This window comes from Spinacia oleracea, chromosome 3, assembly GCF_020520425.1.
Source record: "Spinacia oleracea cultivar Varoflay chromosome 3, BTI_SOV_V1, whole genome shotgun sequence".
NCBI classification, from domain to species: Eukaryota; Viridiplantae; Streptophyta; class Magnoliopsida; order Caryophyllales; family Amaranthaceae; genus Spinacia; species Spinacia oleracea.
Genome location: NC_079489.1, coordinates 145071868 through 145143956, shown reverse-complemented (window position 1 = coordinate 145143956; position 72089 = coordinate 145071868). Strand labels below are relative to the sequence as shown.

The 72089-nt window shown below is 36.3% G+C and overlaps 3 protein-coding genes, 1 long non-coding RNA gene and 1 pseudogene across 4 annotated transcripts; 2 read left to right on the top strand and 3 right to left on the bottom strand.

Annotated features, from left to right (window-relative positions):
- The first annotated feature begins 14676 nt into the window (after positions 1–14676).
- Positions 14677–15776, top strand: LOC110795535 (ethylene-responsive transcription factor ERF010-like). The gene has a single exon (XM_022000549.2). The coding sequence runs from the start codon at positions 14860–14862 to the stop codon at positions 15373–15375; it is 516 nt and encodes a 171-aa protein (XP_021856241.1). The 5' UTR covers positions 14677–14859; the 3' UTR covers positions 15376–15776.
- An 8515-nt stretch (positions 15777–24291) lies between these two features.
- Positions 24292–29665, top strand: LOC130470559 (mitochondrial outer membrane protein porin of 36 kDa-like; annotated as a pseudogene).
- A 21969-nt stretch (positions 29666–51634) lies between these two features.
- On the bottom strand, positions 51635–53416 carry LOC130469631 (uncharacterized). Its single transcript, XR_008930030.1, has 3 exons — positions 53281–53416; positions 52301–52359; positions 51635–52112 (listed from the first exon to the last, which is right to left on the bottom strand). It is a non-coding gene; the product is annotated as an uncharacterized lncRNA (long non-coding RNA).
- A 762-nt stretch (positions 53417–54178) lies between these two features.
- LOC110795521 (serine/threonine-protein phosphatase 7 long form homolog) lies at positions 54179–57852 on the bottom strand. Its single transcript, XM_022000532.2, has 5 exons — positions 57714–57852; positions 56688–57603; positions 56503–56590; positions 54943–55374; positions 54179–54851 (listed from the first exon to the last, which is right to left on the bottom strand). Exons 2-5 carry the CDS (start codon positions 57596–57598, stop codon positions 54312–54314), a joined length of 1971 nt encoding a protein of 656 aa, XP_021856224.2. The 5' UTR covers positions 57599–57603; positions 57714–57852; the 3' UTR covers positions 54179–54311.
- Positions 57710–60274, bottom strand: LOC130470147 (uncharacterized). Its single transcript, XM_056839759.1, has one exon. The coding sequence runs from the start codon at positions 60272–60274 to the stop codon at positions 57710–57712; it is 2565 nt and encodes an 854-aa protein (XP_056695737.1).
- Between the last annotated feature and the right edge of the window lie 11815 nt (positions 60275–72089).

The following is a 72089-nucleotide window of genomic DNA, read 5'->3' as shown; positions in this document are numbered from 1 at the left end:
GAGCTGCATGCCTAGCTAGATGCCGCTTCAGTTCAAGTGGAATTAATGATATTAATCCACAGCTTACTCTTGACTGAACCCGTAGGGTCACACAAATAGTACGTAAACGGATCAAGTATTTAATGGCATTAAATACTCCATCTATGGATATTCGGAATCGACGGATCTTGGTTTCAGTGGGAGCTAAGATCGTCAAAGGCAAGTAAATGAATACTCCGGAAACGATGATATTGCCGGAAACGGAAATATGGATCGTATCGGAAATATAAATATTATCCAAGTCGTAGATGTTGCCGGAAACAGAAACATGGTACGTATGGGAAAATATTATCGGAAATGGAAATATTGCCGGAATCGGAATATTGCCGGAAACGGAAATATTGTCAGAATCGGAAATATTATCGGAATCGGAAAATAATTCCGGAAACGGAAATATTAAATATTTGTTCGAAACGGAAATTAATTCCGGAATCGGAAATGATAAATATTGTTCGTATCGGAAATGAATTCCGGAATCGGAAATTTAATCGGAAGCGCATCGTACGAATTAGCATCGGACGAGACTTGCTAGACGAAGGCCCAGCACGAAACCGGGCCCGCGTCTAGCAAGCCAAGCGCCCAACACACACGCTGTCAAAGCCTCGCCAGGCCTAGCGCAAGACCAGGCCCAGCAAGGCATGGCGCGCGCGCTCGTGGGCTGCGAGCTACGCATGCTCGTGTGGGCCGCAAGGCCTGCGCGGGTCGTGCAGTAGGCTCGTGGTCGTACGACGTTTGTGTTCGATACGAATCCTAAAAATATTAGAATTCGTTCTATGATTAAATCCTAATCCTAATAGATAGAATTATTTTAAAGATTTTTAAGAAAGAATTCAGCCAAAACACTTGCCCTATTAGCCGAAAATAAGTAGTACCTTAAGGGCGATTCTAGTTGGTCAATCTTAAGGCGGATCCGGACGTGCTGTGGACTTTCTACGGAGGGACGACACTTGGAGTCCTAAAGACTTGTTCTTGTTCGGTTCGGGCGGAGCTAGGGAGGGCACGCTACAAAGTGTATGCATCCTAGACTAATTATATGATTATGTGCAATTAATATGATTCCTGGCATTAAGGTTTTTCCGCATGATTTATGTTGTTCATATGTATCATAACCTAACAGGTATTAGGACAACTCCGCCTCCCGAGCCGGTGACTGTTGAAGATCCGTTAGGGTAGACCTCCCAAGTTCTCTTGGTGTCATCTAATACCTCCTTATATGAGCATTTGGCCAAGAAATCAGCGAGTGCATTTGCCTTGGCTGATACTTGATGTCGTTCTCTGAAAGTTCGAAGGCCCAGGCAACCAATCTTCCCGACCTTTCGATTTTGTCCAGCACTTTTCTAATGGCTGATTGGTTAGCACCCCAACTTGATGAGAGTCAAAGTATGGTCTTGGATTTCTTGCAGCTATCACCACCTCATAAGCTACTTTCTCGATGAGGGGTACCGGGTCTCGGCACCTGTTAGAGTTTGGTTGGTGAAGTAGATTGGCTGTTGCTTTTTCTCTTCTTCCCGAAGGAGGAATGCACTCACATTCCCTAGACTGACTGCCATATATAAGTATAGGGTTTCCCCTTCCTTTGGTCTGGCCAGCGTCAGCAGTTGAGCTAGGTGGGTTTTGAGTTGTTGGAACGCTTCTTTCTGTTCCTGTTCCCATATTAGCTTGGGGTCCACCTTCCTTAAGACGCCTTTCTTCTTGATTGGTTTTGCTTCTCCTCCTGGGACGGTTTTTGGTTTGAGAGCTTTGAAAAAGGGTTCCCCTTTGTCTGAAGCTTTCGAGATGAATCTTGATTGTGCGGTCAACCTGCCGGTTAGCCTTTACACATCTCTTTTAGTCTTCGGTTTGGGGAGATCTAGTGATGCCTGGACTTTATCCGGGTTCGCATCTGTTCCTTTTTCGCTCACCATAAATCCGAGGAACTTTCCTGACTTCACCCCGTAGACACACTTCGTTGGGTTCCGTTTCATTTTGTACTTCCTTAGATTGCCGAAGGTTTCAGCCAGGTCTATGATGTGGTCCTCTTCCTTGACACTTTTCACCATAGAATCGTCTATATAAACCTCGACGTTCCTTCCTTTCTGATTAGCAAAGATATGATCAACTAGCCTCTAATAGGTTGCTCCGGCATTTTTCAATCCGAAGGGCAGCATTCTCTGGTTGAACACTCCTACACTCGTGATGAATGCGGTCTTTGCTCTTTCATCAGGGTGCATGAACACCTGATGGTATCCTGAAAAAGCGTCCATGAAGCTCAGTAGTGCGTGGCCACTCGTTGAGTCTACCAATTGATTTATCCTCGGGAGAGGATAGCAGTCTTTGGGACAGGCTCTATTCAGGTTTGTGAAGTCCACTCACATGCGCCATGAACCGTTTTCTTATTTGACTATCACCATATTGTCTAATCACTTAGGATACATGCACGGCACAATGAAGCCTACTTCTTGTAGTTTCTTCACCTCTTCGGCGATGGCCTTGTTCTTCTCCGAAGAGTAATTTATCTTCTTTTGCTTGATTGGTCGGGCTTCGACACTGACATCCATCTTGTGACATATCATCTTCGGATCTATTCCTGGCATATCAGGTGCCGACCATGCAAAGATGTCTTTGTGATCTCTCAACAGTTGTATAAGATCAATTCAGAGCCCCGAGCTTAGGCCTTTGCCTATTCGGACGCTCCTGTCTGAATCATCCTATAGGAAGATATCCTCCATTTCTTGATCTAGCTCGGGAGAAGGAGTTTCGGGCCAAGCATCAACATCTGTGGGTTTCATTAGCCTGCTAGATCCGGCCTTTCTCCTCTTAGCCTCTTGTTCCTCTCGCAAGGGCTCTTGTTTTTCTTCTTCATCATCTTCGGAATCGTCTCCCAGCATCGGCTTCCGGATGGCGGTATGGCAAGTTCTTCTTGAGACCTCCTGATCTCCTTTTACCCGCTCGGCGAAGCCTGCGTCCGAGACATACATCATCATCTGAGGGTATGTAGATGGGATTGCTTGCATTTTATGGATCATGGTTCGTCCCATGATGACATTGTACACTGAGTCGCAATCCATCACTAAGAATTCTTCTCGGACATTCCTTGCAGCTTGGCCTTTGCTGATTGTGACTGGTAGGGTGATTTTTCCACGGGGGAATTGTTGCGGATCCCTTGAATCCGATCAGTGGATAACTGACCTTCGTTATGGACTCCTCGGCTTCCTCAAGAATCAGATGTTCAAAGCAGTTTCTGAAAATGATGTTGATGGCGGTCCCTCCGTCGACAAGTACTCTATGAACATTGTCGTTGTTGAGGTCCATGGAGATTACCAATGGATCGTTGCCGGCCGCTATGGTTGATGGGAAGCAATTAAGCTTACGATAAGCTTTACAATCAAAGTAGTGGATTAATTATAGTATTACTACAAAGTGGATAATCCTGCTGTATGATTGTCAACCGTACCAGTTGCTTTCAAGATCCTATATTGCATCTAAACCTATATGTCACATGTCGGTTTTACATAACAAGTTTAGAATTCGATAGCCTGTGCCTTAATGACTTATTTATTTATTTATTTTGATAAATAATTACTTATTAATCTTCAACCTAAATTATATTTCAATCAACTTTAGAATTTAATTTTGTGCTAAATAGAGCTTACTATTCTTGAACTAAACTTAATTTTGTCCAACTATTTTACCTAAATTAGACTTATTAGTTACTTCACTCAATAATCTGAAATAGCCCTCAAGAAAAGATTGAAAATAAGGTGATCAAGTTAACCTTTAGTCTTGAAATGATTATTGTAAATTTTAGTTATACTTTCGAGTAAAATTATGAAGTGCACCATCATAGAGTATTTTCAAAATCAAGTGAAGAGAAAATTCGAGAGAATGCACTGTACACCCGGGTGCATCTTAAATTTGATGACTTCTAAGTTCTAACAGCCTTACCTAACCAACAACTTTTTCTTATTACACCCAAAAACAATTTTGTGTTCCTCTCGGCGTACATCATCGCGGCACAATCCGGGTTGACGCACTAGGCTCTATGCGATCAGTGAACACTTATAAAACCCAATGCTTATAATCTTATATTTACGATTTATAAATATAAAACAAACTTGTCAAAAAACTACCTTATAAAATAATATTTTAATTAACTAACTAATAAAAAATTTATGTTTCAATGTGAAGTAATTTTCTTTTCTTTTTGGTGCAAATGAGGGGAAATCCCCCGACAAAACAGTATGATATACTATCTTTGGTCGGATAATAACGTAAAATCAAAATCCCAAGCTTAACTTTATGATATGCATCTCACGTGCAATTGATTCGACGAGAATCATATGTCGTACCACCAGGCTACAACCGAGATTTGTTTTTTAAAAGAGATTGAAAATATTTCATGGTACAATTTCTTCTTTGGACGCCCTTGATTTCGTGATGGTGGTTTTTTCTGAATTGAAAGTATGAGAGTAAAAGTGTGGTAGAGTCGGTGGATGGAAAGAGAGAAAGGTGGTACGAGGCGTGATGGCGACAGAAGGAAATAAATGTGTTAGTGGTATTGACGTGGTGGTGGTGGTAGCGGTGGCGGCGACAACGTCATTAGTATAAAGTTCGGGAAAACAACGACATGGAAATAGTCAAAAGTTTATTTTACGGGGTAAATTGGTCATGGGCGAAAAAACGACAACCTCCTTAGGGGGCTAAAATAAATATTTTGACAACCTCCTTAGGGGGCTAAAATAAAATTGTAAGAAATTTGAATTAGTACATCTATCGAAATTAGAGCCGGGCCGGACCGGGCCGGGCTGAGCAGCTAGAATTATCTGCTAAAATTATACCCAAAATAGGTAGAATGATGAGAGAACCCAAAAAAAACTTTAAAAGCCAAAAAGGTGACCTACCAAGTGCTACAGAAATAGCGAAGCCTGAAAACGTTCAAAAACTAAGCCACATTATTTTTACTTTTTCGTATTCTGATTTTATGCAAATTAAAGCTATACTGTTGTTGCATCATCTTGCATGTTTGAAACACAAGGAACAAACTCCGTATTACATATGGCATTCCGCAATTCCCCGATGAAGCTGGTAACATACGGCCACCTCTATATTTGCAGTTTGCAGAGGCAAAACGGAATTCCCCTGTGTTTTACTTTCCCAATACTACCCTTAGAACTGTCCCATCAAAACAAACATTCCAATGGGTATAATCGTCCATTTCCCTGAAGTTGTTATTGCGGAGACGGAAACTAAAGTCATAACGGTATCTATCCATCTAGTATATCCACCGACCTCCAACCACCGACCTACCTCATATAGTACCATATTATTATATTATTATTATAAAATAATAAATTTAACCCAATCAAAAGAAGAAAAAAGCCGATAAAAACAAGAAACAAGAGAACGAAAAAAATCCTAATCATTCACCTTAATAGTATACTTTCAGTAGCGGATCTTGAACAAATTATAAAATGACCATAAGAACAATTAATTAAATTATACTCCCTCTGTATTTATTTAAGGCATACACTTGATCAGATACGGGTATTAAGAAAAAGAATTAAATGAAATAAAATAATAAAATAAGTGGTGCTGAGTAGATATTTTAATTAATAAGTAAACAAGTGGAGACCATGTAATTTTAGGGGTGGGAGGTAGGGTGGGTTTCTGAAATTATTTGTTTAATAGGATGGTCGTGGGTCATAGGGTAAATAGATGCATTATTTAATTAGATGGTGGAGTTGATAAGTTACTAAATATGGCAAGTGTATCTCTTAAATAAATACGGAGGGAGTATTCTAATTTGAACTAAAAATAAGCTACGGTAAATTTTGTCTGGGAGGTCGGCCCCACCCAGGGTCAATTGGAAGAACCGCCATTGAGTACTCCCTCCGGACCTTTTTTTTTTTTTTTTTACGCTTGATATCATACCACACAAATTTAAGCATAATACTAAATTATACTTCCTCCATTTTTTTATAGGAAAATTTGTAATTATTAATCCAACCTTTGCCCGGTTTTCTTTAATTAAGCCTACCTATGCGATATTTCTAATAATCCAACCTTTATGACCCAACTACTATTATTAAGCCTGGATGACCGGTTACCTGCTACAAGGTCAAGGAAAATTTTTAATTATTAATCCAACCTTTGCCCGATTTTCTTTAATTAAGCCTACCTATGCGATATTTCTAACTAATCCAACCTTCATGACTCAACTACTATTATTAAGCCTAGATGACCGGTTACCTGCTACAAAGTCAACGTTAAAAACGTTGACAACCTAAAGTTGGTTTCCCTCCTAAAATATCGGACATGTCATCATCACTTGCCACCTAAACAAGGATTTCATTTTTTTTTTCAAAAAACCCTTAACCTTTCTCTTCTCTGTACCGTGTTTCAATTCCTCTCTCCTCCATTACTGCTGCTTCAACCACAATTGTACTGGTTCATGACATCATCAGCGATTTTCTTGTGGAAATAGGTGACTTCATCCACGCGCATTCAAATTTCGTCTCCAAAATCGTACAATTGAAGGTGAACTTACGAATCTTAGCGTTTTTGTTCCTTTTTTGGTAAATTTTGAATTTTGGGCTTCCTTGATGGCCAGTTCGTAAAAACCAGAGATGTTGCAATAATATAATTTTTTTTTATGTTGTGGGATGTTGGTTATTGTGGTCTTGTTGAAAATTTAGAAAGAAAAAAAACCTTGAATTTGAAGAAGATCCAGATCCAACAGGCAATTACTTTACCCCAGCCATTGCAATTGCCGATTATTTTTGATGAACTTCGAATGGAGAGGTATGACCATATGAGGGATCGACAATGGTGGAGAAGAGGTAGAAGAGAAATAATGGAGAGGAGTGCAGAGATGAAGCAGAAAATCGCAGAGGAGAGAGGAACGAAAATTAAAATAGCAATTAAAGAAAATAAGGGGAAAAAAAATTAAAAAAAATTAAAATTGTTATATGCCACTTAAGGGTGAATACCGCCTATAGCAGGTTAGTAACTTGTTAGGCTTAATAATAGTAGTTGGGTCATAAATGTTGGATTATTTAGAAATATCGCATAGGTAGGCTTAATTAAAGAAAATCGGGCAAAGGTTGAAATAATAATTACAAATTTTCTTTTTTTTTATAGGATTTTTTGGTATTTACTACCTTAAAAATACACCACTTTTGTATTTAATACCTTATGAAATTTTTATTTTAAATTACTACCTTAAAGTTCCAATTTTTATGTATTTACTACCATTTTATAGTTTTCTAATTTTAAAATTGAGATATCTCTTTCGTTTCTTAGTCATTTTAAGTGATTCAAAACCCATTATTCTCATTTATGTGTAAGGATTCCATAGGTATCTTGCTTTTAACATTTTATAAAATGTAAAACTAATTAAATATTATTTGTAAAATATTAAAATATTTAATGAATTATCAAACGAATTGTTTTGAAATGTCGTTCACAATGAAATCCCTATAGAAAAAGGAAAATAATGAACTTTGAATCACTTTAAACGATTAAGAAACGGAAGAGATATCTTATTTTTAAAATGAAAAAACTGTAAATTGGTAGTAAATAAAAATAATTAGAAAGTTTAAGGTAGTAATTTAAAATAAAAATTTCATAAGGTAGTAAATACAAAAATGGTGTATCTTTAAGGTAGTAAATACCGAAATTTCCTTTTTTATATATATGCACTTTTCCAAAAATATTTTTTTTGTTCTATCTACTTCTACTTTATTTTATTATATTTGGCCACACTTTTTGTGAAATTGTAAAAAGAAATATTCCAAACGTAAAGAATAAAAAGAGATGTCCAATACAAAACACGTAAAGAGTAAAAATGAACAGAAGAAGTACAATAATTTCTTTCTTTTTTACTTAAATACTCCTACGAAGTAAGTGAAACATACAGCTATTATTAGTATATGTGGTCTATATATAGCAAGTTTTTTTTTTTGGTTGATAATTTTTTGTTTTGGAATAAAGTAGTTGGTTTCCCTAAACTACTAGTTATTTTTTAAACAATTTCTAACAACACAAAATTTAATTTATAATTCTCCCCAGCTATATGCCAACAAAATCGAAGCCTGGGGTATGATATTATTGCATCGCAATTATAAATACAGTAGTTAGAAAGATATAATATATATTGAGCTTAAAATTCTGTCCCCTCCCACGAACCATCAACTAAAGGTTTCTGAGGATCAATAATACTTTCACATTAAACAACGCATTAGAATGTACTACGTACAATGTAGTTTTCGTAAAATGCAATGTATTTTGTTAAGAGAACGAATTTAGTTTATTCTATGATTATTGTAGTACTTAGGAATTGTACTTAGACAGCTTTGAATTCATAATCAAAAGTTTTTTTTTCTAAATGTAATAGGTTTATGAAAAAGAGTTATCGTTTACATGTTGTGTTAAAGATCTAAATCAACTAGAATCACTACAAAAAATTGTACCATTAACGGGAAATTCCGTCGTTAAAGGCCATTAATCGTTGATTAATGACGAAATTTCCTGTCGCGAACCCGTCATAAAAGGGGCCGTCGTTAATGGAAAATCCCGTCGTTAACCCTTTAAAGACATTTGCGACGCTTGTTCCCGTCTTTGTTTAGTTGTTTGCCCCGTAGCAAAATGCTTTTGCGATGGGATTTTTGACCCGTCGTAATTAGGTTGTCGTTAAAGATACAAATTCTGGTGGTGAATTTTATAAGATCGTCTTACATTTAATTAATTGTTCGACCAAGTTCTGTTGAATTTGAGAGTTTAGGGGAAGGAGGAGAAGGAAGTAAAGAAGAAACCATGGAACACCATTGTTGTAGCTTTGGTAGCTCGTGAGCTTTTGAGAGAGAAAATAAAGACTACATTTTATTAACGGATTTTTCATGAAATACCCCCGAGTTTTGGCGAAATTCACCAAATGCCCCTCGACTTTCAGAAATTCATAAAATACCCCTATTTCAATACTTAATGTACCAAATACCCTTATTTCAAAACTTAATACAACAAATACCTTTAATGACGTCATCATACCTATAATCCACCAATTAACGCCTAATTAACTCAACTAATCCCTAATTAACACCCATAATCAACCCACCCATTAACAAACCTAATTAACCCACCCATTAACAAACCTAATTAACCCACCCATTAACCCACTAACCCACCCATTTTTCTTTTCTTTTCTCTCTCTCCTTCTTCCTTCCTCCTTCCTCCTTCCATCATCTCACCAGCAAATCATGACTACTTTTTTTTCATTGAACCCAAACCAAATTCCATCATATTTAATCACACAAAAAAGTCAAATCAATTGAATGAATTTAACAAATTTCATCAATTTAACAAAGCCCAGAGATTCGAAGATAAATTCGAAGATAAATTTGAAGAATTTTGAAGAAAATTCGAAGAATTGAAACAGAAATTTGAAGAGAAATTCGAAGAGATTCAGAGAAAATTGAAGAACGAAGAATATCAAACAGAACAAGGTTATTTCTCCCTTGAAATTCTCCCCCAAATTGAGCCTCTCTTGTATTGAAGAACGAAAATTGACAAGAAAATTGACAGGAAAATTGAAGAACAAAGAACATCAAACGAACAAGGTTGTTTGATCGATTTTTTTTTCCAGATTTACAAAATTTTGCTTTGATTTCCCTAACTGTATTTTGGTGTTTTGGTGTTTGTTGTTTTCCCGATCAAACGAACTTTGTTTTGGTGTTTGTTGTAGAATTTGAACCACTTACAATGTCGTGGCTTGTGCGGCAAGTAGTCAACAATGGCCGCCTTCAATCTTCTTCGGCAACTCCATCATTCTCTGTAACGAGATTTCACCATGGGGTTGATGGAGTTGGACTTGTCGCAACAGAAGGAGAGAAAATGAGTTGGTGGTGCAGCCGAATACCAAAGAAAATCAGTCGCCGGCCTGCTTCCACCGTCGCTACTGATGTTGTTATTGTTGCTTGGCGGCGATGGTGGCGGCTGGAAAGTCGACCATCCTGGTAGAGGTGGGAGATCCATGGAAGAAACAGGAAGAAAAGGTGGGGGAGAGAGAAAAGAAAAATATGGGTTAATTAGGAGTTTAGTTGATTAATTGGGAAAAAATGGGTTAATGGGTGAGTTAAATGGGTTAATTAGGATTGATGACGTCATAAGGGTACTTGGTGTATTATGTTTTGGAACAGGGGTATTTTATGAATTTCTGAAAGTCGAGGGGCATTTGGTGAATTTCGCCAAAATTCAGGGGTATTTCATGAAAAATCCGTTTTATTAATTGGGTGACTAATTGAGATAGTACAAATCTAGAGTACTTATACTAAGTACTAAACTAATTACAAGCTAATGTTCTATACTATGTTATATACTCCAATACCCCCCCTCCCCCCCCCCCCCCCCCCCCCCCCCCCTCAAACTGGAGATGGTGTAAACATCTTCAGTTTGAAAGCTTCAAAAACAGACTCTTTCATCAACTTTGCACCAAGAACTCCTCATGAACAAGCATAGATGTTGGTCACTGCTGTTGTTGTTATACCAACTGCTCATATCAAACTGCAACGTCCAATATTGCCTTGAAGAAAATGAGCCTCAATGGGTCTCATCAAAAGAATGATCACAATGGATCAATGAAAACTGACCTCTTTGGGTCACAAAACTGACCTCTTTGGGTCTCAAAACTGACCTCTTTGGGTCTCAAAATTGACCTCTTTGGGTCTCAAAGTTGACCTGATTTTACAGGTTCTGATTCTCCAGATCTGTTGTTGGGAAAAATGAACAAAATTGACCTGATTATACAGGTACTGAACTCCAGATTTGTTGCTGGAAAGAAATGTTGAATCGTGCCAACATTCAAAAGAAAAAGAAAACCCAAAAAATGGCAACAAAACATGCCAACAATCAACAACCAAGCCTCATTTTCTGCAATACTAGTGTTGAATTCCTATATTGCTCACACCATTCTCCAAGAGCAACTGTAAGCTTTTAAATCCTCAAAATCCACAACCCCAAAACTGAATCAAATCTGATATACCATTGGAGGAATGTTTACAGGAAGTCCTGACTTGTTAACAGACTTTGAGGTTGGGTTTTATGGTAAAGCAGCCCCAATATAGACTAAAGCTCAAATACTCCCCAAGACACTTCACTTGTTTCCCTGCAAGCACAGCTCTTGTTGTTGTGTGAAAGCTGTTAATCAACATAGCTGTGGCTGTCCCACTTGGGTATGTAAACTTATAATCCATCACCATGACCTTACGAAGTGGGACAAGACTAAAAAAGGTCCCCAAAAACTAACGACAAACAAGAAACCCATCATCCACCACAAACCAGGATTTATCACATCTTCTGCTCGATTACCCGGGTAGTCGGGGCCAATAAGGTTGTATGTTTTCTCATTCATAGCAATCAAATATGAACCAAAACCGCCACTAAAGGAAAGGCCATAACAAGCAACAACACAAGTCTGAATGACAGTGTTTTCCTGGCGAGTAAAAGGCTTAACAGAAAACCCAATTTGAGTGAGCAAACTTGTCCAAGATTTGACTAAGAAGAACCCACAAAAATTAAAGTGGGGAAGCTCTATTGAATCTAACAATTACCAAGAAACCAATTTGATTGATTGAATTAGGGCGAAGCAATACATCATCGACAGAGGAAGCCAAGAAATCACGGAAACGAACTCAAGAATCGCAATTCACCAACATTTATCAACCCATTAAGCAGACCCATAAATCGAAACTCATAACCAGAGAAAAGTTTGGGTAAACCAAACCTCGAAGTAGCAGAAGCAGACGTCCAAGAAGACGACGACGGAAGAGCACGGTCAGAAATCGCAACCAGATCAATCACAGATCAAACCTCCGATCAAAAAGTCCGGTCAATCCTTCGATTAAAAACACCGAAGAACGTAGAATCACAAATTGCTTCAAGAATCTACCAACAATACCAGATTCTTGCAAATATTTCAAAATATTTCAAGAACCCTAGAATTTGGGGGAAGACTCAAGAATTAAAATCGTTTGATTCAAGGTTGGAAATAAGATTTGTGAGCGGAATTAAGAGATATTAGGGCGAATTACATCCTAATTCGTCGAATTTTGACTCAATTCGACCCAAAAAATAAACTCGAAGCAGAAAAAAAAAATTGGGGAAAAATTGATGAGTTGAACCGAACGGGAATTTTATGCGGAATCGTAGAGCCGGGATCGTTCCCGCTCTGATACCATGTTGAATTTGAGAGTTTAGGGGAAGGAGGAGAAGGAAGTAAAGAAGAAACCATGGAACACAATTGTTGTAGCTTTGGTAGCTCGTGAGCTTTTGAGAGAGAAAGTAAAGACTACATTTTATTAATTGGGTGACTAATTGAGATAGTACAAATCTAGAGTACTTATACTAAGTACCAAACTAATTACAAGCTAATGTTCTATACTATGTTATATACTCCAATAAGTTCAGTAGTATATGTGAGTTGTCTAGGAGTTGAGGTGGATGACATATTATGTGGTATGACAATTTACTAACTATAGTCTTTTTTAAAATGTGTACTCGTAAAAATTAACATATGTCACTCAAATGTTTTATATCTAAAAGATACTCTATGACTTTTCATTCTTTGCCACCCTTTGCTAGCTAGAATCATAGACTCATGTATAACTAAACAAAAATGATTAGTAATCTCGATTCTTTATCCTCGCCCATTATTATTTTCGTTTATTCCCTCTTCCTATACTACGTACCATGATGTTAGATATGCAGGCATGCAGTACAGAGTAGTTAGTCAATTCAGCTACTCAGGTCTACATTTGATGTTATAAACTAATCTACCTCTAGGATTTCTTAATCATGAATTGAATACAGGAAACTCAATCATTTCCATAAACATGTCTTTTGGAAGAAAAATAAATACTTAATATTTTTAATTAATTAAAATATTAATAACCGCAAAAGATTAACGTTAGTAACATCCTTAAATAAACCGTGCGCGTGTCACGTGCCTAAGTGCTAGGTCTTGATTTATAATATTATAGCCTATTACCAACCCAATACTAACACACCAAGCCCAAAGCCCCACTTAGCCCAATAAATCAAGCCACCTCATATTCAATATATGAAGCACATGTACATATTTAAGGATATAATTCGTACAAAACAACATATTTCTTCCATGATATGCAAAGTGAATACTATTATCTAACACTTGAGTCATTCTTAAACATTTTCCAGCTGATTAGACTCGACTATGTAACTTACAAGTTAGAAGGTGGATTTCCACCAACTTATATTAATTCTATAGGTTGCCTATGCTATATATATATATACACCTGAATACACCATAAAAAACTCACCCTTCTTGGCCAAAACCCATCAGTGAAAGAAAAAGTTGCTAAACAATCGACATGACTTATAACCCAAAAAAAAAGGACTAATAATTGCAAAATTTCCCACCTTCTTTCACTATCTATTTTGCCCCACATAAGAAACCCACCACGCCAGTCATTGGCTTCATTGCCCACACACAGACACAGACATAGACATAAATCAGATATTTTTATTAATATTTTTCCTGTTTCGAAATCTAATCTAATCTCGTATATTTTTCCATCCAAGTAGCAAACAAAATAAGATACTCGTAATTTAGATAAGTTCAGGTACTCCATAAAACCAATTTTACGACCGAGACAAAGACCTCTGAATATTACTCTAAAATTTACTCCCTTCATTCCTTTTTATTTGTCCTATACTTTCTTTTGTGATATTTCTTTAAAATTGCTTCAAATCTTAAATGGTTAAAAAACATTTACTCGTCATCTCTGTCTCTTTTTATCGACTTACCTTATCAATTTATGTGGCAAATTTACACATATACGAAGTATATAGTTCCTAATAATATAAACTTTGACTATGAGATACTCACTCCCTCTCTAAAAAATTGCCCTAATTTAAATCCTTTTTGCTCTGTCTCTTTGAGTTTTGCCCATACTATTTGTAGTATATGATATTCTCGCATTCTATTATTTAAATTAACAAAATGACAAAACTATCTATTCGCTTACTTTTCTTTTGCCTACTTTCTTAATGAAGTGAAAAATATCGAGGGCAATCTTTTAAGGACGAAGAGAGTAAGACACTGTTCTATTACACTTATTTTGACTTAACTTATATCATCTAAACTTTTATATCATTTGAATTTTAGTAAACTTAACTTATTTGAACTTATTTCGTCTAAAATAAGTCCAAAAAAATCGAAAAAAAAATATAGCCTTAATAAAAAGGAACATTAATGATATCTTGCCTAATTGCTAAGACTGGAGACTTAGATATATTTCCTCCGTCCCAGATTAGTTGTTACACTTTTCTTTTTTATCCGTCCTAAATTAGTTGTTACATTTCTAAATTAGTTGACCCCATAATTATTATATTGTCTACTGATCGGGGACGGAGGGAGTAAATGGTCTAAAGTTCGAATTCTTAACCGAAAACGGAGAGAGTAATAATCTAGCTGTTCCTTTGTGTGGACATGCCGTCCATTAATCCCCCACAAATTATAACAAAAGCAACTCTTTAAAGGCCCCCCTCTCCTACATCCACCCATGTCGGTGATATCTTATTATTATTCTTCCTCCTTCCCTCACAAATTAAATTCAAAATTAATTAAATACACTCACCCCCGACTTTTTACATATAAATATAAATAACCCTATTTTTTATTTTCCCACTCACAATCCCAAAACCCCAAAATTCCTCTCATCACAACTTCCCTTCTCTTCTCTTCTCTCTCCTCAACAAAATAAAATAGTGGTAGTCGTAGTAGTAGAAGAACCGTTAACTTCCTCCACCATGGAAGCGGGGTCAACGAAGAAGAGAGAGAGAGCGGAGAAGCCGTACAAAGGGATAAGGATGAGGAAGTGGGGTAAGTGGGTTGCGGAGATTCGAGAACCGAATAAGCGTACAAGGATATGGTTAGGATCGTATTCGACACCGGTTGCGGCGGCGCGGGCGTACGATACGGCCGTCTATTACCTCCGTGGACCGTCTGCGCGGCTTAATTTTCCCGAGTTATTGATGGGGGAGTGTCGTTTAAGCGATTTATCAGCTGCTTCGATCCGAAAAAAGGCTATTGAAGTTGGTGCCAGAGTTGATGCTCTTGAGACTGCTTTTCAACGCTCTAATTCTAATCATAGCATCACTCATAATAACACCAACGCCAACAGTAACAGCAGTATTATTACTAGTGCTGCAGTTGAGGACAGAGAAAGGAGTCCTGGGTTTTCTGGGTGTGGGTGGGTTGTCGATGAAAAACCCGATTTGAATAAGGTACCCGAACCTGAAGATTCTGAAGAGTGGGATGATTGATTGATTGATAGATAAGAGGAGGGAGAAGAAGAAGAAGGAGATGGAAAAGAAGAGTTTTCTTTTCTCTTTCTTTTTTTTAATTTAATTTTTAAATAGTCGTCGATAGAGAGAGACAATCAAATAGCTGAGGGTTGCGGCTGAGGTGTGGATGTCGGTGGCTGCGACGGAGGAGAGAGAAACAGAAAAAAAAAACGTAATTGCTACTTAATCCCCTATAATTGCAAAATTTTATGTGGGGCCACGTTAAAATCCACTCGTTTTTCTCTCTTATCTTTTGTTTTTTTTTAAGATTTAAGTTAGTTTTTTCTTTTGGGAGAGGCATAATGGAAAATATTGTAAATACTTGGGGTATTTTTGTTAATTTTAATATAGTATTTAGAAATTAGAAATTGCCTTTTTAATCCATGTTTTTATTTATTTAATATTTTGAATCTATGTTTTCTTGGATTTCTCTTCATGTTAATGCTTTTGCAGGAATTGTGGACTCGTGCATGCTCGCATGGTGGTTTGTTGTTATCCTTTTTCTCGTTTCTCTGTTTATTTTAATTTAATTATGATTCTACTTTTTTTTTAATAATAATTTGGCAGATGATTGAATTCTAGTATTCAATCAATATTTCAATAGTAGGAACAATATATATGTAGTTTAGTCAAAATTCAAGAGGGTTGCGCCAAATACATCTGTATGTGCAAAATTAGTCAAGAGTCCTCTAGAATGATCTTAGGTTAAGTGCGTAGTATTTGTTTCTTGTTTTGGTTTATAACCGTTCTTTTTATTTTGGTGTTAGCGCCCAATTCATTTTTAAGGGTAATCCGGATTCGGGACGAGTTATGGGTGGATATATAGGTTTCAGTCCCCTTCTAATTGTTGTTGCGGGGATTGAACACAGATCTTTCCTACCAAGTTAAGCCCCAATCACCACTAAACCAACAAGCAATCGGTATAATCGTTCTTTTTATTGAGAAACATGTAACCACATAAGTGCAACTTAAGTTGGCTAATCCATCTATAGACTATAATAGCTTGAGATTTTGGATCAACTTTTCAAACTACACATTTTCTAGCTACTTGTTGCTCAAATGATTGACTACTTATCAATTACTACCTCTGTTTTATTAAGTTCTTTACGCTTTGAAAAATGTGTCTAAAAATCAAAATTATAACCCTAAATTTCCACTATTATATCTATAAAAAACTATTAAGAGATATCTTGTTAGATTCGTCTCGGAATGTATTTATAAATATCAACTTTTTATAATTTTTCGTCATACAAAATTGAATATATTAACGGTCAAGCATTACATCGGAGTCCGTGTAAATAGTAAGGGTAAAGATTTTTGTGACCCGAAGGTTGTACATATTATTATTTTTGACTTCTTTTTACGTTTTCTAGTGAAATTTCCGTGTGCCATTTCTGCCGAGCTAATTAGCTATATTTGTCAAATGAATCTAATTTAGAAATTACGCAATAATATTTAGCTACCACTACATAGCTTAATATTTTTAATATTTACAAACAAGGTCCTTCACTTAACCATTAGAGTTGCAGATATGTCGGTTGTACCAAAAACAAACAAATAAATGAAGGATAAAGAATTTGGCGTATGTGATTTGCCTCACCAAGAAGTTTATGTTAGGTAAGGGGTAAGTGGTAACTAATCACATTAAAAAGAAACTAATTCAAAGAGTAGGCTAATGGGTAAGTGGTACTATAGAGATACTCTATTTTGGTGAGTGCTAGTTTGGTCCCCTAGCAAAATATAATAACAGTAGAACAAGAGTAAGAAGTACTTAATTTTGATCTTGAGAAATTTTTTAATTTCAAATTTTAGTTTAATAATCGGTGCGAATGAAGTACAAGGATACAAATTAGAAATAGGGAAGGTGAAACCGGATCTGATAGTAGAGCTGGTTATTGGGCGAGTCGGGTCAAGGTCGGTGCGGGTTAAAAGCGGGTCGAGTAATGAAAGGGTCATTTTAGCAGGTCAAAAGCGGGTCGTTAGTGGGCGGGTCAATAAATGAGCAATGAAAAATGAAAAACAAAAGAGTTGTGTGTAAGTAAGAGTGAATACGAAGCTATACATATAATTTTTTGTATCATTACTATTTTAGTTTTCAAAATAATTGATGTATAAGCTTGACCATATAATGACCCTGTTCAATAAAGACTTTGTGCAATAAGAGTTATGCCCAATAAAAACCTTATTAACTCGACCCTAATTTTGTATTCATTGAATTATCCTATCCAATAATCAAATCTACCCGATACCTATCGTACATAGATTTTCTGTCTTAAGTTACCACCAGTATTAAAACCTCATTGGTAATTCCAAATTTTAGTTGATGTTAACGAAACACAAGTAAATGTGTAAAGTTAACACTGTTTGGTACAGTGTTAGCACCAAACAAACATAATCTTCATGCTACTTTTTTTTTTCTCTTTTTTGTTCCATTACTACTTTGCCCCCGCACCTTTTTTCCTCCAAGCCTCAAAAGTAGGGGTGTTCATAAAAAATCGTAACTGCAAACCGTACCGAAAATCGAAAAAACTGATCTAATTGGGCGGTAAACTGAATCGCAAAAATAATATAAACGGTTATGGTTACCGAACCAACAAAATTAACGGTTAAACGGGTCAGTTACAGTTACAATTTTTGACAAAGCGGTTAACCGAATAAACCGAATTTTTTTTTTCAAAAAAAAATATTCAATTTAATTTAGTTTTTCGTAAAAAAATCACAAAATTATAGGTAAAATATTTTAGTAAAAAATGTTTGTTTGTGCACAACTAGCCCAACTAGTGTACTTACGTCTTAGGCTCTTAGCCTTAGTCCTTTCTTGAAACAATTAGTACGTTACTTCGTAATTTTGTTTGAACTTGATGAACTTGTGTAATTTTAGACGTTTAGACTTATTTTTGTTTGACTTGATCTTCTATTTCAAATTGTTATTTTTTGTAAAAAAATAATACGATAAATGTGATCCATGCAAAATAAAAATAAAAAATTTAATAGCGGTTTATGGTTAACGGGTAATCGTACCGAAATCGCGGTTAACCGTTTAAACGGTACGGTTAACCGAATCAAGTTTCGGGACGGTTAACCACCCATTAAAGTACCCCTACTCAAAGGCCATCATCTTGATTCCTCTTATTTGAAAGATGTTCTAATTGTTAGGAATTAAACACAACTTAGTTAAGTCGACAAGAATACAAAACGGACTTGAAGTCAAATATAAATCTTGTTTGGTTTAATATCTTGTGTTAGGATATCAATATCTTGTTTCCTAATTTAATTAGAATTGTAATTAGGAAATTAGATATATTTTTTTATATGTAACAATATGTAGAATTATTTAGACTTGGGGAGCAAATATAATTCTAGTATAATTCTAGTAGACGTGGGTTTCTAGTTTAGCCTATAAAAGGAGTTTAGGCCTATCTAGAAAATAAGAGGGGAAAATAAATTCGTGAGAGGAATTATTAGTTGAGGGGTTATATTGTATTATTTTGCAGGAACTTAATAATACGGTAATATTTGAGGGGAGAAAATCTAAATTTCCTCACAAACACTTGTGTCTTTTATTATTATTTTTGTTATTTATTCTACATTTTATTTGCGTTTTGTTCCTAATTCGTTCGTGACACGTGTTTAGTTATAACACTAATATACACCCGTTATGAACTATGGCGAGGGATTTCCATTTTGCTTTTATACGGAGTACATACTATTTTAGTCCCGTCAATTTTGTCTCTCGTAAACTCCACCTAACCAAAATATTAAGAAAGCAACACATCTCCAAACGGACAATCATGGAGGGATTGAGGAACAGAGGGAGCATGAAAATAGTTAACAGGTCCATTATCATACTGTACTAATAACTGATTTCATAAGAAGTGATTTTAACATTATTTTACGAGTAATAATGCAACAATACAATAAACAATACCAAAAGGTCTTGCGCGCACAAGGTGTACAATAAATTTATTGTACACCAAGATAACTTTTACTCATTTTTCTATAACTTTAACCTAGTTTTGATTAACTTTTATACTAGTAAAAAGAAAGTCGATAGATAAACATTTTAAAGGGTTAAATGATTAATTTTATACATTATTAGTGATTTTGAAGAAATAAGTTTTATTAAAATTAAAAAAACAATCACTAAAAAATAGATAACTTTTACATATATAAGCTTAACTTTTAAGCATTTTGAGTTAACTTTTACTACGGTGTACAATATTTATTGTACAACCCTTGTAAATAAGAATTTGTGAAACAATACACCCATTTTACCTTAAAAAAAAAAAATTATACCACGAAGTTTAAATCCGAGTAATATTAGACAAAATTATTATATGGTCAAATGGGTGTATTGTTTATTGTATTGTTTAAATTTGCGGCTCTTGATATTATTGAATAATAATAATAATAATAATAATAATAATAATAAATTATTATTATTATTATTATTATTATTATTATTATTATTATTATGCTTTTGGCGAATTTGGTGTTTATTCCGCAGGTGATGTTCGTAACTATACTTTTCTTGCTTCTTGATTGCAGTCTTTTGGTTTGCAGACAAAGCTTCTACGACATGTTGATATTGTTGGTCATGGTCGAGCATTTGAGGATGCGTTGAGTCTATTTAGTAGAACGGTGGAGTATGACATTCTGAGTAACCCTAGTGAGGTCGCTGCCCCTAAACTTATGAAGAAATTGGCAGATATATATTTCACAAAGGTTACTGCATTTGCATAATCCACATTCTCTTTATCGTCTCGGCAGTCGACATTATGGAAATCACAGAAGGGAGATCACACCTCTGCTTGGCTTCGTGAGGTCCCCATATCAGGTTTGGGGCAGACGATGAATGCTAAGGCCTACCGATGTGTGTTGTGTTACCGGTTGGGGGTTCCCTTGTTCTCTGTTACGGTGTCGTGTTCTGCTTGCTCCAGGGTCTTTGCGGGAGACATCTTTGGTGATCATATTATGCCATGTGCTGGCATCGTGTGTATTAAACATCGTCATAATGTGGTTCGGGATACCCTTGTTGATGTTTGTTATCGGTCTGGGATTTCGGCGCGGAAAGAGGTTGATATTGGTCTATCTGGAGGGAACGATGGAGCTCTCCAACCAGCAGACGTGTTGCTCTACTCTTGGGATCGGGGCTGTGATGTGTGTGTTGACTTGACGGGATCTTCTCCATTGACACAGTCTGGGTTGTCTGGCTTTGCCCCGGGCCGGGTTGTGACTGATGCGACTATTCGGAAGCGGGACAAGTACGAAGCACGTTGCAGGGCCATTGGTTATGGCTTTCTTCCGTTCTCTTTCTCTTCTTTGGGGGAGCTGGATAAGGATGTTGTTGCGTTGCTGAAGCGGATTCAGAAGTTTTCTAGGACACAAGACATTGGGGCTCGTGCAGCTGCTCATATTTTCACCAGGATAGGCTTTGCTATAGTTAGAGGAGTGGGGACCAGATTGTATCTCGGCTTCCCACTAATTATTTGTAAAATGATTGACTTTGTTAGCATTTGATTTATAATAATAATAATAATAACAATAATAATAATAATAATAATAATAATAATAATTTGGAAGATTGGTGATGGCCATTACACTGCAGCAGTCCGTGTTCTTTCTTCTTCTGGCGTTACGCCTTTAATGAGGCCACTCTTGCGGATTTGCAGTCGAAACACCCTTCGTTTCCAGCTCCGTCCTTGCCTGATATTCATGTTGATGACCATCATCTCATGGCTACTTCAGCTGTTGTTTTGGACCGGATTAGGAGTTTTCCACGTGGCATATCTTGTGGGAGGGAGGGGTTACGAGCTCTGCACCTTATGGATTGCTTGAGTGGGGCTGATGTGGCTGTTTCTGATGAGTTAGTTGACTCAATTTCTGGGGTGGTTAATCTCTTTTTAGCTGGGAAATGCCCTATGGGTTTGGGTGAGTATGTTGCTAGTGCTCCCCTCACCCCTCTTGTCAAGCCCGATGGTGGTATTCGTCCCATTGCTGTTGGTACTGTTTGGCGACGTCTGGTTTCGAAGGTTGGTGTTGTTATGGTATGCCCGTCTTTGGGTGGTTATTTTGATGGCTTCAATTTGGTGTCGGGGTATCTGATGGTGGTGAGGGAATTCTTCATGTTGTGAACAAGTTGATGGAGGATCGGGGTTCTGATGTGGGTCTTTCTATGTTGTTGGTGGATTTTCAAAATGCCTTCAATTTAGTTGATCGAGCGGCCATGTTGCGTGAAGTTCGTCTTCGTTGTCCGGGCATTTCGCGGTGGGTTGAATTCTGCTACTCTACTCCAGCCAGATTGTATTATAGGGAACATACATTATGGTCGTCTCAGGGTGTGCAGCAGGGTGATCCCCTTGGTCCTCTGCTCTTTGCTTTGGTTTTACAACCCCTGGTTTGTAAAATCAGGGACGCGTTTGATGTATGTCTTCAGGCTTGGTATTTGGATGACGACACTATTATTGGTGATATATACCTTGGTGGTGGGGAAGGTTCTGCAGTTGATTATGGAGGACGGGCCTTGTCTCGGTGTAAATCTTAATGTGGAGAAGGCCGAGGTTTTCTGGCCTACTGAGGACCCTCGTAGCAGGCTTGTGGGAGTCTTTCCCCCTGATATTGCTCGTCCTTTGCATGGTGTTAAGTTGCTTGGAGGTCCCGCTAGTTCCAATCCTGCTTTTAGTGGTGGGCTTGTGATGCAGAGGCTAATCAAGACCATTGGGCTTATGGATAAGGATGCTTAGCTTGATGATCCTCAGTGTGAGTTGTTGTTGCTTAGGGCATGTACCGGAGTTTCTAAACTCTACTTTGCTTTGCGTACTTGTCCTCCTGGTATTTTTGAGGCTGCGCAGCGCACTTTCGATGAGGCTCTTCGATCTTCTTTGGAGCGTATTGTTACTGCTTCGGGGCCTAGCTTTGGCGATTGGCAGTGACGACTTGCCACCTTACCTTTTTCTTTTGGCGGACTTGGTGTTTATTCCGCGGATGATGTTCGGCATTATGCTTTTCTTGCCTCTCGGTTGCAGTCTTTTGGTTTGCAGACACAGCTTCTACGGCATGCTGATATTGTTGGTCCTGGTCAGGCATTTGAAGATGCGTTGAGTCTGTTTAGTGGAACGGTGGAGTATGACATTCTGAGTAACCCTAGTGAGGTCGCTGCCCCTAAACTTATGAAGAAATTGGCAGATATATATTTCACAAAGGTTACTGCAACTGCAGAATCCACCTTCTCTTTATTGTCTCGACAGTCGGCTGTGGAAATCGCAGCAGGGAGATCACACCTCTGCTTGGCTTCGTGCGGTCCCCATATCAGGTTTGGGACAGACGATTAATGCTAAGGCTTATCGATGTGTGTTGTGTTACCGGTTGGGGGTTCCTTTGTTCTCTGTTACGGTGCCATGTTCTGCTTGCTCCAGGGTCTTTGCAAGAGACATCTTTAGTGATCATGCGGTGTCATGTGCTGGCATTGTGGGTATTAAACATCGGCATAATGTGGTTCGGGATACCCTTGTTGATGTTTGTTACCGGACTGGGATCTCGGCGCGGAAAGAGGTTGATATTGGTCTATCTAGAGGGAACGATGGAGCTCTCCGACCAGCAGACGTGTTGCTCTACTCTTGGGATCGGGGTTGTGATGTTTGACTTGACGGGTTCTTCTCCTTTGACACCGTCTGGGGGTTGTCTGGCTTTGCCACAGGTCGGGTTGTGACTGATGCAGCTATTCGGAAACGGACCAAGTACGAAGCACGTTGCAGGGCCATGGGTTATGGCTTTCTTCCGTTCTCTTTCTCTTCTTTGGGTGAGTTGGATAAGGATGCTATTGCGTTGCTGAAGCGGATCCAGAAGTTTTCTAGGACACAAGACATTGGGGCTCGTGCTGCTGCTCATATTTTCACCAGGATAGGTTTTGCTATAGCTAGAGGAGTGGGGGCCCAGATTGTATCTCGGCTGCCCACTAATCATTTGTAAAATGTTTGACTGTGTTAGCATTTGATATAATAATAATAATAATAATAATAATAATAATAATAATAATAATAATAATAATAATATTTAATTTTTTGGAGCTCTCCGACCAGTAGACGTGTTGCTCTACTCTTGGGTTCGGGGCTGTGATGTGTGTGTTGACTTGACGGGATCTTCTCCTCTAACACAGTCTGGGTTGTCTGGCTTTGCCCCAGGCTGGGTTGTGACTGATGCGGCTATTCGGAAGCAGGCCAAGTACGAAGCACGTTGTAGGGCCATAGGTTATGACTTTCTTCCGTTCTCTTTCTCTTCTTTGGGCGAGCTGGATAAGGATGCTGTGGCGTTGCTGAAGCGAATTCAGAAGTTTTCTAGGACACAAGACATTGGGCTCGTGCTGCTACTCATATTTTCACTAGGATAGGTTTTGCTATAATTAGAGGAGTGGGGGCCCATATTGTATCTCGGTTGCCCACTAATCATTTGTAAAATGTTTGACTTTGTTAGCATTTGATTTATTGATAATAATAATAATAATAATAATAATAATAATAATAATAATAATAATAATAATAATAATAATAAATGACATGGTGTTAGATGGTGAAATCCACTTAGTTTCAAAAAAAAAATGGTGAAATTCACTTAGATGCAAAAGAACTTGGTGATACAATCAAGAAGTAAATAAATCAACAAGGAAAAGACTATGATATTTCTTTGTCATCACTTCCATTAACAGGGTTTTAAATTTCAGTATTTGGCCGTAAAAGATCCACAAGTCCTTTGGAGTAATATAAAAGAAAGGTATGACCACCAGAAAACTGTGATCGTTATGCACTAGTAGAAAAAACCCCTGTTGCAGCCCCCTTGTTGCAGCGTACATGTATAAATACGCTTCAACAACCAGTCGGTCAACGCGGGTCAAACCCTTTAAAGGGTTATCGCAGCGTACATTTTAGTTGTTCGCAGCAAATGTGTTTGTTGCAGCGTACAAAATAAAAGCCCGCAGCAACAACCCGACTTTATTGCAGCGTACATGTTATTGCCCGCTGCAACAAGTCCGCGTTTCAAAATTTTTTACTTTCCTAGGTTGCAACAAACCGCGCTCAAACGAGCGGGCTCAAACGTACGTTGTTCCTTCTCTTATAGCTCCAAGCTTTTTCCCTTAAACAAATATCCAAGAAGCCGTCGAACTCAGCCCTGCGTCGCCGTCGAACTCAGCCCTGCGTCGCCGTCGAACCCAAGCGTTGCTCAGCCCTGCGTCGCTGTCTTCGCCGGTGTGTGGTGTTCTCGCCTCATCTCCCCCATCCCGTTCAATTCTCGCGCAGCCTGTCACTGAAAGATATATTCTTGGTCGGCCGGGGTTTCAGCATCTCCCCGTCGCGTCGTGGTTCCGGTGGTTGCTCGGCGTCGTGGTTCCGGTGGTTTCTGTATGGTGTGTTCAATTTCTATTTTCGTTTTTTATTTTCGTTTTCAGATTAGGGTTCAATTTTAGTTTTTGATTTTCGTTTTCAGATTAGGGTTCAATTTTAGGTTTATGATTGACAAAATCACATAGTTTTGAGTTCGATGATTTATGGGTTTCTTAGGGTTTGTTCAAATGATGTTTATGGGGATAAAGTCATAGCAACCAGTGCAGTGTTTGGCACAGAAATCTGGCCGGCTGCTGAGTATGGTAGAACCATGTATACCATCCGTCAGAGGATTGGTCCTCTCTTCATGAAAATGCAGAAGCGCTTTGGAAACCTTGATTATGCTGGTGAGTTGTCTGAGAAGGATATTATTCGCGCTGAAAGGAATTCTGGTTTTATCAGTGACCGTGTCAGAGAGATTCAAGTAAGCCAACCCAACCTCTCACCACACTACTTAGTACCTATATCATCTATTCATCTGTAAACTTATATTACAGTTTTTATTTCTTTGCAGCGCCAAAATTACCAGAGAAAGATGGAGACTAAAGAAAGTAGGGAAAAGGACCTCCGGGAAGGCCTCCAACTTTACAAGTATTTATCAATCCATTCTTCTGTTTGCTGTTACTCAGCTGTTTAATTATGTTATTTCATCTTCTTTAATTTTCTTGTTTTTTATAACATCAAAGGAGCGGAAAATACGAGGAAGCACGAGAAAAGTTTGAATCTGTTCTAGGTTCTAGGCCTACTCCAAATGAAGCTTCAGTGGCTAGTTACAATGTTTCTTGTTGCTATTCTAAGCTTAATCAGGTATTACTCGTCTCCCTCAATCCTCTTCTTCCTCAGTTATTTTCTACTTTGGTTATTATGGGATATCCAATTATGAGTACCCTGGTTGATGTGCTGACAATTATTTTTGTAACACAATCGAGCCTGAAATAATTAATACCCTGTATTCCGTGGGTTTAGTCGAGATAACAATGTAATTTGATTAGCAACTGCATTGTGTCCTGAAGATTTAGGGTTGTGAGTCACGATTAAAGAAATTAAGTTAAGATGTATGTTTGCATTAAAGGTTGTTGTTGACTTCTTAATTTATATGTAGAGAATAAGTCAATCAGACATGTATGGCATGATTAATTTTCTAAAGTTAATGTAAACTTGTTTTCTTGCAGGCTATCACTTCTACTGGGACAAAGAAGGGCGAGTTGTTTTTGGCTGATGTCAGCACTAAGTTGACAAACAAGAATATTACCACCGATGTGAAAGTTGATACCAACTCCAATGTGAGTTTGTTTATTTGTATTACTACGAATTGATTCTATGATACATTACGGTTTCATTGGTTTATAGGTTTTTATAATTGGTAATTGTGTAAAATTTGGTGACAGATAGCATTGCTTTCTATGAACATCTTGTTTTACATAATTGGAATCTATTGTAATCTGATTCCAACTTCTTTGCTGTTTCCGTCTTCCGCTCCTAGCTTTTCACCACCATTACGTTGATGAACCTGCCCCTGGCTTGAAGGCTATTTTTAGTTTCCGTGTTCCTGATCAGAGATCTGGCAAGGTACCATACAATTATCTTTCTAGTATTTTCTTACCTAAAGAGGCATGGTTCAAAATACTACGGGATAATGGTTCTAATTTGTGGAGTATAAATTATGTTAACAGGTTGAGCTTCAGTATTTGCATGAGTATGCTGGCATCAGCACAAGCCTTGGTTTGACAGCAAACCCCATTGTCAACTTTTCTGGTGTTTTTGGAAACAGTACTCTTGCTTTGGGTACTGACCTCTCATTTGACACTGCTTCTGGAAACTTCACCAAATGCAATGCTGGGCTGAGCTTTACTAATGATGATCTCATTGCATCTGTGAATGTGTAAGTAGTTTTTGTTATACTAATCAGCAGATTATCACTTTGGTATATCCATGTGCAACATTTAATTGCTGTTCAGAAATTAAAGAAAGAGAATCACTCCTATTCTCATTTAACAATTTTCATATTGGTAATTCATATTATCTCTATATGCGTGTATCCTAGAAATAAATTTGGATTCTGCTTGTCGAAAACTACTTAATAATGTTCTAATCTTTCACCTTTGGCTGTTGTTGAGTGTATCATTTGAAAGCTGGATACTGGATATACATTTCTGATACACTTGTGATTTTGTTTACTTTTGGGTACTGCAGGAACGACAAACTGGACATCTTTATACTCATTTCAATCTATTTATTCACATTTAAGGCTTATTGGGTCGTTATAGGTCATATTAAGGCTAAAATGAAGCATTTTCCCTCCCAACTTTGAACTAAAGAACCTAAGGACTCATTTTATACTTATTACATGTTTAATATGAATAGTTTTAACTTTCTAACACTCATTCCAATCTACTTATGCAAATTTAAGGCTTGTTTGGTCGTTATAGGTCATATTAGGCTAAAATGAGGCTTTTTTGCTCCCAAATATAAAATAAAGAACCTTAGGACTCATTTTAAACATATTAAATGTTTTATATGATTAGTTTTAACTTTACAAGACTTAATCCAATCTATTTATGCACATTCATGACTTCTTTGGCCGTTATAGGTCATATTTAGGCTAAAATGACATTTTCGCTCCCAACTTTGATCTAACGAACTTAAAAACTAATTTCAAACTTATTACATGATTCATATGATTATTTTTAACTTTCTAGGACTCATTCCAATCCATTTATGCACATTTAAGGCTCATTGTGTCGTTATAGGTCATATTTAGGCTAAAATGACATTTTCGCTCCCAACTTTGAACTTAAGAACCTAATGACTCATTTTAAACTTATTATATGATAAATATGCTTAGTTTTAAGTTTCTAAGACTTATTATAATCTATTTATGCACATTTAATGCTTGTTTTATCGTTATAGGTCATATTTAGGATAAAATAAGGCATTTTCGATCCCAACTTTAAAATAAAGAACCTAAGGACTTATTTTAAACATATTACATGATTAATATGCTTAGTTTTAAGTTTCTAAGACTTAATCTAACTACTTATACACATTTAAGGCTTGTTTGGTCGTTATAGGACATATTTAGGCTAAAATGACATTTTCGCTCCCAACTATGAACCAAAGAACCTAAGGACTCATTTTAAACTTACTAAATGTTTTATATGCTTATTTTTAACTTTCTAGGACTCATTCCAATCCATTTATGCACATTTAAGGCTCATTGTGTCGTTATAGGTCATATTTAGGCTAAAATGACATTTTCGCTCCCAACTATGAACCAAAGAACCTAAGGACTCATTTTAAACTTACTAAATGTTTTATATGCTTATTTTTAACTTTCTAGGACTCATTCCAATCCATTTATGCACATTTAAGGCTCATTGTGTCGTTATAGGTCATATTTAGGCTAAAATGACATTTTCGCTCCCAACTTTGAACTTAAGAACCTAATGACTCATTTTAAACTTATTATATGATAAATATGCTTAGTTTTAAGTTTCTAAGACTTATTCTAATCTACTTATACCCATTTAATGCTTGTTTGATAGTTATAGGTCATATTTAGGCTAAAATGAGGCATTTTCGCTCCTAACTTTAAAATAAAGAACCTAAGCACTCATTTTAAACTTAATACATGTTTAATATGCATAATTTTAACTTTATAAGACTCGTTCCAATCTATTTATGCACCTTTAAGGCTCATTAGGTCGTTGTAGGTCATATTTAGGCTAAAATGACATTTTCGCTCCCAACTATGAACTAAAGAACCTAAGGACTCATTTTAAACCTACTAAATGTTTTATATTCTAGTTTTAACTTTCTAGGACTTATTCCAATCCATTTATGCACATTTAAGGCTCATTGTGTCGTTATAGGTCATATTTAGGCTAAAATGACATTTTCGCTCCCAACTTTGAACTTAAGAACCTAATGACTCATTTTAAACTTATTATATGATAAATATGCTTAGTTTAAGTTTCTAAGACTTATTCTAATCTGTTTATGCACATTTAATGCTTGTTTGATAGTTATAGGTCATATTTAGGCTAAAATGAGGCATTTTCGCTCCTAACTTTAAAATAAAGAACCTAAGCACGCATTTTAAACTTAATACATGTTTAATATGCATAATTTTAACTTTATACGACAAGTTCCAATCCATTTATGCATATTTAAGGCTTATTGTGTCGTTTTAGGTCATATTTAGGCTAAAATGACATTTTCGCTCCCAACTTTGAACTTAAGAACCTAAGGACTCATTTTTAAATTATTATATGATTAATAAGCTTAGTTTTGAGTTTCTAGGACTTATTCTAATCTACTTATACCCATTTAATGCTTGTTTGATCGTTATAGGTCATATCTAGGCTAAAATAAGGCATTTTCGCTCCCAACTTTAAAATAAAGAACCTAAGGACTCATTTAAAACTTATTACATGTTTAATATGCATAATTTTAACGATCTAAGACTCGTTCCAATCTATTTATGCACCTATAGGCTCATTGGGTCGTTATAGGTCATATTTAGGCTAAAATGACATTTTCGCTCCTAACTTTGAACTAAAGAACCTAAGGACTCATTTTAGACTATTAGGACATTGTCATTAGTTTCTTGAATGTTAAAATGTGATATTTAATTTGTATTTAATCTAATGTTTAATTTAAATTTCTGTTTTTGTAAAGGTCTACACTCCGAGGATTGCGCCTTATGCGAGGAATTTGATGTGGTTCGTGAGCAATGGGCTAAGTTTTTTACCAACAAGTATTTATTATTGGCTTTAGCGCGCTTGATCGAGTTGGTTTAGTTGTTATAGAATAAATTTTATATTAAAATGTATGTTTATGTTGAAATTGGAACATATATTTAAATGTAATATGTGCACTTTGGTTTTGGGATATATAGTATACAAAACTCCAGTTGTTGTTTTTATATTTGTTTTACAGGTTGCGTTATTCTATTATTGTTTTGACAGGTTTCTATATTTGGTGCAAGGCACTCTACGTATCCCTAAACAAAATTAGAATTTTCCCCCCAAAAGTGCTTTTTTGCAGCGTACATATATGTTGTACGCTGCAACAAGGGAAAAAAATTTCGCAAAAATTCAGACTTGTTGCAGCGTACAAATAAATGTACGCTGCAAAAAGTTGAGTCTGTTGCAGCGGGCTTTTATATGTACGCTGCAACAAGTCCAAAATTTTGCCAATTTTTTGGCACTTGTTGCAGCGTACATATAAAAGCCCGCTGCAACAAATCACTTTTTGCAGCGAACTTGTACGCTGCAACAAGTTCAGACTTGTTGCAGGCCCCCCAGTTGCAGCATACGATGTACGCTGCAACAGGGGTCTAAAAGCCCGCTGCAATAAGGGTTTTTTCTACTAGTGATGATTGGTTACACTTAAAACTACAAGACTTTAAGTCTGTAAGTGAATATAACTAATCTATGTTCAGAATTACTTCACAGTTGAAATTATGTGGAGAGAGAATCACTGATGCAGAAATGTTGGAGGAAATATATTCAACCTTTCACGCAAATAATTTTGTCCTGCAGACACAATACCGTGAAAAGAGATTTAGGAAATATTCTTAATTATATTTGTCTCCTTGTGGCTGAGAAAAATAATTAACGAGTTGTTGATGAAAAATCATGAATCACCCCCAACTGATTCTGTTCCATTCCAAAATAGCACACAACAATAGTGGTCGAGGAAGTGGAAGAGATCGAGGCAGAGGTGGTTCTCTCAAGAACTCATATTCCCACCAGAATTGGGACAAAGATAGTAACAAACAAGAGAAAGATAAAAATGAGAATGTGACCAATGTATGTTATCGATGTGGAGGAAGAAAAGGTAATTGGTCTATTGAAACAAGGGAGATTTTATAATAGAATTTACCATAAACTTAAATATGTGGGTCTTGCTCTTCCTTGAAGAAAATTATTAATCAAAGGTGTTATAGGTTGAAATTCAAATATATTTACCCTTGATTTTTTTACAAGTCGAAATAGGTTCACGACTTAAGTCTGGATATTTGACTATTAAAGGCCTGCAAATCCTTTTGGAGATGCACAAGAAAATATGACCTTGAAAACTATAATAATTTCTAAATCTAGCTTATTGTTAAGATGCCCTATATATCTTTTATGAAATTAGTGTGGTCATGCAAACACAATAATTTTGAGAAAGATTTAAGAGAGTTTTTAATTAGTTCATATATTGTCTTTTGGTGGATGAACAAAATAAAGAAATCCTGGAGAAAAATCTTATGGTCACATTCAACTAGTTAAATCATTCCCCAAAGTGAATGAGAAATTGTATGACTATATATAAACAGTGAAGATAATGTCAATAGTCATGATCGAGAATGTGAAAGTAAAATATAGTATAATCATAGGTGAATAAATGAGTATGAATGTAATTTCAAAATGCACATATACACATGAAATGAGATTGTAAATGATGAAAATCATGTAAAAGTTAATGATGAGAAAACATAAATTTTATATGTGGTTGGATGTGGAAAAAGAAAATATAATGGGCCCATTACACCAAAACATCTTGTTGAGTTTTATTAGTACTCATCACAAGGGAATGAATTGTAGATAAACATAGTGTATGAAGATAGTGAAAGCATACGTCTAATAGACATTGATTGTAGAGCGCTCTCCGAACTAAATTTATAAATAAATACATGCAAGAATTAGGGGAGATAGCTCTCAACATAATAAAATTAGTAGTATATGATCAAGATTATAATACAACGATGTTGAAATTGGTACAAATATTTGTTCATATCTTATTGACTCGCTTTATGAGAATGAGTGCGAGACTAGATTCTGAAGATGGATGATTTTGTGATATGTACCAAAATTGTAATGGATACTCTTGAAGAGTACAAGCTATCTTCCATAAGTTTTGTTTAGATTGGCTTGCCGTTATAATTGAGACACCATCAGTTTGTGTCGTTTTATCACATCATAATGTTGCCAACTTTATATTATCATAATTACAATGATCACTTTGAAAATCTAACCCGAAGTTGGAGAATGAAATATTTCATATAATATATTACATGATGTGATCGTATAAGCCATCCGGGTTTAAGAATACCCGTCATGAGAATTTGAAAATTCATGTCAGATAAAGTTTATGTGCTGACACTCCCTCGCATAATGATGAGGTTGAGTTGTATTTTAATTAAAAATTTACAATGAATCGATCGAGAAAATAAATACATACAAGAGATATTAATGATTCTGAAAAATTGTATAATGATAGGTGATTTGAAGTTCATCATGATAGTAAGTGGTCTAAAGTTCACCATAATGATAGTAGGTGATTTGAAGATCACCAAAAAGTTTAACTTATTACAAGTGCTTTGTGATTTATTTTAGTATCATAAATAAGCTATAAATCTCTTGATTGGGGCAATCATACATCATCACGAAAAGAGAAAATATGAAGAAAAATAAGTACATATTGCACCTACTCCCCATAACCAATGTTGATATCCAGAAGAGAACAAAAGTATGAAATATTTATCAAAATACACGTTGAAAAGTGTATTATTTAGTTGGTGAAAAATTTATTCCCCATAATAAATTGAAAATATTTTCCCAACTTAGGGGGAGACGAGGAAGAGTAGGTTGGCAAAATTGAAAGATAATAAATTGATCCCCATATGAGTAAATGTACATACCAACTTTATGTCATCGAAGTATATTTGAACATAAATAACTTTGAGTTGATTGTGTTAAATTGTTACATGTTCAGAGGCATAAAAGGTGTATAATGGCCATAATGCTCGATGTTACCACATTAAGTGTTGAGAATTATATATCTTGCCAATATTTATTTAAATCTCTACACCTGAAGTGTAGATTATATATACGGTTCCAACATAGTGCGAAATAAATTTATTTATATGAAAAGGGCAAGATAGTGCAGGTGATGATATTATTGGAAAAAAAAAACACACTAATATATAGTGTATGAAATATCCTTGAAGTGGTATACATATCTGAACTAAAATAGATGTCCTATGATAAAATTTTAATGGTACCAATTTAATATGTATTCATATATCATCGTTGAATAGCATGCAAAATATATATTAACTAATACTTGATGATGTTGGTATAAGATTTAACCGATATGCATATGCGAAATGTAATGGACTTGAGAATGAGGATCTGAAATAAACGTTCTTGTTGATGTCGACATAATCATAATGATCAAAATGAGCTCATGGACCCGAAGTCCAAAAAGTTATGGAGTTTATAATCCACACTGTACATTGTTTTTCATTCCGAGTATTATATTTCTCTGCATGTGTAATTAATAGGTAAATGCATCATTCATCATACATTTAGTTCATTGTACATTTTATAATTGTATGATTTTGATTTATCCAGTTATGAATTTTATATTGTATGAAAAGTTTCTAAACTATTATCATGACGTACATGAATATGCATTCAACGCATAATAAGACAAATTTGCAACTTTGGTAGAAATTTATAAGAGGAGATTCTTACTCCGTTGTGCTAGTAGTTGCAAAAGAAGTATATGATGTTGATTTAATAGCATGTTATGATTCATGCAAATAAAAGTTCTTGAAGAGATTATACATGATTTTCTTAAACATCTAACCCTTTGAGTTTTGCATATAAGCATCCCAACATTGATGAGATATTATCAAAATTCTAAAAGTGTGTTTTTAAAATGTCGTCTCAATCAATAGTTTGATTACTTGAGAGTTTTAAAATATACATATTAATTTATTCATGAAATGAATGAAATGAATTCTTGTACAAATATGAATCATCTTAAAATTAATATAAGATAAAAATATGTAATGTCCTTCCAATGGATATTATGTTACGGTCCAAAAGAACCATAAATAACATTATTAGCTATATTATACTTACAAGTTGGACGATGATATTGTTATTTATCATGTATTCCCATGAAAGTATGACCAAAGAAAGTTTGATAAATATTGATCGAAAACTACTATTTATGACCTTCAGAAGAAGGTATATATGTCCAATATGTATGGATAAGTTTTGTAATATATCAGAAAATGTATCTCGGGTGAAGCTAAAGTATTATTATATTATGCACCGGAAAACTCAAAAACAAATGTATCGAATGAGATAGAGAAAATCACATGATCTTCAAGCTATTATTTTCAAAATATTGGTGATATAAATATTCACCTCATCTGTTCCAGTGGAGAGTTGAAAATTCAAGTTAAAGTTTTGGAGAATCAATTTCAAGGAACTCCATGCTGCTACATTTGAGAAGCTACTCAAAAATATTGAATTGATTGCATCAGAAGATCTCAAATGATGTATTCTTCAGATGGAGAAATATAAGTTGCACTCTTTTTCTATTAATCAAGGTTTTGTTCCACTGGGTTTTCCTGGTAAGGTTTTTAATGAGACAACATCTCAAGAGTATTATGAAGAATGATATACTTTTTTTTTTCTTTCACTAGGGTTTTATCCCACAGGGTTTCCCTAGTAAGGTTTTAACGAGGCATAATTTTCAATAATGGACATCCAAGGGGAAGTGTTATGAAATATTACATGGATGCCCATTATACCCCTAATCTCTTTCCAGAATATACTAATCTTAGAGTTTATTGTTCTCCAAGCAAACCCTATTCTATTGTATATATATATATATACCTCGTTGTTCACGGAATAATACACACATTTATTCTCTCCAAATTTCTCATCTCTTTCTCTTTATTTCACAACATAAGATACATTATGGAGTTAATTATATCTTCTCTCAAGATCTTTACCAAGTTTGTTTAAAATAAGAAAAATAAGAAAATTTACCGTCTTGATTCGGAGATGAATGTCTTGTGTAGTAAAACTTCCGACAGATTTAGTAGAATATCTAAGGGTGCATCTGAATTTACCTAATTTTCACTTATTTTTTTCTTCTTCTAAATTTACCTGAATTAATTACTTGTCAAAACTTATTTTAGTTTTAAATTATACTCGGGTAACCCTAATTTTCTTGAACTTAAGGTTTTGTTCTGCTCACCTTATATCCATTTATATGAAGAAAAATAAATTCAAATAAGTTTATATACATCCAGGAAAAACAAATGCACGTTAACCACTTATAGTACAATTTATAACTAAAATAAGATCTAAAAAGTCCAGAAAAAATAAGTGAAAACATGTAACAGAACGCATCCTTAACTGTACTTATTTTTTTTGAAACAAGTGGAAATAAGGTCAACATAACAAAACCTAAAGGGTCTATCTATTCAACTTAAATAAGATAAAATAATTTAATTTTAGATAAGACAAATTCATATTAGTTCAGATAAAATAAAAAAATTTAAATATTTTCTCACACAAATAAGCATTTCAGATTTTTTTTTTCCAGATAAAATATGATATGATAAGTTCAAATAAAATAAATCTAATATACTAAAAACTAAAGTTAGAATTATTATAGAGTTATAGAAAAGTAATTTTGACACATTAGAAATTAATTTTGTCACACAGCTTATTAGTAGTGCACGAAAAACCGTGGCACAAATATGCCTAAATCAACTTTTTAGTATAAAAATTAGGGGTGTTAAATCGGATCAACAGATCGAGTTTGGGTCAGACTCATCGGATTCGGGTTGAAAGATTGAACGGATTAATGTGGCTAACGGGTCGGATCGGATTGAAGACTTAACGGATCGGTTCAGGTCGGATTTTTATGCACGGGTTCATATCGGATCTGGTTGTAAACGGGTCGGATTGTAGTCGGGTTGGGTCGGATCGGATCGGATTGGAACATGACGGATTGTTAACGGGTTTAGCCGGACTATAACGGGCTCGAATTCATATCTGGTCGGATTAATCAGATCACGGACTAACACGGGTCGGATTGAAACGGATTTAGCCGGGTTATATCAAATTCAGTTTCATATCGGTTCGGGTTATTATCGGATCGGGTTATCCGGTAGCGGGTTGGAACCCGAGTCGGGTCTATTTGGTTCCAGAGTATATAATTATAATATCGATAACTTAATTAGGAGACGAAAACAATAACTAACTTTTAAAGGTTAAAAAAAATTAAGATCGGTAATATAAGTTATTGAGTATAACTTAGTTTAATACTACACCCGTTCCTGAAAGTTCTTTACGCCTTAAATCTAAATCAATTATAAGTTTCATTTGAGCAAAGCATATAAAGGGAAAATGAAGTACAAGTACATCGTATAACTAATAGTCATACGCTTAATTGGTAGTGCAACATAATTAATGTTCTCTTGTGGGTCGTGAACGGTTTGGGTTAAACGGGTTCGGATCAAAATTGGTTTAGATTAAAACGGGTCATGGGTTGAAACGGTTCGGACTAAACGGTCATGGGTTGAAACAATTCGGGTTAAACGAATTTTCCTCGGGTTGGAACGGATTCGGGTTCAAACGGATCGGATCATAAACGGATCGGATTGGGTCGAACTCGTGTTGAATAATCAGACCGTATCGAATTTCGGATCTTAACTCGCGCGTTCTAAACAATTCGAATTCTAAACGGTCGAATAAACCAATCGTATTCACTGTATCGAATCGAGAATTGACACCCCTGACTAAAATCATAGACCGGGGTTTAAACACATACGTATGTGCGAAAGGTAAGCATGAGTCCATGAGATGAAGTGATAAGAATGAGTTAGTACAGTATTTATTTGAGTTGGATGTTCCCTGATTTATTGAGGGTCCAATGACAAGATTAGTGGGCGCCTCGTTGTCGGGAAACTCTGAAAGTGGAAACTGATCCAAACTGTCTAACAAAGCTTTTAGGCCCTATGCTATGAAATGCGGTGGATCAGGTTTTTTTCAGGGGGTGTTTAAGCTTTAACTGCCAAAAAAAAAAAAAAATTTAAAATATTAAAAACACTTTGACTGTACCATTCAAGTGATTAATGAAGAAGAAGTCTATTTTGGGGATAATTTTAAACGTACAAGAAAGTTTAGAAAAGGGGTGAAAATGTAAGTATGTAGATGTGATTGAACTCAGTGGTCCATTTCTCTGTATATGACATTCTTTTATTTACTGAGGATCAGTAATTCAGTATGTAATTATGTATGACTGTATGAGGCGTGCAGTGTGTGTGTGACTCATGAACCAAGCTTGGGTCACCTTCCTATAATAAATAAATGGATTTTTAGTGCACCCCCTAAAATAATGCACATCACCATCACAAATAATGCAAAAATGTTCTCCTGTTTGTCTCTGACTCTCTACAAGGAGAATGATTACCTCTATAATAATGCCAAAAATTTAAGGATGTGTTTCATTTACTTGATTTTCACATAAACATTATTTTTTTATAATTTTTTTTTCTAAACTTATATTGAATTTATTGAAATTTATTGTACGAGTAATTATAAATTGTACATGAACTTATATATCTTATCTGAAGTTAAAATAAGATGAAAATAAGGTAATAGAATAGGGCTTAAATAGGAGAATATTTACATCTACCTGTAACGCGAAGGTAATTTACATGTTAATTATAGACCATAAAAACATGGCTTACTAAACCCCATCCTTACCCCATCCTTTTATATATATATATATATATATATATATATATATATATATATATATATATATATATATATATATATATATATATATATCAGGATTTGGTGAGAACCACCCCTTAAGATGAGAACTGAGAACTAATCTCAGCCGTCGATCAATTGAATCTAATGACTGTAAAGCTACCCGAAATTTCGAAATTAATAAGGGTAAAATGGTAATTGACCCGCGTTGAATGACCTCCCCCAACTCCTCAATTTTTAGAATTTCTTTCTCTCTCTTCCTCCCTCTTCCCCTGCGAATTCTCTCACTCTCTCTCTCTCTTTCAATCTCTTCCTCCTTTCTCATATCTTCTTCTTCTAAATTCATATTCCGGGATTTGTTTTTCGTTTCTTCCGTTGCCCAGGTAATTCCCTTTTCAATTTTTATTTTCGAACAAGTGAAATTAGGGTTTTTAGTTCTTATTCGTTTGTTGATGTTGTGTTTACTTTTTCTGATGTGTTGTGTTTACTTTTTGTCGATGCCGTATTTACTTTTCATTATTTTTTGTTTACTTTTATCCGATGTTGTGTTTACTTTTTCTAATCTTGTGTTTACTTTTTCTGATCTTGTTTTTACTTTATATCGATATTGTGTTTACTTTTGATTATATTGTGTTTACTTTTACTCGATGTTGTGTTTACTTTTTTTGATCTTGTGTTTACTTTCTGTCGATAGTGCGTTTACCTTTGATTATATTGTGTTTACTTTTACTCGATGTTGTGTTTACTTTTCCCGATCTTGTGTTTACTTTCTGTCGATATTGTGTTTACTTTTCTTGATCTTATGTTTACTTTCCGTCCATTTTGTTTTAATCCAACAACTATCACCAGAACCTGGTCCTATATACTTCCTCCATTCTTATTTACATGACACAATTGTACTTTCGACACTATTCACACATGTTCCTTTGATTTACTTTTGTGATTTATACATAAGAAAAAACATAGTCGTGTGGAATCTTATTAGATTCGTATCAATAAATATTTTTTAAATATCAACTTTTTATAATTTTTTCTTATCCATAATAAAAGATATTAACGTTTGAAATCGTGCATTGGCAAACGTGCCTAAATAATTGTGTCATTTAAAAAAGAATAGAGGAAGTATATATATATATATATATATATATATATATATATATATATATATATATATATATATATATATATATATATATATATATATACTCAAATGAGAAGGGAGCTTAAAATGAGAAGAATGAGAAGCAATCTCGTGCATTCATTGTGATCACATCTAATCGTTGAAAAACATTTACCTACCGCGTTAGTAATGGCATAATTGTAAATAATGCAAAAAAAATTCGACCAAATCATTCAAATATTTTCTCTCTCCTGACCCAAGTTCTGCTCCCTTTTCTCTCTCTTCGTGAGTTCTCTCAGGAGCTCCTTATTCTCTCTCCTCCATTTTCACTCTCCATCCGTGATTCTCTCTCGTCTCCGCCGCCGTGTCCTCGCCTGCTGCAACCACCGCGCCTCCACCATCTCTACGCTTCCATCGTCTGTGCGTCGTCTCCTCTATTGCAATTGGTGAGTGATTCTTTGCTGATTTATGTAAATTGTAGGTTTATTTTGAGTTTCGTTGCAATTTTGGTTAGATTTAATGTTCACTTCATGATTTATTGGTTCAGTTATTTTCTATCTTTCTCTAATTGATTCTTCAAATTGTAGATAATGAGTGAACTTAGGTCGAATTGTATTTAATTTTCTGTCGAATTTTGGTGCAATTAAGTAGGTGTTGTGATTGATTTTCGTAGTGTGTTTGAATTATTATGATTAAATCGAATTGGATAGTAATTTACAGTTTTTTTAGGTCTGTATGATTATGAATCGAGTTATAGGTTACTTGCATTCAGTGAAAATGCCAGAGAAATGTTGGGGTTAAACCCACATACCGTGCCTTCTATGGAGGCTGATAGGCCTGAACTTTCGATGATTGGAATTGATGTAAGAACCCTTTTCATGTCGAATAGTGTGTTGTTGTTAGAGAAGGATTTTGGGGCTGGGGAAATTACACCTTTGAACCCTATTTGAATTAATTCTAAGGTGTCTGGGAAGCCTTTTAGGCAATTTTGCATAGGATTGATGTGGGGATTGTTATTGATCTGGAACCTGCTAGGACTGAGGACCCGAAGTTGTCGATTGCTGGGGCGGTTCAGTCTCAGAAGCTTGCTGTGAGGGCAATTTCACATTTGCAGTCTTTGCTTGGTGGGGATATTAAGATTTTGTGTGATATTGTGGTTGAGAGTGTGAGGCAGCTTACTGGTTATGGTAGGGTTATGGTGTATAAGTTTCATGAGGATGAACATGGGGAGGTTGTGGCTAGGAGTAAGCAGCCTGATTTAGAGCAGTATTTCGGGTTGCACTATCCTGCTACAGATGTACCTCAGGCGTCAATTGAATAAAGTACAAGTACACAAGAAGCGAACAGATTGTCCCTCGGGTCTTAATGGAAAAATTCATGAGGCTATACATTTGATTGGAAGTAATAGCAGTTGCACAAAACATAGTGCGATGATTGCAGGGTATTGGCTTCCAAATAAAAGGAGCTCTAGTAGGTGATTTGATTCTAATTTTAATTGTCATTTACTTTAATTGGGTTTTCAATTGAATTTTGTGCGTTTTACTTGATTTTCATTTTTAGTTTGCTTGAATCAGGGTTCTGTATTAGATATCCTAGAATTGGATAAATTCAAGAATCGATTTGAGATGATTTTCACTGAATCTGTGATTTGTTTTTTTTCCTTTCATGAATATGCAAGTAGTTTACAAGTGTTGAGTTTGGTTATATTTGCGATTCTCTTGCTCCTGGTTTGTTATTCTCCTGGTTTGATGGCTGATGCAGTTTGTATTTTGAGTACAAACAATATATGTGATTCTCACAGGTTGATGTTCTGACTCTCACAGGTTGATGTGCTAACAACATCGTTTCAGGTTTTGAAAAAGGTATAACCCACTAAAAGGAAATGGTTGATTACCAACTGAATTTACCAACCGCCAAAAAAATGGTCAGTAAAACAAAATTTACCAACCGCTAAAAAAACAGTCGCAAATTTACCAACTGAATTCTTAGCGGTCGCTATTTTATAAATTTACCGTCCGCTTGTACAGCAGTCGGTAATTTAGTGACCGCTTTTTCCTATGTTCCGACTACGTAGCAGTCGCTAAATATCCGACTAATTCCAAAAGCCATTTAAAATTTTAGTAACCGCTTATTTATGATCTCCCACCAATTAGCGGTCGGTATTTGTTTTTTATTTTATTTTTAAAAAAGAGCCATCGTTAACATTCCAAAACAATTAATGCCTTACCCACTCAATTCCTAATTGGTAGAAGCAGTCGTTAACATTCCAAAAAAAAAAAAATTGCTAGAAGGAGATCTCTCATTGCCGTCACCCACCCGCGCCACCCCACCACGGCCACCCAGGCTCACCGCCCACCCGCGCCACCCCACCCGCGCCACATTGGCTCACCGCCCACCTCGTCCACCCAGGCTCACCGCCCACCCGCGCCACCCCAAGCCGCGCGTTGTCCCGCTGTCCAGGCCACCCATCCGGCCAGCTACCGGCGATTTGGGCCGAATTTCATACCTCAGCTTCCAACATCCGGACCAGATGACCACCGGATTACCGAATTTCCTACCTCAGGTAACCTTTGTTCTTAATTTTTTATGGTATAATGGTTCAAATTTTCAAACCCTAATTTTGTTGTTATATCAAATGTAGTTTATTCATCGTAAATCTCCGCCTCTGTAAACTCTTCGATCTTTTAAGGGTAAGTATTCTTTTTTCTCTTCTAATTTAGTTGAATTAATGACTTATTATTCTTACTGATGTAGCATAGTCTGCCTTCAATTTTGTTTAATTATTGTCTGCCTTTAATTTTTTTCAAATTGGTTGGTTATAGTGGAAGCATAGTCTTTTTTGGGGGGAAGGATGGATGACGTAACTAAGGACTTTCTTCTTGGAGCTGTAAAAATCCTTCGTGAAATTAAAGCAGCTACCCCTAGTTTTGAGGCCATTTTTCAGCTTATGATGATGCTAACTCTTTTTACCACTTTTTAAAAAAATTTATTTCAGCTCAAACAGAGCATATTGTTGTTGTTGAAAGGGGGAATAGTAAAGGAGTTTTCTGGGCATTGTGGTTTGGTTTTGGAGATAAGGCAATGGTCAATTGTGTGGAGGGAAATCAATTGGGGTTTCAAAAAGATCTATACTCTGCTCTGGAATTCTTGTTTGTTTGGCTTTGGTTTTGATTTCAGTACATCTGCCATGTCATCAAGGTGGCCAGGTGGGTTGTTTAGGAAACGATCAATTAGGAAACGGCAACTTTTATATCATCAATATAACTACTACACCATCCACATCAAAATCAAAAAATTGCATCTTATTATATTATGCGTAAGTAGTAGTAAAGAACTGCTTAATAAAACCCACAAAAATATTACTTATAGTATAAGTGGTGTAGCTGTGTAGTGTAGTACTAGCAAGTAGTAGAATTTTTTGTGTGCTATATTATTTTCTTTGCTGTTGTCTTTTTTAAAAGTAACCCAAGAACGTGTCAATCTTTCACTTAAACAAAAGGTTACACACACAAAACCCACAAAAGAACAATTATGTATAGGATAAGTAGTTTAAAATAGTGATAACTTAATGATTATTAGAGATGAATGAAAATGATTATAAAAAAAATAGCATATACCAATATATCATTGACTGCGTAATTTAACATTGAGGCTATGCTGGTAGCAATGTAGAGTAAGTAATTGTATTGAATTCGGTTAGTAATATGTTTTTTGTGAGATGTGTAGAATTTGGTATCATGAAAAGAAGAGAGCGTAGTTGGATGTATGATAGACTTGATGGGCGCAATCTTAAGCCCGACTTTCTCAAGGGGGTTGGAGAGTTCATTGAGTTTTGCAAAGAGCATCCAACCTGCAATGATGGTGACAAAATAAGATGCCCATGCCCCCTGTGTGATAATAGACGTTTCCATGATACTGAAACAGTTAGAGTACATTTGTACAAGAAGGGGTACATTTGTACAAGAAGGGGTTTGTTCGTAATTACTATCAATGGATATGTCAAGGGGAAAGCTTAGTAGAGTCCTCGCGTGTTCAGCCAAATCAATATCGGGATATGGTTATTGATGCTCTTGGAAATAATCAAGAGCATTTGGTGAATGAAGAGGGTAATTCAGTTGAAGAAGAACCAAATGATGAAGCTAAGAAGTTTATAGACCTTCTAAAGGCAGCTGGAGATCCATTATATGAAGGGAGTAAACTCTCTGTGTTGGAGATGGCATCAAGAATTGCAAGTTTGAAATGTGAATTCAACTTACAACACAGGTGTGTGGATGGGTTTGCATCTTTGATGAATGATGCGATTCCAAATAACAACCAAATGGGTAGAACTTTCAATAGCACAAAGAAGGTTCTTGAGGGCTTAAAACTTCCTCATGAGAGGATCCACACATGCCCTAAAGGTTGTTTGCTCTTCTGGAAAGGCGATGCACAGTTAGATAAATGTAGAGTATGCGGAAGTGATCGGTATAAGAAGACTGCAAAGGGTAAGCTTATTCCAGCAAAAGTTCTAATCTATTTTCCAATCACACCGAGGTTGCAAAGGTTGTATGCTACCAAGAACATTTCGGAGGATATGACTTGGCATGCCAAGAATCCCCGAGTTCAAAACACCTTCGCACATCCTAGTGATAGTCAAGCGTGGAAGCACTTGGATACAACCTTTCCTAATTTCGCATCAGAGCCACGAAATGTCAGGCTTGGTTTGTGCACGGATGGATTTGCCCCCCATGGTAAATTTGGATCCCAATATTCCTGTTGGCCAGTTATTCTTACACCATACAACTTGCCTCCATCGATGTGTATGAAAAGACCATTCATGTTCCTTTCTTTGCTCGTTCCCGGTCCTAAAAATCCTAAAGGAAACTTGGATGTGTACATGCAACCACTCATTGAAGAGTTGAAACAGTTATGGGAGGTTGGGGCTATGACTTATGACATCTCAAGCAAGCAGAATTTCAACCTCCGCGCAGCCCTTTTGTGGACTATTAGTGATTTTCCTGCATATGGAATGCTATCTGGATGGTCCACGGCCGGAAAGAAGGCTTGCCCTTATTGTATGGATAAAAGCAAGGCATTTTGGCTTGAACATGGAGGTAAAGTTTCATGGTTTGATTGCCATCGACAATTCCTTCCACATGATCACCCTTTTCGAAAGAATAAAACAGCTTTATGCAAAAACAAAGTTGAAAATGGCATGGGTCCGCATATAATGTGTGGAGAAGAATTGTGGCAATGCGTGAAGGACTTGCCTAAAGCAACTGATGGTCCTGAAGCTCTTAAGAAGTTGAAGAGTGCCAAAATGGGTTGGTTCAAACAAAGTATTCTATGGGAACTCCCATATTGGAAGGATTTGCTTCTTCGTCACAACTTGGATGTCATGCACATTGAAAAGAACTTTTTTGACCAACTCATAAACACTGTGATGGATGTGAAAGGTAGCACCTCGGACACCACTAGTGCAAGGAAAGATATGGCTAAGTATTGTAAACGTCGGCAGTTAGAGCTTGGAAATGGAAATCAAACCATGCCAAAAGCACCCTTTGCACTTGACAAGGCTCAAAAGAAGGTGTTATGTGAATGGGTTCGAGACTTGAAATTTCCGGATGCTTATGCTTCAAACTTGAGCAGGTGTGTTAATCTTCAATCATGCAAGCTGTATGGAATGAAGAGCCACGATTGTCATGTCTTCATGGAGAGGTTACTTCCGGTTGCTTTGAAGGAGTTGCTTCCCTTGCATGTTTGGAAGGCAATTACAGAGATTAGTCAATTCTTCCGAGACTTATGCGCCCCCACTATCAAAGCGAGTGACATAGATCGCTTGGATAAGAATATAGCTGAGATCTTGTGCAAGCTAGAGAAGATTTTTCCACCTGCATTTTTCAACTCAATGGAACACTTGCCAGTTCATCTTCCACATGAGGCAAAGGTTGGTGGTCCCGTCCAGTACTGGTGGATGTACCCATTTGAAAGGTAATCAAAATAATACAAATTAGCGTAAATAAATTATTACTTTAAATATCTTATATGTTTACTAGTAACTATTAATCAAACTTACATAATTTATAGGTTTCTTAACCATTTGAAGCGTAAGGTTGGAAATAAGGCACGTGTAGAAGGCTCCATATGCAATGCTTACCTAATGGAGGAGATTACGAACTTTTGTTCCCACTATTTTCAACCTGAGGTTGACACCAAAGCAAGGGATCTAGGAAGAAATGTCCATTCGGTTGTTGAGAACCAACATGATGTTAATATCCCCGAGATGTTCAGGGTGGATTGTGGTCGTGCACCTACTAATGGCCGTTTGCGCTTCTTGCAAGACATGGAGTATGATCGAGCACATATTTATGTGCTTGCAAACAGTGGCATCTTAGGTGAATATGATAGGTAAAAAACTATAATTTAATTATTGTAAACTCTTCTAACGACGTATTTAACCTTTATTTCCTTAATTACCATAGGAAATTTGAGGAGCACATTCTCCAAACTCAACCTCACATAGTAATGGAGGATATTTGGAGTAAATGCGAAGCCCAGTTCCCTGAATGGTTTAAATCACATGTGAGATTAATTGTATTTTGCTTTTATTCATAAACAATATTACTTACACTAGTCATTGAAAGGAAAAAAAATTAGGTGCACGTGGAGGTGGTCGTGAAGGTGGTCGTGGAGGTGGCCATGGAGCTGACCATGGAGCTGGCCGTGGAGGTACTACACGGGTGACCCAACCCTCACTGGATACCTACTTTGATGATGACGAAACTCAAGGTGAATACTCTGAAGAGGTGGTACCTGATTCACAAGTAAATGAAGAAGCTGAGGATTCTGGAGTGGTTTGGATGGCACCGGGTGAACTTTGGTAAGATTTAGAGTTACATTTTAATTATTTTATCTCATGTATGAATTTTGTAAACTAACGTTACTTGTGTTATTTCCTATTCCACTATGTAAGGTTTGATCACAGTTCCATTTCGCGGGATATTACTAACGTCATCCAGAAATATTTCAAGAGTCCTTGGACGTGTTATACCAAAGTTGACAAGGATACAAAAGATCATTGGTTCACTCTGTTCAAGGTTTACACAATTTTATATCATGTAATGTATCACTTTTTATTTTTCAACTTGCTATAATTGTAACATAACAAAATATCCTTCTTTTCTTTTCTTTTGTGTAGAGGACCTATAAATGGTTGCCTGAGTTTGATCACCTTGCTGTGCGTGATTACCATGCAAATGCATATAAACGGGTTAAGTACATCCACTACCAAATAACAAGAAAGAGTAATGGAAGGAAGCCAGATTGGATGTGACCGCCAAAGCAGTCACTAAATTAGTGACCGCCACCAAGGCAGTCACTAATTTAGTGACCGCCACGAAAGCAGTCACTAATTTAGTGACCGCTACCAAGGCAGTCACTAAATTAGTGACCGCTACCAAAGCAGTCACTAAATTAGTGACCGCCAAAGCGGTCGCTAATTTAGTGACCGTCAAGGCGGTCGCTAATTTAGCGACTGCCTTAGCGGTCACTAATTTAGTGACTGCTTTGGCGGTCACTAATTTAGTCGGTAAATTTTAGCGACCGCCTTCCAGTTGGAGTTTCCTAAATTACCGTCCAGGTGAAAACTGACCGCCTTTTTGCGACCGCTGGCGGTCGCAAAATCTTTTACCAACCGTTTTTCGCGTTTTACCAACCAATTTTAGCGGTTGGTAATTAATCAATTTCTTGTAGTGACCTTCTACTAATACAGACCTTTTTCTTACCATGCTTATTCAAGTTTAATAATAGCTAGGATACACCAACACATGAAACCCGAGAGAAGATTGGTTCTCCTTTTCCTTGTTACAAGATTTGTGCTGTTCATCAATGATGCTGGAATAGAACCATTGATATTGTTAATGACTTAATGTGAAGGTGCAATTGCTCCAATTTTAATAGCTTCCCGATTTCCTGAGGAACTGTACCAGCAAAATTGTTCGAGTACAACTTGATGATCCGGAGGTTTGCAAGTCTGGAAAATCTTTTTCCAATGGTTCCACCAATGTTATTTATAGGCAGTGATAACTCAATAAGTGAGCTTAGCCTGTAAATGTCACCAGGAATTACTCCAAAGGGATAATTGAAACCTGCTCGGATTGAGTACTCTAAGTTTCAAGCAGCCCCCTAGTCCAACAAAGAACTGACCTCTAAAAGTGTTTTTGCAGAAATCAAGTGTCCTAAGCTGGTAAAATTCCCTTTCAATTTTGGAGTACTTAGTAATTTTGATTTACTCTATTAGTTCAAGTGATGCCTATTAGCTCAAGTTTTCGAATTTCTTTTTTTGCTTTGCTTTACTTTTGTTGATTCTATTTAAAAACACTAGCCTACTAGCTCAATAGGTAGAGCATTGTGCAAATGCACAAAAGATGTGGGTTCGAATCCCACGTAGGTTAATCTTTACTTTATATATTGTTTTATTTACTTTTGGAGCTTTGGGCTAATATTATTAAGTTCTTATCAGTTCATGTTCTTTTTGAGGTACTATGTTTCAAGAAATAAGAATAACTAACTATTCTTTTTCTCTTGGTAGGATCAAAGATCGGTTTGATTAGTGCATATAAACATTTAAACCTTTGTAATTACAAACAAATGAGCAAAATTTAAATTTCGAATTTGTTAATATTCAAAACATTTACTCATTTTGTCTAAATGAGCAAATATTTTAAAATCTCATATTACTTAACATTAAAAAAAATTTCTCATTTTTATAGCTTGCACAAATGAGCAAATATTTTTGCCAATTTCTTATACTTTACACAAATGAGAAAATATTTTTGCTCATTTATAAAATTTTAAAGTTCGGGTTTGTTAATATTCAAAACTTTTGCATCGTGTCTAAATGAGAAAATATTTTAAAATCTCAGATTACTTAACATTCAAAAATTTTGCTCATTTTTTATCCCTCACACAAATGAGCAAATATTTTTTCTCATTTTTTATAGTTTACACAAATGAGCAAATATTTTTTGCTCATTTCTTATAGTTTACACAAATGAGCAAATATTTTTGCTCATTTTTTATCGCTTACACAAATGAGCAAATATTTTTGCTCATTTCTTATAATTTACACAAATGAGCAAATGTTTTTGCTTATTTCTTATACTTTACACAAATGAGCAAATATTTTTGCTCATTTATAAAATTTTAAAGTTCGGGTTTGTTAATATTCAAAACTTTTGCTCATCGTGTTTAAACGAGCAAATATTTTAAAATCTCAGATTACTTAACATTCAAAAATTTGCTCATTTTTTATCGTTTTCACAAATGAGCAAATATTTTGCTCATTTTTATAGTTTATACAAACGAGCAAATATTTCTTCTCATTTCTTATACCTTAGACAAATGAGCAAATATTTTTGCTCATTTTTTATCGTTTACACAAATGAGCAAATATTTTGGCTCATTTCTTATACTTTACACAGATGTGCAAATATTTTTGCTCATTTTTTTATCATTTACACAAATGAGCAAATATTTTTGCTCATTTCGTATAGTTTACACAAATGAGCAAATTTTTTTGCTCATTTCTTATACTTTACACAAATGAGCAAATATTTTTGCTCATTTATAAAATTTTAAAGTTCGGGTTTGTTAATATTCAAAACTTTTGCTCATCGTGCCTAAATGAGAAAATATTTTAAAATCTCAGATTACTTAACATTCCAAAAATTTGCTCATTTTTTATCGTTTACACAAATGAGCAAATATAAACTCATTTTTTTATCGTTTACACAAATGAGCAAATTTTTTGCTCATTTCTTGTACTTTACACAAATGAGCAAATATTTTTGATTGAGACTTCTGCAGGTTGCTTTCTGCATTCACAATATTGTATATCAAGGAAGATTTGCCTTTGAAGATTACTCGATCTTAATCTGCCTGAGGAATTGAAACTAGCTTTTGATTTCGTTGATGGGGAATGTAAGTTAGTATCTTACTTATTAATATTGCATTACACGGATTAATTAAGTAGTAGTTCAAGAATTAATATAATGTCAGAGGATTTTTATCAGGTATGATAAACCTGTAAAGGGTAGGGAAATTAACTGGATGAAGGCGGGTATTCTGGAATCAGACCGTGTAGTAATTGTTAGCCCATTTTATGCACAAAATCTTATGTCGGGTATTGAGAGAGGAGTTGAACTCAATAAAGAAGTTCAGAGAACTGGAATCACTGGCATAGTGAACAGCATGGATGTGCAAGAATGGAATCCAACTTTTGACAAGTATATTGGTTTTAATTATGATATAACACCTGTAAGTATGATTTTAAACAAGATTTTTGTATTTACAGACTTCCATTGAAGATTAAAAGGTTCTAGTGTATATAGTTTTCGGTTACTCTTTCAGGTTATGAATGAAAAGCCTCTAATAAAGGAAGCCCTGCAAGCAGAAGCTGGTCTACCTGTGGATAGGAACATCCCTTTGATTGGTTTTATAGGCACTAGGCAGGCTTGAAGAACAGAAAGGTTCTAACGTTCTTGCAGCAGCAATTCCTCAGTTCATCAAGGAAAATGTGCAAATTATTGTTCTTGTAAGACCAATTCTTAAGACCACATGTAGCGGAAAAACCCCAGCAACAGCAGGCCACCGATATAATAGAAGCACACATATGCACCGGCAGCAACATTGCAGCAGAAACAACAGTGCAACAAAACACTTGTGCAGCAGAAGCAACAACTTCACCAGAACACCTGCAAGAACAACCTGCAACAAACAAGAAGTAGCAGCAGCACCGAAAGAAAAAACCAGGCCAAAGGCCACAAACAACCAAGCCAAGGCAGCACCTCACCAGCCATGCCACAGGCCAGAACAAGAACCAAGGCACAAGCCATTACACCAGCTATGAAAATGAACGCGTGGTCTCTCGCAACAAGGAACTGAAACTTCAATCTCAACCACCAGCGATCAAAAGGACATTTGCTCGCAATAAGAACCTTGAGACTTTATCCCTTATTAATAACATTAAAATTTAAAACCTTTGTAGTTACAACAATGAAGCAAATGAGCAAATTAAAAATCGAAACTATAATATTTGCTCATTTAGACACAATGAGCACATGTTTAAAATCCGAACTTTAATATTTGCTCATTTAGAAACAATGAGCAAAATTTTAAAATTCGAATTTTAATATTTGCTCATTTAGACTCAATAAGCAAAAAAATTTAACCGAAACTATAATATTTGCTCATTTAGACACAATGAGCAAAAGTTTAAAGCTGGGATTAATATTTGGTCATTTAAACACAATGAGCAAAATTTTAAATTTCGAACTTTAATATTTGCTCATTTAGACTCAATGAGCAAATTTTTTAAATCGAAACTATAATATTGGCTCATTTAGACACAATGAGAAAACGTTTAAAGTTCGGACTTTAATATTTGTTCATTTAGACACAATGAACAAAACTTAAAATTCCGAACTTTAATATTTTCTCATTTAGAAACAATGAGCAAAAATTTAAAATCGAAACTATAATATTTGCTCATTTAAAAACAATAAGCAAATGTTTAAAATCCGAATTTTAATATTTGCTCATTTAAACACAATGAGCAAATGTTTAAATTCCGAACTTTAATATTTGCTCATTTAGAAACAATGAACTAAATTTTAAAATACGAACTTTAATATTTGCTCATTTAGACTCAATGCAAAAAAATTTAAAATTGAAACTATAATATTTGCTCATTTAGACACAATGAGAAAAAGCTTAAAGTTGGGATTAAAATTTTCATCATCTAGACATAATGAGCAAAATTTTAAAATCCGAACTTTTATTTTTGCTCATTTAGATTCAATGAGAAAAAATTTCAAATCGAAACTATACTATTGACTCATTTAGACACAATGAGCAAACGTTTAAAGTTCGGACTTTAATATTTGTTCATTTAGACACAATGAACAAAACTTTAAAATCGAAACTTTAATATTTGCTCATTTAGACACAATGAGCAAAAATTTAAAATTGAAACTATAATATTTGCTCATTTAAAAACAATAAGCAAATGTTTAAAATCCGAATTTTAATATATGCTCATTTAGACACAATGAGCAAAATTTTAAAATCTGAACTTTAATATTTGCTCATTTAGACTCAATGAGCAAAATTTTTAAATTGAAACTATAATATTTGCTCATTTAGACACAATGAGCAAAAGTTTAAAGTAGGGATTCATATTTGGTCATTTAGACACAATGAGCAAAATTTTAAAATCCGAACTTTAATATTTGCTCATTTAGACTCAATGAGCAAAATTTTCAAATCGAAACTATAATATTGGCTCATTTAAAAACAATAAGCAAATTTTTAAAATCCGAACTTTAATATTTGCTCATTTAGACACAATGAGCAAAATTTTAAAATTTGAACTTTAATATTTGTTCATTTAGACACAATGAGCAAAATTGTTTAGACACAATGAGCAAACGTTTAAATTTCGGACTTTAATATTTGTTCATTGAAACGTTTAAAGTTCGGACTTTAATATTTGTTCATTTAGACACAATGAACAAAACTTTAAAATTCGAACTTTAATATTTGCTCATTTAGACACAATGAGCAAAAATTTAAATCGAAACTATAATATTTGCTCATTTAAAAACAATAAGCAAATTTTTAAAATCCGAACTTTAATATTTGCTCATTTAGACACAATGAGCAAAATTTTAAAATCTGAACTTTAATATTTGTTCATTTAGACACAATGAGCAAAATTTTAAAATCGATACTATAATATTTGCTCATTTAAACACAATGAGCAAAAGTTTAAAGATCGGATTTTAATATTTGCTCATTTAGACACAATGGGCAATAAAAATCCAAACTTTAATATTTTCTCATTTAGACTCAATGAGCAAAAATTTCAAATCGACACTATAATATTTGCTAATTTATAAGAATGAGAAGCGATCTTAACCATCCAAACAAACTAAAAAATTTGCTCATTTTTTATAGTTTACAAAAATGAGCAAATATTTTTGCTTATTTTTTTTATTTTACACAAATGGCAAATATTTTTAAAATTCTAATTGCAATAGAATTGATTCAAAAGTAAAGAAGAGAACTAATATCATAAGCAAAATACAAAGAGTTGCCTATGTAGGATTTGAACCTACATCATTGTGCAATCTCACAAAGCTCTACCAGTTGAGCTAATAGGCATAACTTGCATGTTGGTACCAACACAATTTGAAACCATCTTTCCGAATAACTTTACAACTCATTATATTAACAATCCTATTTTTCTCACTTTACACAATTTTGCAGAAACAAACACAAACCAAATCAGATAGACGTGGAAAGAAAAGGTTAACTGAAAGAGCATATGTCATCACAACCGGGAACAATAGGAACTCTGCTCGTTGGGGGTGGAACGGCCTCATCCCAACCATCTGCAGCAGCTGCAAAACATCCTGATTGACGCATATAAACGATCTCAGGAATCAACAGTAGGCAGCCACTTTTTGGAGTCATCACTGTCTAATATCTTTGAACTCTTAGGTGTCTTCCTTCTTAAACTTAATAAGAAGCTTCCTCAAACCTCGGAAACTTCAATTTTAAAACTGTAGCCTGCTCTTTGTAGCTCACATTCTGTTCATCACAAAGAATTAGCTTACAATTAGTCGAATATTTATCAAACTCTCTCTACTATGCAAGGTTTATGTCCATCTTCATGCCTCACTACATGAATTACTTAATCTCAAAAGAAACTAGGTAGCCTGCAAGCTTTAAACATCACAAACCAGCAACCAAGCAAAGGAAGGTTGCTGTTCAGTTACCTATAAAAGGCTACCGTATGTCTGCTACTCCAAATCACATCCTAACAGCCCTTCCTGATCTGCCAATGCAAAACCATATTCTTATTCCAGTATTGTTTGAGTGACCATAATTCCCAGATTTGTTTATGCGTAGACTTTTGTATTATAATGTATGAAATCACCTACGATATTATTAATAGAATCTAACAAAAACCCAGAATAATCATCTAAATACTAATACAAAAAACTCAGAAATTAAAAAAAAAAAAGACAGAGAGAGATGAATACGTTTATGAAATTTGCAAATTTATGCAAAACATTGGCAAATTATCAGATGTATGAAGTTTGCTCAATTTCCAATTGCTTAAGAAAAAATACAGATCAGATTATATTTTTGGTCGTATGTGCAATATTTTGAGCTAAAAATGCGCTCCATTTTTTTTGTAATTTTGCAACTTTACATAACCCAATAAATTCTAGCATTAATCTACAAGTAAATAATTGTTGTTGCTATGTTTTGATGCTTACTGATAATTGAAAAAGGGGATACAGCTCTAGCAACAGAATCCTCAATTTCCACACCCTAAACCAGAATCCCAAAATCCAAAATCCATGTTATCTCTAAATTCAGCATCATCCTCTTCTCCAAAACACACCTCTGCTCTCCAATACACCCCTAATTCGAAAGATTTAATCCAATGAACTTAATTCCACAAAACCTAATAAAATAAATGAACCTAATACCAATTACTAATTCGAAAACCTAATTCTTAAATTTCAGTCGAAAATATCAACCGAGTTGGATAAGAAACACGAATAAGAGAAAAAAAACATTAATTAAGAACCTAATTGATCACAAATCAAATACCACGAACAGAAAAATTGAAGAACAACAACAAAATAATCATCAAAATCGACGAAAAACTATCGAGTAATTGAACGAAGAGAGAGAATTTAAAGTAACAAAAACTGAAAAATATCCAAAAAAATCAAATACGTACCTGAAGAAGACGAGAATCCCCCAAAAACCTTGAGATTTGCAAGGAGAATCAACAAATTTGAAGAACACGAAGATGCGCAACAGAGGTTTTACAAGAGGAGAGAGAAAACTGAAAGATAAGAGAGAAAGAATTCTGAAAAATCACATTGTTAAGGAAAGGTCATTCAACACGGAAAAATTACTAATTTGCCCTTAATGTTTCATTTAGTCAGACAGATCGCGGGCCGTCGGATTTTTTTGATTTGGACGGTATAGATCGCTTCTCATTCTTCTCATTTTAGTGATCTTCTCATTGGAGGGGACTATATATATATATATATATATATATATATATATATATATATATATATATATATATATATATATATATATATATATATATATATATATATATATATATATATACTACAATGCTAAAATAAGGAGCGATTTCCGTCAATATTGCACAAAGATAAGTTAATTCCCAAAATACGTTACTTTTTTTGTTAATTCCCACCATACCGTCCACGTCAGCATGGGAGAGAGAAAACTAATTTTTTTTTTCCGGTTCAACACTAAACCGCTATCTGAGATAGCGGTTTGATTTAGAACTAAACCGCTATCTCAGAATGCGGTTTATACTACTTAGCCGCATTCTGAGATAGCGGTTTAGTTCAAAACCAAACCGCTATCTCAGATAGCGGTTCATAATGCCCCCTGCTCCAAACTTGCAGTTTCCATGTGTTCAGCCAGAAAATGGGCTGAGATCTTCTGCCAAATAGTCCAACTCCAACAACCTGTAAACAAATCCAAGATCTCCAACAACGTCTATAATCCAACTCCAACGTTTGTAATCCAACTCCAATAACCTCCACAAATCATACCAACCAACCAAACCATAACACTTATGCAACAAAATAGAAGAGTGCAAACAAAAAATTTCCAAAAGTTCAATCGTTCCAATAATGACACATGAGTTTCTAAAAGTTCTAAAAGTTCCAATACTAGCAAAAAGAACAAAAGATTACACAAAATTTCTAATGTAGCTCAAATCTAAGTTCTACGTTGTTTCTTTGAATGCTCGGACGATGAAAATGAGGACTCATCCTCCTCGGCAATTGGCTCGGGACGTTGACTAGGAGAGCAACCCTTTTGTCGCCGGTAAGTGAGAAGCTGCAAAGGAGGAGATGAAATAACTTGTGATGCTGGCGGAGATGCAGGAGGAGTAAGAGGTGGAGGGCGTGGAGAAGGTGGTGGTGGAGGGCGTGGAGAAGGTGGTGGTGGAGGGTGTGGAGAAGTAAGTGCTAGAGGGCGTAGAGGAGGAGTAAGTGGTGGAGGGCGTGCACGTGGTGGTCGAAAACCACGCCCTCGAGAAACATGTGAGGTGGAGGTGTCGGGTGTACACTGAGACGAGGCTAAATCATATTGTTGGAGGATATGTTCTTGCCCCACTCTTGATAAGGTCTCAATGCAAGAGGAACTCAAATTGCGTAACGTATCAAGAGTGAGAGGAAGGGCCAAACTGGGAGGTAACTCTAACGCAGAATCCACAGCTCGAGTGCATCTTGAGGCAAGATCAGCCAATGCATGTGACTACAAAAAAGAATGTGAAACAATAATTAGAATTCAACATTAGTTATGAATATAAACATTATACATGAAAATGGAACAAGGATTAATTTACCAAAATAATATCAGAGGAAGACGGCTGATAATGAGTGGTGGGGGGTGATCGTGTAACAGGAGTAATGAGGAGTCTCGTGATGCTACAATACCAATCCATATACTCCTTCATCCTCTCACGATGACCGGCAAAAGGAGTGCCTTGAACAATCCGACTCTCACGATCACGCCACTCCTCCACATATTTGCGATGCATCTCTTCAAACTTCTTGTTTTTATGCCGTCGATCCACATTATGAAGATCAACACTCGTGTCACACGCAACGGGAACTGACTGTTCCAATCCAAACTGACGCATCACTCGATTTGGGTAGTGGTACTCAACAATGTCAAAGCAAATCAACGGTACAACTGAGCGCCATATATCTCTATCACATCTACAAATCTCGGGTAGTAAACCAAGTACCGTCTCTGAATATGGCTGCCAAGTCATCTACAATAAGTAAAAAGTGAGTATTTAGGCAATTTTAGGTGAAATTAAGCAATTTTAGGCTATTTTGGACAATTCTAGGTGAATTTAAGCCTTAGGTGTGATTTTAAGCTATTATAGACTATGTTAGGTGAACTTAAGCGTGTTTAGGTGTATTTAGGCTATTTTTGGTGGATTTAGGCTAATTAAGGTGAATTGAAGCTATTTAAGGCGATTTTAGGCCATTTTAGGCGAACTTAAGCCTTTTTAGGCAATCTTTGGTGAATTTAAGCTATTATATGCCATTTTAGGTGAATTTAAGCTATTTTAGCCTATTTTAGGTGAATCCAAGCTATTCTAGACTATGTTAGGTGAATTTAAGCTAGTTTAGGCCTTTTTATGCTATGTTTGGTGGATTTAGGCTAATTAAGGTGAATTGAAGCTATTTTATGCGATTTTAGCCTTTTTAGGCAATTTTTGGTGAATTAAGGGAATTTTTAGACAATTTTTGGTGAATGTAGGCTATTTAAGACAAAAATAACACAAATTTACCTAAATTAACCTAAATTAACATAACTTTATCTAAGTAGAATCGAGGGAGCTCAAATTGACGTTCGTTGACTTAATTGACCTAAGTTGACCTAAGTTGACCTAACTAGTTGAATTAACCACAATTTAGACCAAAGTTGACCAATGTTGACTTAAATTGACCGAAGTTGACCTAACTAGTTGAATTTAGGCAATTTTAGTTGAATTTAGGTCAATTTATGCTATATTAGTTGAATTTAGGTCATTTTATGGTTTTTTAGTTGAATTAATCACAATTTAGACCAAAGTTTACCAAAGTTGACTTAAATTGACCAAAGTTGACCTAACTAATTTAATTTAGGCTATTTTAGTTGAATTTAGGTCAATTTATGCTATTTTAGTTGAATTTAGGTCATTTTATGCTTTTAACTTGAATTAATCACAATTTAGACCAAAGTTGACTTAAATTGACAATTTAGACCAAAGTTGACTTAAATTGACAATTTAGACCAAAGTTGAACTAGTTGACTTTAATGCACCTACATTGACAAAAATTGACCAAAGTTGACCTAACTTGAAACAAAAGAAGCATTTGAGTAATTAGTAAGGTGAGATATTAAATACCTGTGTCTCCTTTTGATGGTCAAGTGCATCCCTAAAGAAAGAGAGTCCACTAGCTGTATGGCCACATGAAAAGTGAACCCTAAGCCAACTAACAAAACAAGTAAAGTAAAGTGTTAGTAAAGTAAAGTGTTAACAAATTACTTGATTTATCGAAGTAGTAATGAGTAGTTAAACAAATAAGTTACCTGCATGCTAAGGGGTCCACTCCACGCTGATGCTGAGTACCAAGAATAGATGGATCGTCGACCTCAATAGGATGCTCTGGGTCAGGAGGTGGAGCATCGCGAACTCTCGAAATCCTCGGACGACCAATGTGAATATGCTCCCATGACCATAACTGCAGAAGTATAAGTGGACCACCAATGTCACGGGATCGTCTACGAGCGGCTCGACACATCTGTCGATACAAATAAGCAAGGGTCGCACTCCCCCAGCTGTATGTCCCAGCTCTACGCAAGTCGCGTATCAATGGCAAGTAGACGAGCTGCACGGCATCACCGCTCTTATCAGCAAACAAAATGGACCCCATAAGTGCAAGAATATATGCTCGGCTAAACCTCTCATAAACAATATCAGCAGCGTCATCAGGGGGGCCCTGACTGAAGTGTCGCCTCAACCAAGTCATCCTCAATGATGAACCCTGGAGAACAGGTTTTCCATCATCACTAGGCTCTGGTCGTATCCCTAACAACTCCTCGACTAAAGCTGACCACACCCCAGTACCATCCCCTGTGACAGGAGCCCCATGAACTCTGAGCCCCAACAAAACAGCGACATCCTGCAGAGTAATAGTAGCCTCACCAACAGCCAAATGAAAAGTGTGCGTCTCCTGTCTCCATCTCTCAATCAATGCTGTGATCAAAGACCTATCTAAGGCTAATCCACCACCAACCAATCTATGTACACCATAGAACCCTGCTAATCTAACAAACTCCAAGACTCGATCATGTATCACCCACTCTCCTAAACCAAGCACGTGCTCCCGACACGTCAAAAGCCTGTCCATACCCCCTCCCCAAACATCCTCACTCCTATGCTCCGCCTGCAACGTCAAAACCGAAGTATCACGTGGGCCGGGATGGATCGTCGGCTCCATGAGACCTGAAAAAGAAGTTTATTAGAAATCGTAAAATCACACGTCAAAAGAAATATATGCACAAAAATTAAACTTAGAATCACACATCAAGAGAAATATAAACTGAGTTTATTACCCCGATGATCCAACACCACCCCTAGCTGCACAAGTTTTCTTATTATGCCCTTGACGTCGACAAATGCTACATGATTTTACATTGACACTGCGTCGAGCACTCGAATCCATCTCATTAGGGTATCGAGACGACTTTGGGCGTCCCACACCACGCCGTTTACTAGCATCAGCAACTATTCTCACCCCAGTATAATGAGGCCAATAGGGAACATCAGGAAGTGGATGAAAGCTCTTCAAGTATGTTTGCCTATACTCGACAGTGGTAAAGAAAGGATCAACGAAAGCAGCATAAGATAAGCTGCGAGAACGACAAACCGCAAGCACATGGGAGCATGGCAACTTGTAGATTTTTAATTTCTCACAAGTGCAAGTTTTGGCTACAAGGTTAACAGTGTGTACGTTACCACCTTTACCTGAAGCCCTGCCTCCTCGTCCAGTTGTAACCTCAAATAGCCCCATCTCATGATCAAAGGCTTGGACCTCGTGAGCACCAGATTTTGCCATGTTCATTTCAATTGTTGTTGTGGCCTTCTCAACGAAATCGTGGCCTTCTTCAATTCTCCTTTTACCCCAACCTCGTCTTGTAACAAAGTAGGAGTTCACTCGGTAAAACGTCATCCGAACAAGGGCGGTTATCGGCAAACAACGAGCACCTTTCATCACCCCATTAAAAGCTTCGGACATGTTTGTGGTTTTCACGCCATATCTAAAACCACCATCATGGTGGATCGACCACCGATGAGAAGAAATATCCATCAAGTACTTATGAGCTTCAACATTCAATTCACCAATTCTTCCCAAGTAGTAATCAAACTTCTTTCTTTGACGAGCATCTGCGGCTTTTCCGAAAAGGTTCTTCACATAAGCATTCTTGAACTGAGTGTTGACATTAGAGGCAAGGTGACGAGTACAAAATCGATGGTGGGCACGCGGCTCCTCCCACCCACTATTGACCTCATTCATTGTTTGCAAAATCCCTGCATGTCTATCAGAAATGACACATAAACCTTCCCTCTGAGTAACTAAATGCCGAATGCATTTCATGAACCATTTCCAACTCTCACCATTTTCACTTTCAACAATAGCAAAAGCAAGAGGGAACAATTGAGAATTCGCATCTGTACCCATGGCTATGAGTAACGTGCCCTTGTACTTACCATACAAATGAGTTCCATCTATGGTGATTAGGGGTCGACAGTGCTTAAAACCATCGATGGAAGGCTTGAATGCCCAAAACACTCTAAAAAAAATGTGAACAGAAGGACCTTCATTAGAAGCCAAGGTACACCATTCCACGACGGTTCCTGGATTAGATTCTTTCAATGCTTGCATGTACCTAGGCAACTCTTCGTAAGATTGCTCCCAATCACCAAAAATGCTTGCAATAGCCTTTTGTTTCGCTGACCAAGCTCTCTTGTAAGTGATGGTATACTTAAACTTAACTTTCACCGCTTGCACAATAACACGGATTTTCAAAGAAGGATCGGCACGAATAAGATCTTTTATCTCATTGCATACAAAATCAGAGGAGAGAAGAGGATGATCGATTGAGTTTATGTCACCCAAACAATTACTTGCATGGGGGCCATTATACCTCACAATTCTGAATGAAGCAAGACAAGGATCCTTGATTGCACGTAACCTCCATGAGCATTTGCATGAACTCTTTCTTTTACACTCAACTACGTATTTTGTGGGCTCACTCTCCAACACCTTAAATGAATGATTTTTAGCTATGGAATAACCTTTGACTATGTCTTTCAATTGCGCCGAAGAATCAAACTCTTGCCCAATAGCAAATTCACCATCGAAAGAGTGGTTGTTGGACCAAGTCCTCCAAGAATCAAGCAAAATCGGATCCAACTCTGCAACATTGTTGAAAATTTGAGATGGAGCGCTTTCTCTTATAGCTTTGTCATTAGCATCTTGTGTATCTTCATCTTCATCAACATCACTATCCACCCCAACCTCTTCATCTCCAAAAAAATCAACACATATTTGATCTAGAGAATCGAAAAGTATCATAGATGGATCACCATTTGTAGCTTCTACATGTGGTGTTTGAGTTGGAGAAGTGAGCTCTAAAATGTGTTCACTAGCATATTGTTCATCCGTAAGCATTCTTGTGAATGAACCCGTTAACCCACTTTGATTTGTCAAGGGCAAGTAGGGAAATGGACTCGCCCATGAATCCATTTCATGAAAGGATTCCAAGTGGGATTGAGTTTCAGGTTGCTTTGGAAGTTGCTCGATGAACAATTGCATTGTGGTTGATTTTGTTTGAGACATAGCAATCAACATTGCTTTTAAAGAATTGTCATCATCCAACGGAATGGCTTCATATGAACCGGACATCATTGGATACCTCATTAGTAGCTTCAACTCCACATATCTCGAGTCACATCTCATAAGATCATAAACCTTACTCAAAACCTCATCATAACTCATTTGACAATTGACAAACCCAAATTTTCGCTCTCCTCCTTTATATGTAACATCACCGCTACTTTGCAAAATTTCCCCTCCCCAATGACAATAAATAGGATAGTCTGGCAACTCCATATTCTAAACAAAAAATAATATGATTAATAATATGAAATCCCTAATTTGGGCCATCATAATCTGATTTCAATTCAATTGAACTTGAAAAATTGAAGACTAAAATTCCAAATTGAAAAACTCAAGAGCTTAAAACGAATCAAAGATCAGAAATAATTCAAAAAAATAAAAATCACAGCATAATCACTTTAAAATAATATAATTCATAACATCGCTATCTCAAATAGCGGTTAGATATACGTTAACAATAAAAAAAATTACAATTAATTCAGGGTAATCATATCATAAACTCATCAATCAAACATAAGCATGATCTTCCTAATAACATCATCAAACAAACCTAAACATAGCAACGATTATTACTGAATTAATAATTAGCTTCAAATATATTAATTCAAAAAAAAATTAGGGCTTACCTGATTTCGAACCACCGACGACCGGTGGTGGGTGAGAAAGAAGCTCGACGGCTTTGGTGGCTGATGAGGAGGCTCGACGGCTAGTGGTGGTGAGGAAGAGGTCCGACAGCCGGCAAGGGCTGAGGAACAATTTCGAAACGGAGGAACGATGGAGAAGGGTGAGAAAGAGACTCGAGAATCCGTTGTGGGTGAGGAGGCTCGACGCGACGGCCGGAGGTAGGGCGAGGAATGAGGTCGGCTAACGGCGAGCCGGCCGGTGGAGAGAGAAACAGGGACGACGGAGACAGAGAGAGAGACGCAGAACAAAGCGGGGTTTTTTTTGTGCTTTTGATTTTTTGAATTTGCTTCCTGGAGGTAAGTGATAAGTGGTAAACCGCTATCTGAGATGGCGGTTCATTAAACAGGAACCGCTATCTGAGATGGCGGTTCATTAAACAGGAACCGCTATCTCAGATAGCGGTTAACCCCCATAAACCGCTATCTCAGATAGCGGTTTTGCGCTGCTTATTTAAAAAAAAAAGAACCGGTTCACTATGCTGACGTGGACGGTATGGTGGGAATTAACAAAAAAAGTAACGTATTTTGGGAATTAACTTATCTTTGTGCATTATTGACGGAAATCGCTCTAAAATAAGAGAGTTAGGAAATTCAATTTATCGTACGCCTGAACTTTATGTTGTTTTTACTATTTCTATTATTAGTGTTTGCTTTTCTTGCGTTAGCCTAATATTATAACATTGCTAAATTAATCTCTCGCAAATTCCCCTCTTAATTTGCAATGTTCACCATAGTCTTGAACTTTTTGAATTTTATTATGGTTATTGCTTTGGTAAGCATATATGGTGGTTGATCATTTATATTAATAAACTCAAGCTTTATTTCTCCGTCAGTGACTAAGTCACGTATAAAGTGATGTCGAATCTCAATATGTTTACTTCTAGCATGAAACACTGGACTCTTCGTCATAGCAATTGCCTACATATCGTCGCAAAATATTGTTGTTGGGTTTTCTTGCTTAGTACCCAATTCTTTTAAAATTCTTCTTAACCAAACCGCTTCACATGCTGTTTCATTGGCTGACATATATTTAGCTTCTGCTGATGATAGTGCTACATTTTGTTGTTTCTTCAAATGCCATGATATTATCTCAGTGCATAAAAAGAAAAATGTAAGTTGACGTACTCTTGCGGTCATTTATTGATCCAACCCAGTCAGTATCTATATAACCAATTAATTCATCGTTTTATTCAATTCGGTACCGTATGCCTACTTTCACGGTACCTTGAAGATAACGTAAGATCCTCTGTGCAGCAGCAAAATGAAATTTGCTAGGATTACTCATAAATCTTGATACCATATTCACTGCTTGAGCTACGTCAGGCCTCGTATGAGTTAAGTATAGTAGGGAACCTACTAATAAACTTTTGTATATGTTATCATCTACTTTCTTAGCTCCATTGAATTAATTTTTCATTCAATGCCATAGGAGTATCCAGAGGTTTGCAAATCTCCGTGTGAAATTTCTTGAGAAGATCCCTTGTATATTTTTCTTGATTAAAGAAAATCTCTCCCTTGGTCAGCTTTACTTGGATTCCAAGATAGTACTTCATGAGCCCCAAGTCCGTCATTTTGAATCCTTGCATGATGGACTCTTTTAACTCATTAGTGAATTTCACATCATTTCCAGTGTAGATAAGATCATTAACGTAAATACAAACAATGAGAAATTGTCCATCATTGTTTTCTTTAATATAGAGTGATGGTTCACTTTGACTCTTTTTGAATCCATTATTCATAAAATACTTGACAATTCTACTATTCCATGCTCTTGGAGCCTGCTTAAGTCCATAGAGTGCTTTTCGCAAACGACAAACTTTTTCTTCTTGCCCTGAAACTTCATAACCTTGTGGTTGTTCTACATACACTTCTTCTTCTAACACTCCGTTAAGAAATGTAGATTTCACATCAAGCTAATACACAAGAGTTCTTTTTGTGCAGCTATGGCTTACACCGTTCTGATTGTTTCAATACGAGCTACTGGAGAAAATGTCTCATTGATATCAACTCCGGCTTTTGAGCATATCCTTTAACAACAAGCGTTGTTCTGTGCTTTTGAATATTCCCATAATTCTCTAGTTTTGTTTTATAGATCCATTTTAAACCAATAACGCCTTTATCTTTAGGACATTCAACAAGTTCCAATGTCTTGTTTTTTTCAATCGTTGAAATCTTCTCATCCATTGTTTTTATCCAAACATCTTCTGTTGATGTCTCTTAAAAGGTAGAAGGTTCAGATGCAAATAAAGCAAATGTAGCCATATTATTTTCTTTGGATAATGAGAAATCATAATCATCTAAATAAAAAGGTCTTTTTCGTACTCTTCCTGGTTGATTCGAGATCGGAGATGAAAATGTTTCTCTTCTTTGTGTATTAGAAGCAGTCGATCTTTAAGGAGTGTTTATAGCATCATTTATTGTTGTTGGAGATAGTCCACATGAAGTGTTAGCTTCTTCTTGTATATGGATATTTACTTGTCTTTGAATGGTTTCATCGTCCCATTTCCATTCAGATTCGTCAAATATAACATCTCTGGAGACTGTTAGTTTCTTAGTTTTGGGATCTAAGATATGATGGCCTTTTTGATTCATTACTGTATCCCAAAAAATATATTTTCGTCTTTTGGGATCAAACTTATCTTTACCTTGATCTTTATTCAAGGCATATGCAACGCATCCAAAGATTTTCAAATTACTACTGACAGGTTTTCCACCGTTCCAAGCTTCATAAGGATTCTTGTTACGAACTGATTTAGTTGGAGAATGATTGAGTATGTAAATAGCTTTATTTATTGCTTCGGCCCATAAAATTTTAGGTAATCCTTTCTCTTCCATCACTTTTCTAACCATTTCAACAATTGTGCGATTCTTTCTTTCGGCTACACCATTCTGTTGAGGTGCTCTTGAGACCGTCAATTGTCTTCTTATACCTTCATCTCTACAATGTTCCATGAAAGGTTTACATATAAATTCACCCCCTCTATCAGTTCTCAATGTTTTTATCATATATCCACTTTGCCTTTCAACCAGTGCTTTAAATTGAAGAAAGACATTGAAAGAATCTGACTTTTGATTGATAAAATATATCCACATCATACGGGTATAATCATCAACAAAAAACAAAAAGTACCTCTTATTCCGTAGAGAAGGATTTCTTGTGGGGCCATATATATATATCTGCATGTACTAATTCAAGAAGAGCTTTGGATCTCCATGAATTTTTGGAAATGGCACGCGTGCATTTTGCCATATATGCATCTTTCACAAACTTGAAGATTTCTATCAATATTTGGTAATTCCACCACCATGTCTTTTTGTTTTAATAGATGTAATCCTTTTTGGTTACCGTAAATGCCATAGATAAAATTCATCCATAACATTTGCTTGCAACACCAACTTCCTTTTTTGTGGCAAGTGAATTGGAAATACTTTATTTTTAGCTATTTGTACTTTTGCCAATGTTGTACCAGATTTCTTGCCGAATATCATGCATTCTTCGTTATTGAAATTTGCTGCGTATCCTCTTTGGACTAGTTGCCCAACACTAAGAAGATTATGTGCCAAATTCGATACATAAGAACACCATATATGTATTTTGTATCATTTGATTTTCCATTGACAACAATGACCCATTTTCCTTCGACATTCGCCTTTTTACCATCACCTAAGGTGACTTGATTGGTAGTATTCGTGTCCAATTTGACAAACAAATCTTTATTTCTTGTCATGTGGTTACTACATCCACTATCTAAAAACCAAATATTATCAGATTTATTTTGTGCATGTATGCACGTAAGAAATAGTTGTTCATCACCTTCTCCATTTATGGTAAAATTTGATTCATTTGCATCATTTTCATTTTGATGTCAACAACTTTTTTTTGAGAATGATTTAGATTCGACATCTCTTACATCTATGATTGCATTTAGATGATTGATGGCTAGAATTACCACAAATACGACAAGAATTATTTGACCTTTGTTGATATTTGGTATTGCCCGCGACTTCTTCCTCGACCACGACCAAAATTTTGGGTACCACGACCTCTTCCATGCTTATACCCTCTTTGGTTTCCTCCTCGTTTCTCTGAATTTCCTTGGTATTGTTTGTTTGATACATTCAATTGGGATTGGAATGCTTAGTCAACAGACTGATCAACATTTGTATTTCTTTTCAATCTTTGCTCTTGTGAATTAAATCCAAGGATCCCATCAACTCATGCATTGTGAGTGATGACAAGTCTCTAGACTCTTCTATTATAAAGGCGGCAGAATTATAACTATCGACCATACTTCTCAATACTTTCCGAACAACTCTCTTTTCTTCTATGGTGTCAACGAGACATCTTATTTGATTAACTATCTCTGTGACTCGTGAAAAGCATACTTGGATGTTTTCTGTCTTTTTCATCTCAAAGTTATCAAAATATGTCCATAAAGTTTGCAATTTAATTGCAACAACTTTTTCATTTCCAAGAAATTCTCTCTAATGTATCCCAAACATCTTTAGATTTTTTTTAATTCGTACAAAAGGAGAAATATTTTTTTATACACGAATGCATGACTATATCGTAATTCCAATGCATCTTTTTTCTAATTTTCCTTGTATATCTTTTGTTGTGCTTCATTAGCACTTTCGGGAAGGTCTACATAGCTATCTTCCACGAGCTCCCATAAATCTTGAGATATAAAAAAGGTTTGCATTTGACTACTCCAGTAGTCATAATGTTCACCATCAAAAATAGGAAGTGTTGATTGAAAACACGAGAAAGTTGGGGTTGACTTTCTTGTAACCATATTTTGCTCAGATAAAAATTTGTTGGAGACAACGGAGGTATAATAGGGTTATATTCTCCAAAATACTATATATATGCAAAATAATATATCTAAATAAACAGAGCTGCAAGACCTACTTTATATTATGAATTAATGGAGAATGATGTATATAATATGTTACCCCCTCCGTCCCAGATTAATTGTTACACTTTCCTTTTTCGTCCGTCCCAGATTAGTTGTTACACTTCTAAATTAGGAATGATCCCACAATTATTATATTGTCTCTCTCTTCCCGCTAATTTTTTTCCCCACACTCTCATTCAATCAAATTAATCGTGAATTTTGATAGGAAACAGACTGTGCAACCTTCAATGCTTTTATAGAACTACAGTGTATATATTATGGTGATTGTTTTGTCCTTGCAGGTGCTCTTAATGACCAGAATTTTAATGTTAAGCCTCGTGATCTCAACCGGCCGCTTTCTAATTTTCAGTCTTCCCTTCATGAGATCACTGCTATTGCTACAGAACCGTTCTCTTTGCCTTCAGATGTTGAAAGCGAGATTGGTGGGAAGGCGGTTGAACATCGGACCTACATTAATATTGATCCAAAAACTAGTAAAGGTCCAAATATTCGATTTTTCACATTGGGCATGACTATTATTTGAATTTGTGCTTGTTCGTAATGTTTGGAAAGTAAATACTTATCCCCTATACAATAAAGTTTAGTAAAATGTGTATGCCTTAACATCTTTTCTAGTCTTTTCTACTATTAGGGTCCTAGAGTCCTAAACAGTCCTCTCATTTTCTTTTTGATTTAGGGAAGTGTTTTTCATCACCTTTAATTGGGTGTTCATTAGATTTGGAAAATGATTTTGATTCTTTATTACATTTCAGAATTTTTGGATCAGAATTAGGGATTAAGTTAATATATAAACATTTAATACATTTTTTTTGTACATTTTTTTGGGGGAGGATGGGGGCAGTGTGAGGGCTATGGCTAGCCCTTTTGTGGTGTAAAGTAGCTTTATACCAACAGTTCTTTCACTGTTTCACTGCAAGGTAGTAGATGTACTTCAATACTTTCCCTTTTATTTAATTTATTACTTTTAGTACAGATATTGTACTTCTTTTTCTTTGGCATTATTTGCCTCTGTTATTTAGACCCTTTTTTTTTTGCCTTGTACTTTCTTTTTTAATTATTTACCTTCCTGTTTAGACTCTCATTGCCCTATGTAATTTTATTTTTATTTTTATTAATAGGCAATTCGTGGTTCTATTGCTTTTATTGAGCATATATACACCTGTTTACTATACTCTTTATACAGTGCCTCTTTGTTTTCTCATCTAACTTTGCATCTCTGTTCTTAAGAATCAGAAAGCTCATTGAGGTAGTTTTATTTCCTTGGTTTCTTTGGTGCTTGTAAATACAAATTCCCTAAGATTATGATAACAAATCGACTGCAAATATTTCCCTAATACGCTTTCCCTGGACATTATTTGATCTACATTTGACAACTTCCCTAAATATGGTGACAACAGATCAAAAAATCACACATTGACATTTTATGTTCTCCCACTTTGATGAGCTTTTTTATTTTATTCTTTTGCACATAACTGGTTCTCTTCATTTTGTGCTTCTGCTTTGTCTAGCGTTTGTATGCGTCGTTTCTTCTAGCTTCTTCTTTTGTCTTGAATCTCTTAGTTTCATGCATTCTGTTGTATATACTTTTAACACACCGAAACTTTCAAGTTCTATGTGGGTAACTAGATCGGGAAACATCTAATCAAGAATTTTGCTTAGAAATTTGGCTGGAGTTTGTGATGTTTTTCTGGCTGCTGCTAGGTTTAAATTTCTTAATTAGATAAAGGATAGGGTTTTCTATCTTGTGAATGTGCTCAGTATCCTTTGTAAATCGTAGTTGATATTTTGTATTCACTAAACTTTTAAATAGGCTATTTCAGGTTTAGATTAAATAAAAATCATACATTTACATGTAGGGGACACTTACATGCCTGCAGTATCACCTTCAAAGCTTAAGCTCATTATCTCCCTGTGGTGTACCTGCCTTGTCTCTTGAGGTTCATGCATTCAGGGTAGTCCTCGGATTATAAGGGTTTAGGGGGTTAGGTTATTCCATGTGGTTTCTTACTGATTTCATTCCTCAATTGCTCTGACTTGCAGTGCGTATACTAACAACCCTTAGCTTTTGGCTCTCGTTATAGATGTTTTAGGGGATTATCTATTCATTGACGATGTTAGCCTTTGTGGTGTTTTCAAACTCATCTCATTGTCATACCCTAGCTCTGCTATAAATTGCTTTCCTTTTCATTCCCCTGTTGTTTAGTTGGTTTGTTTGTGACCAAACCATTTTGTCGTTATTCTATAGGGACTTTGCCGTAGGCTTAAACTAAAGGACCTTTTGTAGGGGATAGGTTATCAACTCATCCTCCTCATTAGCCTAAGACGTCCTTATAAGTTCTGTTTTGCTCTAACTTTGCGCCCGAACTTCGCGTTCTCGCCATTACAAGTCATGGCTACCACGCCCATCCAGGTTGTGATTCCCTTCCACCCTCTGCTCCTGCAGATAACTGCATGCCTGCATTTTCCTGATCCGGTATACCAACTCCTGGATGTGTCAAAGAACAATGGGTGTGTTGTTGTCAAGACTGACCGCGGTCCCATTGCCTACATTTATGTTGGTGGAGAGGCTGGGAATATAGGAGACTCTTGTGAGATGGCAGCTCAGAAAGTCGTTCGTGACCTTATGACAAAGTACAACGTTTTTGTTGAAGATATCACTTCCCGTAGGACCGATAGCTTTGCCCGGTGTGCTAGCCTGTATCGCCTCAAAAGGGAAGAGTTAGAACGGGTGGGAAAAGGGGCACCTAAGATTGACATGCCCGAGGGCTTCTGTGAGGGTGTAGCTGATGCTTCTAAGTACGTTGCTGTGGACTATATGTCTGTCTTGCGATCCGTCTTTAGGAAGGTTTCAATACTCAGCACTCCTATTCAGACCCTTGAGCACAACCCTGAACAATACACTTCATGGTTCACACTTACAACTCCACAAAACAACCTTGGGTTTGAGTGCATCTTGAGTGATTATTGCCCTACTCTTGCTGCAGCTAAGCAAAGCCTTGCAAAAAAGGCACTCGCTTATATAATGGCAGCTTTCAATGTTGAGGTTGTTGATGCGAATTACAACCCTACAAGGTCAAAGTTTGATGTTTTGTTGTGCGCCCTTGAAAGGGAGAGTTGCGTGACCGTGCTGGAGCGCGTCCAAGGTATCAAAGAAGCTATGGAACCTTCGTTGTTGCTTGTGGAGCAAGACTGCTTGACTCCTCACGGTGCAGCTTACCAAATTCCTAGCATTGTCTCCCCCCCACTCCCTCTAAAGAAGTGCAAATCCAAGCCAGGTGCTGTAGGGGCTGTTGTTGTTGCTACTTCCAGCCGTGAAGTGCCTCTGTTCTTCTCAGACCTGCCTGACGTCGAGACAGTTTTTAAGCGTCCTAAATTCGCTTAGGTTATTGTAGACGGGATCCTTTTGTTAGGGTAGTTGCAGGATGCACCCATGTATCTTTATTTTCCTTTTAAGTTCATTAGGTTCATGTTGTAGGCCTGTGTTTGGCACTTATTGTGGCTGTTGTTTCCTCAGGCGCATCTTCTGTATACAGCCACATACTTTTGGTTAGTTATATAACCTATAGTGTGTTTCACTATGCATAATGGAATGAAGTTTGTTTGTGCGTTTAAAACTGGTGTCCCTTCTTTATTTTGTTCCTACATGCATGTGTATTACTCATTTGTCCTAATGTCGTGGGCGTTTTGTTTACCTTCCTCTATTTGAAACTTGGAAATATGTTGGTGACCTCCATGTTAGATCACAGTGAATATGTTTTAGTGCAGTTGATTCTCCTGTAGTGGTTCCTGGATTCTCCTGCAGAAACAAGCGGCTAAATTGCCCCAGTAGCCTATTGCCTTAGGTATGACTAGCAGCAACGTGCATCTGACAAGACTGTAATACATGGTCTGAAATGACTTTATTGAATGAGTGTTGCAGAACCCTACCTGTTTCTCTTGAGTTGGTTTTGGTCGTTGCCTCTGGCCAGTGCACTATCTATTAAACCTGATGGGTAACTTCCTCTGCTTGTGTGTCTACATTGTTATTCTCGTGTGTCTTGCTGCTAATAGATGTTTGTTCTCCATGGGTATCAGATAAGCTACTACTGGGCCAGTCATCACTTGTATCGCGGCGGAGTAAACGGTTGAGAATGACTCAAGCCTTATCACACAGTGGTTCCCATAGGTCATACAACTTTCAAAAACTTCTATTTATTAGTGCAGAATACAAATATTCTTAACAAACAAGACTACTGACTTTTTTTGCAATGCGTAGTGGATCAACTGAAAGTAGACCAGCGTCATCCAGTAGGTTTGCTGCAAACTGCACACCAACTTCTGTTGAGCCATCCAGTAGCGCTGCTGCAAATTGCACACCATCTTCTGCTGAGCCCTTGGTCCGTCCAAAAGACCCTAATTTTCCTCCACTTCAAGGCACACAGTGCAGCAAACGTGCTAGAACTGTACAAGGCATACCAAAAAAAACGCGCCAACCAAAAGCACCAAGTAAGTACATTTGTTATTTGTGTCGAGTCATTTTCATCTTGTGTCACAACCTGGTTCATAACACCCACATGGCTAATATTTTAGGTGTACACCAGAGGTACATGGGGAAGTAATTGGTCAGCCATTGCCACCTGGACCATTGACATTATCTCAGCCTCAGTATTGCCCAAAATGCAACGCAAAAAAATTTGCATTTGAGTCACTGCATTTCTGTTGTGGCGATGGAGAAATAGAGATAGCTTCTGATGCATATCCCGATGAGCTTGCGAGGCTATACACTTCTCAAGAGGAAGATGCCTTGCATTTCAGGAAATATGGTCGTCTATACAACAATCTTTTTGCTTTTAGCTCCCTCGGAGGGAAATTTGATGCTAAAACTCATAAAGGAAATGTCTTTAAATTGCATGGCCAAATATATCATTATATACCTGATCTGCTTCCTAATGACCAAAATCCTAAATATCTCCAACTGTATTTCTACGATGGTCAACATGAATCTGCAAACCGAGTTAACTGTTTCCCAGAATTATTATAGATAAACTAATGGAAATTACTCAAAAAAATCCGTATGCTAGATTCTTCCGATCCTTAAAAGAAATCGAAATTAGTGAAAGTACACATATTGTTCTAAATAAGAACACGGTTCTGGATCAACGTGTTTATAACACCCCTACAACGGATGAAGTTGCTGTCATATGGCCCACATATCCTTGTTTCAGGAAAAATCTAATGAGTCGCATCGGATCATGCACTTTTATGGTTGTTATGATCCATTGCAGTACCCATTGTTGTTTCCATACGGAGATTGTGGGTGGAACCAAGGACTTAAAAAGATGTCTACTGGTGGTAGACGACAGCTTGACATCGAGCAGGATCCTGTGTTGTTGTGTGCTGTTCACACTGCTGAGGACCTTCTCTCGGAGGAAGCTACACGTATGCCTGTCGTGTTTATACTAGCCTCAACTCATTTATATTTGTCAAACATATTTATGCTCCTGTGTGTGAGACCTTACTATTTCTGTCCTCTTTTTCAGGTGCAACTTCCAGCCATTCTAATGTGGACAAGCACATCTTGTGCAGACAGTACTACGCGTACAAGATCCAGAGTCGCCCTAACAACCTACTGCTCAGAGCAGGTCGTTGCTTTCAACAAGACATTGTAGACATGTACGTCAAAATCGAGAATACTCGCCTTGATTTCTTCCGTAACAATCAGGCAACCATAAAGGCAGATCTCTACCAAGGCATTCTAGATACTGTGGTGAGTGGGGAGAACAGTGCAGCTAATGTTGGTCATCGCGTTATATTGCCTCCAACTTTTCTCGGAGGGCCTCGAGATATGAAGAAACGGTACTTGAATGCAATGTCGCTGGTCCAACGGTATGGAAAGCCTGATTTGTTTGTCACAATGACATGCAATGTAAATTGGCCAGAAATCAAGGCTGAGTTGGCTGCTGGAGAAGAGGCCCAAAATTGTCCGGACTTGGTTGCCAGAATTTTTCGTGCCAAGTTGCTTACACTTAAAAAACAGATTATGGAAAAGCATGTGTTCGGCGAAGTTGCTGCAATGATCTATGTGTTAGGTTATGATACATATGACAATTCATAAATCATGCGGAAAAACCATAAAGCCAGGAAAATTATATTCACATAATCATTTAGCATAGAATTGATGCATACATGTTGTAGCGTGCCTTCCCTAGCTGCGCCCGAACCGAACAAGAACAAGTCTTTAGGACTCCAAATGTCGTCCCTCCGTAGATAGTCCACAGTACGTCCGGATCCGCCTCAAGTTAGACCAACTAGAATCGCCCTTAAGGTTACTAGGAATTTCGGCTATGTGTTTGCAAGTGTATGGCTGATTTTTCTTTCAAAAACTTACCCTTTGAATACTTCAATCGTACCCGCAAATAATGACCCTAGGCCCTTATTTATAGAGGT

Coding starts and splice junctions, on each gene's coding strand:
- LOC110795535 (XM_022000549.2), top strand. CDS start 14,860: ATGGAAGCGGGGTCAACGAAGAAGAGAGAGAGAGCGGAGAAGCCGTAC.
- LOC110795521 (XM_022000532.2), bottom strand. CDS start 57,598: ATGGAGCCGACGATCCATCCCGGCCCACGTGATACTTCGGTTTTGACG. Junction 55,375..56,502: donor ACCATCAAAAGGAGACACAG/GTATTTAATATC, acceptor TACTTATTGTAG/ATGACTTGGCAGCCATATTC. Junction 54,852..54,942: donor CTTCCTCTGATATTATTTTG/GTAAATTAATCC, acceptor TCTTTTTTGTAG/TCACATGCATTGGCTGATCT.
- LOC130470147 (XM_056839759.1), bottom strand. CDS start 60,274: ATGGAGTTGCCAGACTATCCTATTTATTGTCATTGGGGAGGGGAAATT.